Raw genomic sequence first — 69,647 nt, forward strand, 5'->3', positions numbered from 1 at the left:
TTGTGAAAGGTAAATCAGATTTTGTACTATATTGCGTAATGGTATATCGCTTATTTTAGGTAAAGTACGAACTATTGTCTTTTTTTTCGTACCAGACAGCTCAGTGAGGAAAATAAAGATTTTACCGTGTATTCATAGCTTTTAGGAAGTTCTTTGCAATATGTTGTAGACGTATTAGGCTAAATGCATAAATCACAATAACAATATGCAATTAAACTTTAAGTAGGCTATTACATGACTTTGTTGATGTTTGGTTCAAAAACGTCTTTAAAATGTTTATCCCTGATATGATGCTCATAATGTGAATAATGACTTTTCTGACTGTATTTTGACCTAACATTACATCTTTGTGATTTTTGGTTGCAATGTTACATAAAAAATAATTTACGCAAGCATATCAACTTCATGAACATGAAATCAAAAACATTTGCAAAACAAAATAAACTATTTCACAAGTGTAGATTAGATACAAACGACCTGTTTAGCCCGATGCTGCGTCTATTGTATCTACACTTGTGAAATAGACAACAATCTTACAGCTAAAAGCGAAATTCAATATACAAAGTAAACTATGTTATCAGTGGAAAGTTACATATTTCTACTTGAATGGTTACGCAGTTAAGTTTTAAGCTTTTCACGGTAGCCACTTTAACAAGTAGAAATTCTGCCACTGAAGTTGATTAGAATGAAACCGCCAACCAATCAGAACATGTTATAAGAGGCTACCGTCCAATTGTGACCTTTCTAGCACTCAGCCAGAGAGTTAATGCTTGTTTTGAACTTTATTTGGTAATTACAGAAGAAAAAGAGCAATCGCAGTGGTGGGAATCGAACCCGCGTCAATGAAATAACTACTTTCTATCCCTAACCCTAACCCCTAAGCCAACCAGCTGACAGAAAATCCATCACTTGATTTGCTTTGTATTATCTTCTTTTCGCTCTTTTCACGTCATAGAAAACGTAGCTTATGATTGGTTGGCGGTGCATTCTAGTCAATTGCAGTGGCAGAATTTTTCCTTGTTAAAGTGGCTACCGCTTTTTACGGTGGTGCATTTCTAGAAATTTTTACTGCTTCAAACAATTGTTGACCCACAAATAGTGCTTGATGAAAACTGACTCTGCAGAATCAGCTACATGTCTTGTCGCTCCAAATTGTTTATTGATCGATGGGATCATTTTGACACAAGATAGTGGAGTTCTTGTAATTGTGGCACAATCATGTTCCTCAGCAGTCATGAAATATTTAGTTTGTTGTTACGACAGGGTAGTCTGCTCATGTTTAGTTAATGAGATATACAGAATTAATGGTTGATTTGCAGATAGGCTACCGTAATTCCGCCAATATAAGTTACGTAATCCATAAGGGAAATAATAAAAATAGCTTTGGAGGATACAACTCCAAGTTTAATAAATTCTGTTCCAGATAGTAAAAAGAAGAAAATCAAAATATTTTGTACACACAATTAAGACGGCTAAATTTATTACAAAATTTATTAAAAAATAAAGGCAGACCAAGAATGATTCGACATCAAACATCACAGGACAGTATCATCAAAAAGAGCCTAATTGACTTTGACCTACATTTAATTTAAGATTAACAATGTGCAGTGGCTTAGGGCATAACACGTACTTAGGGGTCAGACTCACACGGTCACACCATGGACTTCTAAATAGTAGTATCTGGACTGGAAACGCAGTGACCAACATGTGGCCAAACAGTTGGTACAACAGTTGGTACAACAGTTGGTACAACAGTTGGCCAACAGTAGGCCAACAGGGTTAGTTACTTGGCTGTTGGCCCACTGTTGTACCAACTGTTTGGCCACATGTTGGTCACTGCGTTTCCAGTCCAGATACTACTATTTAGAAGTCCATGGTCACACATTGTCACACTCATCATTCATCAGGGAGCCTAAAAAAGCGTTATTGTTTTGATGCTCTGAGAAACGTACCTTTGCCGATGAACTTAATTATAATTATAATTTATAAGATATTACATACATTTTTATTCTATTTGAATAAGGACTGATGATGATGATCCTCAGTAAAAGGTGAAATAGGCGGTAGAGGTTATTAGAAACTAGTAGCTGAATTTGATGTAATTTGTTCTGCTTGTTTTTTTGCTTGGCATTGAGCACTTTTTGTAGTATTAATAGTATTTATTGTTTAATATATTACATAGATAATTACAGTACTGTAGCCTATATTTAAATTTAACATTTATTTAATTTTCAATTAGCATTTTCAAAAGGCCATAAAACCATTTGGTGCGATAATATTCAGACCTATCCCCGATTCAGATAAATAATGCAAAGAAAGTTTTAAGAGCAAATATTTATTGGGACAGGAAATGCCATTGATAAGTTTACCAGTAGAGGTCTAGAAAGTAGAAATGTTATTTATATTGAAATCAAATGCAATCTAAGCAACTTACTCTCGTAACCGAAATTTCGATCAACTGGTAGCCTACAAGCGAATAAAAAAATATCAGTAACCTCTCAAGTAAATCAATCAATCAATCAATTAATCATTTTATTTTTCGTCATTAACTCGTCCGGGACGAAAGAGATACTAACTACAAAAATCGATATAAACTTACCAGCACGTTAACGAACGGGAAAAGGTGGCAAAACCTTGAAAGGTTTAAAACGTGCCTGAATGAAAAATTATGTAGTAGGCTATATATCAGTAGTTAGCACGGCCACAAAACCCAAAAAAACAAATAGTAAAAAATAAAACAAAAACAGAGAGAAGCACACATGTAGTAATGAATGATAGCCTAATGAAAAGTGTTGTGGATTGAATTTGCCAGTTCCAATATTGATGTGGATGAGCAGTCATAATAATAATAATAGGATGGAGAAAGAAAACCGGACATAAAAGAAACCCATCCTCAGGCAAAGCCCGTTTCAATGTGGCCCAGGAGAGCAGGTGTTGAGCTCTTTCTATGGTTAGACTGCACATCACACAGTAGCCTAAGACGATTGAGGTTTGATATCCAGTTTAAGTTATTGTTTCTTGTCCTGGTGGGTGATGGAATGGATGAGCTGGTAGATGATGATGTCCTGATGGTGTTGATGAAGCTCTCATCCCCTTTTGCGACGTGTCGTGTTGCTTATGAAGTACCGGTATTGCGGTATGACCCAATGTTAAACCCAATGTTACGAATGCTTGCTGGAACAACCTTTTATTTTCCTTAATTTTTAACTGGACCGAGGTCTGACAATTCAGCAGTGTGCTGATTTGCAGTGTTGTACGCGTCAATGAAATAAATTGACGGCGTCAGCGCGAATTGCCTAAAAACTTTACGGCGTAAAGTACTGCGTTAGCTCTTAAAGAAATTGACGGCGTCAGCGCTAATTTCTAGCGCTATTTTAGCCAGGGTTTCACAAAACGGAAGTATTCGACTTCTAACGAGTTTGGTTTTTAAGACTGTTTCGAGCTGCCAAAGACGATTTTGTCTTTTGTCAACTCAGATTAACCTAGGATACGATAAACAAACTTGAAACTGCATAATTGGATAGACGAAGAGCTGCCACACAAAAAGATTGTTTATTGTTATCAGCCTGAAAGTCAAAACGTCAAACAAAATTTAACGCTCATTGTGAAACGAGATTTTCCATGCAAACGAAAAATGACGCATAGCGCTTGACGCTTAAAATCGGCAAAATAGTTGGCGGCGCTATCACTTCCGTCAACTAAAAAATAAACTGACGGCGCGAGCCTCAGCGTTAACAAAAAGTTGACGCCGTCAACGTACAACACAGCTGATTTGTTACAAAATTAAGAAAAAATTTCATGCACAAAAATGCATCCCTGCCGGGACTCGAACCCGGAACCTCTGGATTAGAAGTCCAGCGCGCTAATCCATTGCGCCACAGAGACAACGCACAACAACTGGTAAAACTTTGTTACTTAAACATTTGTATATTTGCAGTCTACAGAAAGCGACAAAATCTAAGTTTTTTCTTATTTTTTCATTAATTTTATTTGCATCAAGCCAATGATCCTGTTTACTATCAAACAACAACACAAGCAAACACTAGTAATAATTACAATAACCATGCAATAACTCAATTTTACCAGATAATGCTGCTGCGGAAAGTTGGCAAGAAGTCAACTTTGAATCATCAAATGTAGCATTTTGTGTTACAAAGATTTATTTCTTGGTTTATGAAATTGTATTTTATAACTAAATTTGAGATTATTGTAGCCTTAACAAAAACTCCTAAGACTATAATAAGTCAAAATACAGGGCGTTTTAACCCTTTGCTTTTCGACGTTTTTTTGGAAGTTAACTGCTCAAGGGGGGGGCCGTTTTTGGATCAAATTCAATCAGCTGTTACGTGTTATCCGCTGATGCTATTTCAACAGAAGTTTCACTGGTGTGAAAGCAAATCATTTGTCCATAAGTTTGAAAAGTCATTATTTCACTTGATATTTCAATTTTTGCAAAGGTACCCAAAAACGACAATTTTGATTTAACTTGCCGCTATTTAATTACCGTGCTAATCCGATTTCATGCATAAACTTCTGAATAACAAAGAGCTCGATCGAACGCACGAAGTGTGTGTGCGGTGTGCCGAATCATTGCATTGATTAGAATTTACCACTTGCGAGCAAATCTTATTGTAAGCTACTCACTGATTCTAAAATAGTTACAATCAGAGTAACATTGTTACACGAATTTGAAAAAAAAAAAAACTGCGTTTGTTGTCTTACATTTTTATCCTAAACTAATGCATTCCGAAACTCACGGCTAGCTTCTAGTTTTATGGAACCAAATTTTCTCATAAGTAACACCTTAGTCTGCTTGAATAGCTGTTTACATCTTCGTTTGTGTATTTTAGGTCTACAATTGAGTTTGTAGTATGAATATTTTTAGTAGAGAGAAGACAATTGAACAAGTTGTTGAAATTATCTGAAATTTCTAAGTTCAAATTAGGTGCTTTTGAAATTGTAGATTTGTGTCAAGTCGCAACACAAATATCATGCAGGCCACATCATAAGTCATTTCGCTTACGGGTGTTTATAAACATGAATTATAAATTACATCCACAAAAAATACAGCATTTACATCAACAAAGCTAAGTTCGAAGCTCACTTTTTATTGAAGATTGTGTCAATCAATTTGAAATAACATTTTTAGTCCGCCAGCGTCGAAACAATGCAACAGCGAATTGAGGAACATGCGTAAACAAAGGAAATGTGAAATAACCCACAGTCAGCAAATCTACATAAATTTAACGTTTACAAATGTTGAATCAATGTAAAAGGACTGGATTGCTGACTGGGTCCTTATTGTTTGAAGCACAAAAAATACGCGTAAAGGCGACAACATCAGCAAGGCAGCGATTATGTTTCTGGCCAAAAAAAAATTAATTTTTGACTTCAAAGATAAAAATGATTATAACGAAGCTTCAAAGTTTGTCGTAAAAAAAAAATTGCAGAGATACAATAAACATAATCATTTTGTGCCAGATTGTTTCTATAACTTTATATTGAGAAATGAAACATAGTAACTTTAGCGGGTTTAGCATACTTTATTTCACACAAAATATAACATAATTAAAATAAAATAAACTCAAACGTTTTCGACACGTACATGTGTCCTCATCAGGAATTAAATCTGCAATACATAAAATGAAAATCGTAAGATAAATTTGACTATGCACTGTAACTGTAACGACACTCTGGACTGAAAGCACAAACTGAACAAATGATACGAGAATGAATCATTCTCGTATCATTCTCGTATCATTTGTTCAGTTTGTGCTTTCAGTCCAGAGTGTCGTTACAGTTACAGTGCATAGTCAAATTTATCTTACGATTTTCATTTTATGTATTGCAGATTTAATTCCTGATGAGGACACATGTGCGTGTCGAAAACGTTTGAGTTTAGAAATTTGTTTTGTGATTTTGCTGATGACATTTTACAATATCCGAGAAAAAAAATAATAATGATGAATTATTTTACAAAACCGTGGTTTGCAAGCGCTTCACAAAAAATTGTTGGGGGAAAATTTACTATTAGACGTAAAATGTTTGTAAAAGAAAATTGTCGGTTTACGTATTTATAATTTTTATTGCGCTGTTATCGAATTATAAACTGCCTGTATTGTCTACCTTTGTGGTTGCCGACCAGCTTAGACCAGCATGCAAACTACGCGTTTTTGGTATTTGCATCATGTTATGATTCTTGAAAATTTCCCACAAGGTCTTTATTTTCATCGTGATATTTTTGTGCCTTTTCTGTCCTAAACTTGAAGTCATTGTGAAGCACAATCCACATCGGTTTTTAGACTCAGTCTTCATTGAAAATCTTTTGTGTGGTGCATCATTTCAAGTAGTGTCTTCCCCTAAACTGTTACACAAACCGCCCAGAACCAGGTTGATTATTATGTATCTTACAGCCGTTGAGAGCCCGTTATTGTATGTGTGGAATTATTACTGTAGATGTCTGACTAAATTCATGCCAAAGTCGAGCAAATTCTGCTTTCGGGATCCTTGCCGTTATTCACTGTATTTTTTGTTGATAAGTTTAGGCAGCATTTATCCAAGATAAATGAAGACATCGGTATTGTTCGTCACTTAGATTTAGTTTTCTCAGCATTGTTTATTCATTCTTTGATCCACTAGTTTGTCTCACTTTTGGTATAATCGGATCGTTTATAAATGGCGGGTCTTCACAATAACCGGCCTCTTATACTGTACATTGGCGCAACGTATTCAGATGTTGAATCAATGATCAAGAAAGCTGATTTGTTTTTTGTCTAATGTGACGCCTAACTTTATGCCTTATCTACATTATAAAATATTTTGTAATGTAGATGAGGCATTATCATCTTTATTTTGCGCTCTTTGGAACAACACACAGTGCACGGTGAAACAAAAATGCAGGACATGAGAACAAGTAGGCGACATAAAGCAGGGAAGGGGCATGTAGCCATCGAGTTAGCTGCTACGTGTAAATGGAGCCTATCTCATAATTTTGAGTATATCTCACAATTACTGTTTGCAAAAACGCTATTTCTTCGGCTTCTCCCAAAAGCATTTGCAGTCATACATTTCCGCAATTGCAATGCTTGTCAATGAGAGTATTTCCATAGAACGTTTATTTCGAAACCAGGTGTTCGTGCCTTTACCCAAGATTTCTTATTGTAACGTTTTTTATTTGTCAATAAATATTATCTGCTTGAAACAACTGTTTTGAATAGTTTGTGGCCTACATAGCCTACTATTTTGATCGTGGATTGCTATTCTTCTTTGTAGAGCTGATAACGCAAAAAACGTTTGCTATTATTTTTTCTAATTAACAGCTTTGTGATCACTGGCTTTTCTTTTGTAGCATAAGAAATAACGCGCTTTGTATTATTGAGGTCAAACCAAACAAAGGAAAACAAGAGGATGTTTCTCTCTGCTCGCGCATATCGATGCACGAAGCAATTACGAGCTTATGGCTTGTTATCGCAATGTAATCCATTTCACGCTTTGCTGGAAGTTAGCTAGAAATAGCAAAAATTCACCAAAATCTTGAATTTACAAGAAAACTACACAACTGTTAGCATCAAATTTAATATCATCAGATCCGCCTGGCAATTTTAGGAAAAGTCAAGAAAAACCAAGTGCATGGCGTTACTGTGCTTCAAATAATCAAAGGAAATATGAGGGGGGGCCAAATCTGGCCTCCCTTTGAGGAGCAAAGTGTAGATTTTTCGGTACCCGGTCAATTGGTCGAAAGACATTTGGTCGACAGTCATTTGGTCGACAGACATTTGGTCGACAGGACGTTTGGTCGACAGACAATTGGTCGACAAGACATTTGGTCGACAGGACATTTGGTCGACAGACATTTGGTCGACAGGACATTTGGTCGACAGACATTTGGTCGACAGGACGTTTGGTCGACAGACATTTGGTCGACAAGACATTTGGTCGACAAGACATTTGGTCGACAGGACATTTGGTCGAAAGAACGATTCATTTTAGGGTTAACTAATACCCTAACCTAACCTTAACCCTAACTCTAACCCAAATGTCCTGTCGACCAAATGTCTTGTCGACCAAATGTCTTGTCGACCAAATGTCTGTCGACCAAATGTCTTGTCGACCAAATGTCTGTCGACCAAATGTCTTGTCGACCAAATGTCTTGTCGACCAAATGTCCTGTCGACCAAATGTCTGTCGACCAATTGTCTGTCGACCAAACGTCCTGTCGACCAAATGTCTGTCGACCAATTGACTGTCGACCAAATGTCTTTCGACCAATCGACCGGCCACCGATTTTTCAATATATAAGATCAAATAGAACATAAAATATCAAAACTTTCTGAAGTGGAGTTGAGTGCCGAGTAATAACGTAGACTAGGTATAGGCCTATAGATTGTAGGCCTACTGCATTAGTAGTGATTTAGCCATTCTAAATCAGTTTTTTCTTTACTTCAGCCTAGCGGGTTTCTTTAGCTTTCAAGGATGAATTACTACACCATATCTTGTTTTCTAGGAATGGCAATTCCTTTTCATCCGCAAGCTTCGGTAGGATCACTGGGCTCTTTGAAGTATGAAAAAGAGTTTAAACACAATGGCAAGTTATTTTTATTTTGGTTTGAATTTAGACCTGTAAGCCTGGGAAATCTCAATAACGGAAAAATTTTCAACTATATAAGCTAAGGCTATTGTTGTTTTGACCCTCTGCAGAAAGACGTCACTTCGTGGAGTAATTGATCAAAATTCAACTTTTGTTAAAAGTAAACTTACCGTCTATCTAAATGACCATTCACAATTGTTCTCATAATTGCATGGGTAGGCTATTTGTGCCAAACCTCAAATTTGCAGATTATGAGGATGAAGACCATTAGGCTACAGCAGCTGTCCAAACTTACAAAAATCGTTTCAGCATGTTCCGTTTACATGAATGCAGTTATATGACGTTAACAAACGTTTATTTCTTGCAAGGTTCCTCTCAATTATTTTAACATTGCTTATTTTTGCATTGCTTTTGTAGATATAGCGTCTGTAGACATTGAACTAATATGGTATAGCCTGCTACTGCTTTTTTTTTGAGACTAATACAATAGAACCAGGGCGTGAGAGAATAATTTGGGCCCGGTACCAATGAAAGCTTTGGGTCCCAAATCAAGATACTTCTGAGAAAAACTCACCATATTCAACAAAAACAAATTTATTTTTTCAAGTTTCCTGGCTCTTTGGACACGTTACGGGCCACTAAAATCACCCAAGGCCCTGGTCCAAAAGTACCCCCCGGGCCCCCCTGTCAACGCTATTGAGTAAAACTATTCAGTTTGAATATAATCAGCAGACGGCTTTAGAATGGTAAAAACAATTTATGATTTTCAAAAGCCAAAGATAAGACACCAAGAAAGGCTGCATTGGTGTTCACGGCATCGTGGTTTGTATGGGGGGATTGGGAGCAATTCTCCCCTTTCAAGACCCATATCAGCTACTTCTCTGGTTTGAAAATTACAGACCAAACCACATCTTCATCGTTCCATGCTACATTTTAATACATTAAAATAAACGCAAATCAAATAAACGGTTTAACAAGAAATTCTAAACCGTTGCTTCAGTTGTCCAACAGTTCATACCAGAATAAAAAAATTGGGAAAACTATTATATTTTTATCTTTACTTGGCGAGCTACCGTATGTGCAGTTAGTTGCTATGATCTTGAAAGAATTGCCAATCTCCATTTCATACAACAACAACAACTTACGGTAGGCTATATTGGCAGATGTTGACCTGCTTAGAATGTTGCAGCACAATCTTGAGTGCACTGTCTCATGCGACACTAACCGATATACGACGTGTCTACAGAACAATTGAATTGTGGAGGTCCTCTTGAAGCCACACATGCTGCTACCACTATTCACATACCCCAGACAACTCAACCAGGTATGACTATATACTGTGAATGGGTCATCCGAGCACAACATCCCAGTTGGAAGGTAAGTTACTCATATAAGCTGCTCAAATTGGTTAGCACTTGTAGGCTACCTCGTTTATACTTTTCATGTCTACACTTGAGTTTACCTTCAATGCGGCACCGTAGCTACAACAACACCTATGTCGCAGCCAATCCAGATTCAGTCTGGATCAGGCAGTTCACAGCTACGTATGGTCCGCTAATGCTAACATTTTCGAGTGTTGTGTGAGCTTTGCTGAGGACAGAGCCATGCTAATTTCCACCTACGCCCGGTTAATATTACCGATTTCTCTTTTGCGTGTTTTCCAGCACCTTCTGACGATCCCGCAAAGGGTGAAACAGGCTGTAAAGGTTACTTTGATAATAGTGGTTCAATTGACTAACATTGTGACTATATATCTAGTGGTGAAAGCTTTCTTTGGCTTCGACATTCAAAGGGGCGCTGGTTCGGCACGCTCTAGCATATGCGTCTGTATCCTCAGCAAACACTGTCTGAAAATCGGCACGAAGATTTGCTTCCTTGCTTTCTTTTATACTTACAGTAAACTAAAATCTAAATCCTCAACTACCTGGCACAAGCCTGGATACGACTACATACGTACAGTAGCGGATCCAAAGGAGTGCGATCTTCGCTAACACACAGAAAAGTAACTTCATGTACGTGGGCATAATCGCTGCAGGAAAGGCGACTGAGGGAAAGGAAGTGGTCACCCTACTATCTTTAGTGCCGAAGGCTTAGTACAATGAGAACCTTATCTTCTCATACCCAACACTAACACTTGAATCAAGTATGGGACCACCTTTACCTTTTACACATCATTGTGTTTTGTTGAAATGCCCACCCCCAAGGGTGCTTGCTGGGTCCGCCCCTGGATTCGTATAATTAGTTCCTTCGGTTTGTACTATATAACGAAAAAAATTCATATGTTTTAGATTGGACTTGCTGCCGTTGAGATTCTTTATTTGTTTTTTCAAAAAGACGTTTTCGACATTGATGTGTACGATGGATCTACGTCAAAAGACCAGAAGCTCTGGCACGGTCGAGAGTTTGACACCATGCAGCGTATTTACCTCAACCCCCTGACGTCATCTACTGATACGTTATTCATCAATTACACCGCGACAGGTGGTTCGCCGTCTATAGAAATGAAATTGATTTATTATTTATGTGGTGGCTTGGTCCAAAACGAAATGGAAATTGCAAGTCCTATTTTCGACGCAAAGACAACTTATGAAGTTCCAATATTTCTTCAATGCAATTGGGTGATTGAAAAACCACAGAATGCTTATTTTGGTTACATACATTTACACAATATTGACCTGCCCTATTGTGACGTTCTTTCTGTGACCGTGATAGATGGAGATTTGATTTATTTAGAAGGAGAAGATGATACGTTAATTCATCCCACCAAGAATTTTACGTCTCCAGAAGATAAAGAATTTTCAAGAGAACGCGAGACCATGAGAGCCAGCATCCGCTCCGAAGATAACAAACTGAATTTCAGCGAGATCCCTGCAACGTCTGAAGCAAACCAAACAATTTTGGCTGAAACCAAAGATCACGTTTTAAACAAAACTAATGAGCTAAATAAACATCAAATGACAATTTGCAACCGAAGTAATGGAGGTATTGCATTTAACGGCTCCATGGCTTTGTTAAACTTTAGCATGTTCTTTCCTCAGAAAAAGTACGGTTTTCATGCTATTTTTGTTCCTGTACGTAAACCCAAAGTTTCCGATGTAGATAGAACACCCTGGTACTTCAATTACGCCACGATTGCCATATATTGCCCTGTAGGTTTAATTTGTGGAATTATTATAATTTATGCGCAGACAAAACGTGGCACACCGACCACTGTGACGGTCGTTGCGTCACGAAATATACCTAGTTGTCACTCAACTGATTCTCATTCGTCAAACTCCGAAAGCTGTATGTGCATGCCAGTAACAAAACCGAAGTCTATTATGAAACGTTTTGGTAATAACATTGATACGTCTAAGGCAGATTGCGTGACATTTATCAAAAACAACAATTCTTATTCTTCAACTGTGGCGCACATGCAATCTGCCGTAAACGATGAAGCATCTTCTGAAGTTACTTTGAGACAGAACTTGGAAGTAAATAACGAAATCAATAATGATACATTGCAAGATTCTTTGCCTAGAACAAATACACAACTGCCAAAAGAATCTATTGGCAAATCGTCACGTCTACCTCCAATTGAAGAAAAGTGTGAATTATTGACTGATACAAACGACTATACTCTTGTCCGTGAATTGTTTGAAAATGATAAAGAGTTACCATTAGCCAACTCCTCCGAAGTTCAGCCAAAATCTTGTAAGTCGGTGAATTTTGTAACTGCAGTTGCCGACTGAGCTCCGTACGAGCATCTCAAATTTGCTTTGAACTGTACGGTCATTGGTCAATGAGTCGTATGCGAACCAGTACGGTCGCAGGGATGGAGACAGGTGTCACGTTCCAACTTCTGACAAACAGACCTCACATTGCTCCTAGAACAATTCTTCAACTTATTGGTGCCTTGTGCGGTTGGATGTATTGGCACCACGGCGATCTCGAGCACAAAGTAATGGCGAAAAGCGGTTATTGCTCGTTTTGTCTTGATTTTTGTGAACAGTGGGCCTATGGCATCTTCCATTATTATCTAAATCACTCTGAAGCATAGCGCAGAATGGTGATAAAATGGTGTGGAGTCTTTTAAAGCTGTATAAACAATACGTGCTTGCATTCGGCTTATGTGTGCTTGAAACAAAAATCTTTCGCTTTGACTTGAAATTCTACGACGTGATTGCGACCTTGCGACCAATGTGATTACACAGCTTGCGACCAATTTTATTGTTTCTTTTCCTGGTTGTTTCAAGTTTGCATTGTATTATTTTCAGTGATGTACGCGCATACAAAAAATATTGATGCTGTCAGCGTAAACACAAACGTTCAAAAAACCATACGCCGTATGCGTCAACGTAACTTGTAAAAAAAAGTTGGCGGCGTCAGCCCATACACTAGCGTAAACTCATTTTGTTTGTTAGGTGCCAAACATTCACACGGTATAAACCACTCGAAACAAACAAGTTTTATTTTGAATTTCCACGAAGAAACACAAGCATCTGAAAGTGTTCATCTGACATTTTGCTGCGTTTTGGTTTCAATATGTCTTTGCCCATTGAAAACATTCTTTCAACTGCAGCGCTGGAAGGTATTGGCGTGTTGTAGCGAAGAAAAGACATTAATAAGTATACGTTGACGCTATGCGCTAAAAAACGCGAAAACTTTACGGCGTAGCCTCAAGCGACAACTATCTAAAAAAAATGTGGCCGTAAGCGTTAGCGTAAACAAAAAGTCTACGTCGCAAATCTACGGCGTAGAATTTGCGGCGCAGGTACGTACATCTCTGATTATTTTGTACTCAACTGCTTTATCATCCTCAATTTCGCACTTCTGTCTACACCTATTCATCAGATGCTAGAAAATATTCGAGGCTTTAGTTACAAATGATGTTTTATGAGGAATGAATTGTGATATGTTTTGTTGCATGGATTGGACTAGCTGCATGTTTAAAGGCGATTTTTGTAGCAAATGAAAGTAATTGCAAGCTTTCTGCTATTGGTAGTAACGAAAGACCATGAATGATGTGGTCAGAACGTTGACAATTATGTTATTGATATTACAAACATCATTTTCAAAGTTGCTGGTTTTAAGTTTTTTCTCTCTCTCTTTCTCTTTCTGAGAGGTTTTAAAGTTGTTCCTTTATATTGTTTTATGAGTTTAGTACATATTTGTTGTTTAAATGAAATTTGAACTTTGCGCAGCTCACAATGCACGTTGTATTATTGTGCAAGCTGAGTTAGTACAACATAAAAGCTCATAGTATTTTCTATTCGTGCGCTTTTACTGTATGTTTTCAATATTATTTAATGAGCTACATTATAAAAATATCAAGAAAATGAAAATATCGTGGTTAATTTTTTTTCGTTGAGAGGTGCTCAGTAGAGGCTGTTGGCTGTCAATACGTGTCTTAACTGCTAGGCGCAAGCACATGCAAAATCAGCACCACCTGTATATACTTTTGCATGGGTTGGTTGGTTTTGAATCTTTTTTCTCGGGCTGACTAAGCGTCTGATAGGTTATTGCTGGCTGTTTCACATACTTGTAGAGGCTTTGAACCCCTGACGCAGGGCCGGTCACCGAGATTGACAGAGTGAAGTTTTCGATGGTTGTCGAAGTGTTGTCGGGGAATTATTCCATCCATTGGGTGCGGCTAAATGGACAGCACTCCTGAAATGCGTTGTTCAAGCTCACACCTCGAGAGTCGAATCAGCGCCGCTTGATCTTCAGTCGGATGCTAATTGCTAAACCACCGAGCTAACGGGACAGACCGCTAAATCATGAATAAAAGTATAGCGATAAGTTTATGAACTTTCACTACTTGGCCGGTTTAATCCACATAACAGACACACGGCAAACGTTTTGAAGATTTGAGTTTATAGATGGTGTTAGTGTCACTAAACAACTTTGAAACTGCAAAATATGCACTCAACCATCTGAATCTGTTTGGATTCGTGTTTGTTGGATTAAAGTAATTTATCGAATTTCTCAAACCAGCACTCAACAAAGCCTAAGGGAACGTTCAAATATTACGTAACGCTTTTTTTTCGAATTTTTGACCCCCCCCTCCCCCATGTAACGCCAACGTAACGCTTTTTTCAATCCCCCCTCCCCCATGTAACGCTTTTTCACTACGAATTCAGCACAAAAAACTACCATTCCTTACTCGAAAGCGTTACGTAACGTTTTGCTTGAACCCCCTCCCCCCCCAATGTGACGCTAACGTAACGCTTTGCATAAACCCCCCCTCCCCCTCGAAGGCGTTACGTAATATTTGAACGTTCCCTAATCCAAACTCAAACAGTAAAATTTAAACGTAGCCTACAGATAAAATACTTTAAAAAAAGTGATGATATTGCATCAATAAAGGAAATGCAAGATCTTGATGTGAGTCTCCTACAAATCAGCAGTTGTGAACTGTGCAAATGACAACTGAGCTAGCAACATTTGAGCAAGTGGCTGAAGTTGGTAGGTTAAATGATGAAACTGAAACTGAGTTTGGCAAGCGATGACCAAGCAAGTCCGACCTGAGCACGTAAATCTAATTTGCTGACTTGGCTGCAGCTGAAATGTAATTGCGGAATTGTCGCATGCCGAGTGGTCCGACGACCTCTTGATGTCATCCGACCACTGCAATCGCTTACAAAGCCGAAATAAAAAAGCCGGTAAAAAAGTTTGCAACTTTTTAATTCAAGCTGAGATGATGGAAAATCTAAAGTTATTTTCACGTTCAAATAAAATACTTTGCATTCAAATGTGGGAAATGGTTGCCTTAAAATTGAAACCGTTTTTGCGTAAACACGTAAACCCAACTATTACAAACGTAACAAATATTCTGTCTGGACATCTGATTCAGAAAGCTGCAGCATTGCAGGGTTGCCTAATCAATTTACCCCAAGGTGGAGTGTTTTAATTTGATTGTGTACAACGTTTTGTAGAAACTCCGCAGTGAAACAAAATGAAAATTCCGGGTTAAAAACCAGATGGTCTTTAGATAGCAAAGCACCTGTATGAAATTTAACTTTGTTTTTAGATTTTAAACAAAGAAAGATATTGAAGCTAAGATTGTAGTCTACTTACTAAAGCGTGTATTGTTAGCATTAAAATAATGGTTGTTGGGACAACTGCTGCTCAACAAAAGAAAAGCCACTCCATGCTTTTAAAACCTTGGAGACATTTTGCCTTTGATCAAGTAAGTTTAAACTCAGATTCTTTTACCACTTTTCAGTTTGATGAGCAAAGACAGAAATACCAATAAGGCTGATAGGTAATTCTTTGATAGATAATTGAATTGATAGATAATTCTTTAGTCTATATTTCTCCTTCCAATAGTAACTTTTAATTTTTCCTACTCGAAGGCCTCTATTTGTGGATATTTGCTTACTTTAACAAGTTTTACATTTATCTTGGTTTGATTAAAGTTCATTTCCCTGTCATCTGTCTTGTTTGTTTGTTTGTTTTTGTTTGTTTTATCTTTATCCTGCATTGCGGGAAAGCGGACTTGAGCGCTATGCATCGGTGTACGCCTTCCGACGTACACCTGACTCACGCTGCAGCCGACTGCAATGTCTGTTTCCGGTTGTCTACTCTACTTATGACTTAAATTTGGTACTACCCATTACTCGAAATCGATCACTGGGTAGAGGCAATTATCGTAAATAGAGGCAATTATCGTAGTCAATTACTTTTTGTAAATAAATTGCTTTCATTCCAAACAACAAACAGTTTGACTGCGTCTGATATATGGTGACCCCCCTTCCTTTTTCTTTGTAACCAACTGCTGTTCTTTGTGTCTGCCAGCTCTTTAAAAAGCCTTTTTTGTGATTTTATTTCTCAATCACGTGACCGCCTTGCAACGAAATTAATTAGAAGACAAACAGCGTTCGGCTATAAAGAACAAGTTAGCTGCAAATGTAGACTGCATATGTATGAGCTGAAACCAATTAAAGCTCTGTCTGCAAAAAAGTTCAATTCACCCATTACTTTAGAATAGATTTTAGAAGACCGTTTTACAATATCCGGTCGTTTTGCCTATTTTTTACGTGTTTTTTTTTTACAAATAGTAAGCAACATGGTCAGTAAAATTGCCTCTTAACATAATCTTGAGCAGCTGTAGCTTATGTGCCCAACTGCCCATCTAATCATAATAGTTCCAGACACTTGGCCAGATAAAAAGTCATACGAATGGACACTAGCGTACGCAGGGGAGGGGGGGCCATTGGGCCATGCCCCCCCCCCCCCTTAAAAATGTTTTAGTAGTTAACGACGTAATTAAGGCATTTAATATGTTTTGCATTGCTCTGTCATAGCAATTAACAATATAGACTAAGCCAATATGAAATACATGGCCCAGTCCACCTACCCCACCCCAGGTATGCCAATGTAGCATAGTGTTCTGTCAGGGTTCTGTAAGCCTATTATAGTGAGAAAGAAATGGATAAAATCTAAACTAAAACCATACTGGCATATCATGAAAACGTCTGGGATATCAATGGCCAGTGGCGTAGCCAAGGGGGAGGGGTTGGGGGTTACAACCACCCTTTGGCACGGGTGTGACGTCACGATATTGAGAATGATGCTTTCAGTCTGTTTATGCTTGGGAATGATGCTTTCAGTCTAAAAAAAAATTGCCTAATTTTAAACAAAACTGCATGAAAAGAGCGAGTTTTGCCAATACCAAACATTCAAACATCTCAGCCAGGAATTAACAACAAGAAAACATAGAGACTTAGCTTCATTTCCGAAAAATGCCGAAGAAAACATGATCTTATCCTTTTTCTATGCCACCTGACAGCACCATTTTATAGGAATATTCATACCCACATTTTTGTTGAAAATGCTCTCAGAATGCACCAAATTCAAAGTAATTTTTCAAAATTTTCTGGGGGAGGCCCCCCAGACCCCCCGCCGCTGGGTGTCGTCTTAGGAGAAAACGCCGGCAGGCTTCGTTCGCCGGTCGTCAAACCTCCCCATTCAAAATTCCTGGCTACGCTACTCTCAATGGCCCCCCCCCTTCAGAAAATCCTGCGTACGCCACTGCGAGTGGAATATTCTTAGAATAGTTAGCGGATTTTCAATTAATTTTTTTAAGTTTGGTCAAGCTTGCCATTTGATTCTTAATGATTTCACTCAGATCTAAGGTGTCTGTCGCAGTATGAAAGCACTATGAAAATGGGAAAGTGCGAGAAAGGTTCCACCAAATGTTTGTTTTAGTGTTTTCACCTCCATTTTCTCTGTCTTGACTTCAATTGTATAGCATTCAACTTGGTTTACAGTCTAGGCTACTACCAAGGAAACGGTTTGCAGTTTAGTTTTATTAAATTTGATAGACTTGTGGTATATTAAGTCTAAAATTAAAGAACAGTCTAGAATAGAAATGAATATAGGCTTACAGGGCTTTAAAAATATTAATTTTAAGTACGCGCTTTTAGTTTTACTGAAGTGAAGACAAATAAGTGCAGTTAGTGAAATAAAACAATAAGCCAGATTTTAGTACTAAATTGTATCTAAAAGATTGTAAAAGAATACCATTTTTAGATTAAATTGCCTCTCAAAGTGCAGCAATGCAAAATAAATTTTACAGTCACTTAACAGCCTTTTTTTGATCACTTCTAACTTAGGCCTACCACGCCATAAGCCTATATCGCTCAAAATACAAGCTCTTGGACAAATTTTTTTTTATTGCTCTTCACTAGATGTTGAGCACCAAATACTGTGAAATTACCACCAGTTCATTTACAGTTCATACGGAGTCAAATAATTCCAAATTTAAATTTCTGTTTAAAAACGCCAGGAAGTTTAGCCTAACCTATTGCTGGAGGCGTTTTTGTTTATTTCACACGTGCTCCTGTAAATTCAGTGGCTTATTTAGACAGTTGCAAGTGAACTGGAACTACGACAAAAATGCGCAAATCTGTAAGAAGGAATAATAGGACTAGTTGACTATTTTAAGATTTCAAACTAAAAGGAAAGCATTTCTTGGCACTAGCTACTTTGCGGGCAGCGTGTTTGTGATCTTAATAATAAGCCAATAGTTCTTTACTTATTTGAAATACATTGATTAATTGTGGGTATGTTCATCTTCGGACTGAGAAAGCTTCTTTGAAAGCTTTATCATGGCAGCTTTACAAACTTGTAAAGACTTTGAACCATTGAAGTAGGCCCGGTCACCGAGATTGACAGAAGTTTCCGCTGTTAAGTGTTGTCTGTGATCTAACCCATCTACGAAGTGTTAGCCTAAATTTTCATTATCACACTGAAAACGGATGCGTTATTAATTGTTATCAATAATAATTTCATTACCGTTATTAAACTAACTAACAAGTTGACAACAATTTAAAGATCGATCTTGCAACTTTTGGTAGACCTATATGATTGCTGGTTGGTCTTGGATACCAATAAGGACAAGTATTTTGTGGACAGTCAGTAGCCTACCATTTTGATAGTATAGTAGCAGTAATAGTAGCACCATTTTAATAAATTGATATCAGTCTATAGAAAACGTAATTCTTGACACCCTTTAAGCAACGCGCGTTCGCTTCAGATGGATTTGTTTCACAGGCCGTCTCGTGTACAATGCCTTCACCGAAAGTTGTTCATCAGAGTCAAGGTGCGTCGAGTTCATACAAGATTGCAGTAGATTCGGAGCAAGTGAAGATTCAAGCTGACTACCTTACACCAAAGTGAGAGCTCAGTAAAATGACTATTAAAGCTGATTGAAGTGTTTAATTTGAAATTAACTCGTAAAGATAGGGAATATTATTGGATAGCCTACTGATAGGGAACATCTTTTACAAATAGCTGTAAAATAACGTTCATAATATGAAAATTTATGGGACTGTACATTTCAGAACTCTGAAGCAACGGAACAAATGCTTCTCTTTTCGCACAGTTAATACCATCAAAAGAACAGGTTTGCTCATTTACACTGATTCTTTTGTTCCGTTTATTTTTTTGTTGCAAAAGGGTATTTTCATGTTCTACACTTATCTTTACCGTTTTTTTGTAATGTGTGTGTGTATACTGAAGACAACAAAACTGTTTAAAATTTCGTTTCTTTGCTAATTTGCTTTGACTTCCAGCCAGTTGTTGTTCGAAGAACATGTGTTTTGCGCGGTCGTCGTCAAAATCTCAAAACACTTCTCCATACGGAAGCTGCATATCATCATACCTTAAAAGCAAAACTGTCTTTAAAAGTAAGACTAGTTGGTTTGGAAATATGTGACGATGACTGGTTTGATTTTTTTTTGTACCGTACCCGACAAACTACGTGAACATGGAAGCTACTTTTTTATTCACACACCTAATCATATTTTTACGTTGGATTTAGACCAGTGGGTTCTCAACCATTTTTTTTGGCGGACCCCTTTTGGTACCTTCGAAGCGGTCGCGGACCCTTAAAGCATTGTATCTGAAATTTTGGTATATCGATTCTCCTACAATGGAATCCAATGTTTCATAAGTTTCAAAACGACACACGTTGAAGAATTTGCTGAACTCGCTAACGATTGATGATATTGACGAAATTGTGTTATGAGCTTTATGTTGGCACACAGCATCAAAAATCAGTAGGCTAATCTATATATTAATTTGATGTTTTTCTATAAATTTTATCAAAAATCAATAGAATTTTGCAACCGTTACAAACAATTTCTCCCTTTTTTAATTTCTGATCAATATTAATTCGTTATAATCTTTGTCATTGCAAAACTGTGAGCGGTAATAGACTGCTGACTAACGTTTGCAATTCTAAGTTAGGCATTGATAAGTAGACTGCTGTCTCAAGAATTAAGTTGAACATAGTCTTATTAAAAAATTCATTGATATGATACTTTTTTAGTTAAGAAACCAAACCTTTGAACTTTCTAAAAACATCGCATCAGTTCGTTGGGAAGTAGGCCACAGTTTGGGAATTACGGTAATACACAAATAAAGCACAACCAACCAATTTTTAAATTTCGTAATTTATCAATCATGCTGCAAACTCGGAACTTTCACGGACCCCTGAAATCGCTTCGCGGACCCCCGGTTGAGAACCACTGATCTAGACCAAGTGGAGCATTCTATGCGTAGACTGAGGTTTAAAAAAAATAGGAAATTGCAACACATATTTTGTTACTAGAAATAAATTTCCTCAACGTTTGCCAGTTTGAAAAGGTAAAACTTTTGCTCATTTTCATCACCCAATTGCAATCTCCGCCTTGCTCTTATCTTCTTTCCTGCGTACCCTACTGGAGGTGGCCCAAACGAATTTAAAGTATTGCTAAAAATTAAATGAAGCTGTTCACCAGGCATTTAGTTAAACAACATGATATACGTTCTTCTCGTGCAAACTATCACGAGATGTATAAGGTGATAATCTGCTATTTAGTTATTTAATTTAGACCTAAGGTATGTTACTCATTGTCGGTTCTGCCCTCAATTTATAAGGACTTTGAATATTCCTGTCACATCTCGTTTACTGTCACAGGTACCCGACGTTCTATCATAACGTCTTTATCAAGAAAAACAAGAAAAGCGTCTTCATTTAAAAATCGAGCTGCAAAAAAATCAAACTTGTTTCGAGATTACAACGCAAATGCTTCGGGTGAGTTGCCTGTTGAGGTTAGATATGTCGTAGCCTTGTGTTTATTCACTTCATTGGTTTCACGCAAACAAGCTATACAAACTAAAGTTACCAGACTGAGGCTATACCTGGTAGCACACTAGCCAGTAGCCACCATACGAATTTTTAAATAAGGAAATATTCAAACGAAGGTCATAATGATTTTTTGTTGTTGATGAGGGCGACTTGAATATTTGAAAAATGAAACAATATGAGAAAAAAATGTGTGGAACAAAACTGTTTCTAATGAAACACAATGTCAATATTACTTAAAATATCAAACTTTTATCTTCTCAAAAGTTTAATACTGGTATTTGGTTCTAGTTTATTGCATGGCTAAAGTTGTTGGCTCCTCATGATTTTATCAATTTCTAGGATGCATCTCAGCACAAGCTGGTGCATTTTTTGTCCAAAACGTTTACCTTCGACAAACGAAAGTGGAGATAACAGTGAAAATAAAGCAAGGTAATAACACTGCTTTTCATCACCACTATTTTGCAATGTAAGTTGTATTGCAATTCATCGGGTTACGACAATTTTAGTTTTAGCTGGTACAAATCGGAGCTCGACCCGAAACTTGTACTCAATCTGGCACTTTCATTTTATCCGAAACTTTCATTTTATCCGGAACTTTTGACTTTATGTTAAATTGTGACGACCAGATTTACAGGCTTGCTTAAAATAGCGAAATGTCTTACACCTGCATATTATTTTTGATACACAGATGTCACAGTAACTCAAGACATTGCACAAAAAGAAAAGGACTCTGGGTACAGTGCAGGATTTGCTCCCAAAATCACTTCCACTCCTATGCGCAAAAGCTTGAAAACATTTGATGCAAAAGGTACTTCTGACTATTTTTCAAGACCAAGTAGCGGTGAAGGCAGTTCCGGAAAAACAAAATACGGTAAGGGAAAACTTGTAGGAGCAATCTCCTCCAAATTTTATCTTTTCCCTCAGGAAAAAGGGTTTTTAATGCTGTCATAACGTTTTGATTTCATTGTATTAGCCTACATGTTGAATGACGTTTTAATAAATGCATGGCTGCATTCAGTAGCTTTATTAACAAATTCTTTATTTTATATATTAAAATGTTTCCCCCCAACGGTTGCTTTTATCTCCCCCAAATTTTCTTTCTGGCTACGTCACAGGATAGTAAGGTAACTGGAAGCTTGTTCCAAGAAGACAACTTAAACAAAGAAACCCACTGTTATACTTTACCCTTAAACGACGTAGCCTATATCATGTTTGAGTTCATAATTATCAATAAAGTCGGTGGTGTTGTTTGACAAACTTTTAAATACAGTATTATTCAGTTGTACAATGTATGACACATGTTTAATACTTAATTGTTACTAAAATCAATTTTGAAACTTTTTGTCAAGACAACAACGAAACAGAATCCTTCCTTCGAAAGGAAACTTCAAGGCAAATGAAACAGTCTGAAAATCAAGAAGTTTTTCAAGTATGTGAATTTTTATGACCTGTATTGTAGGCAACCTACATCAAGTCTATTAAACATAACCAAAGCAAACTTTCTGTCGTAGCCTCCTAAGTTTTTACAAAACTCGCTTTTCTGGACCGGTTTAGTCTTCCTCTGATGTGTTTCACTTAAGATTGTCCATTAAGGAAGTCATTATCATACTTTTTGTGCAATTATGATTACAGTGTGAATTATTGTGTAACATTAGGCTTATGTGTATTTTTATGTCACAAACAGGAATATGATTCAGCACTCTGTCCATGTAACAAATATATGTGTAACCGATGTGAAGGAAGATTGAAGAAGAAACACTGCACATCAACTCCGCGGCAAGATAAAAAGGCTAAAACATCACACCGTTTTGCTAACCAAAAGCTGCCACTGCCAGGATTGTATCCTATTGGTGCCCCAAGTGCAGCTTCTAGTCCCATTGATCTGCAAAGATTTCAAGCTGTACGATCAACAGATTCTCCGTTACTTGTTTGGAGACCATGGTGTTAAGTTTTAATTTTTGTGTCAATCATATTTTAAGACCTCCGCAAACTTATGTGAAATGAAGTGTCTTATTTTGTTGAGCAGTAGCATCAATAGTAGATGAACAGCAAATGCAAATAGGCTGTTAAGTTTTAGCTGCATGTCTTTATTTGCAGTTTAAATAAAAATTACTGATTGTAACTTGCAAACGTTACATCTTTTTTATTATCTAACGTAACTTATTGATTATTTTCATTTAACTTTGTATGTGTAACCCAAGTCACGTATTAATTTCATTAAGTTTCAAGACAAGTAATTTTTATTTGCAAAAATATGATGAAGTTCATGTTGAGCTCACAATTTTGACTTGAAAATTTATTGTTGCACAATGCACATGCTAGAAGCTATGTCATAAATGCTGGCAAAAGTTTTTAGGTAGTGTCACTCAATTTTGTATTTGCATTCACAACTATTCGATTAGCATATGCACATCACTCTGTTTGCCACATTTTATAAACCTTTCATTTCTAGGAGATAAGAAAACAATGAGTTAGTGTTTTAACCAAAAGCCTTGCACAAGAACATTCACACAATTACATTTCACATTTACACAATTGCACAGCTGCTTTAGGGCTTTGTGATATCAACTACAACTACTTTTAAATTTTGTTTCCTCACATTTTCGCACCTCAACGTCACTCTCTGATTCACGTCGTGTAATTTGCAATAAACTTTGAGTAGTATATTTTTTCGTGACATTTTGTGGGTCTTAATTAATTTAAAACTTCACACGGTGGCATTGTCATTTCGGTTATTAGGCAAAAATATTCTAGCTGTAGGCTGCTGTTTCATGATTCACAATCTACGATTAAGTTCAATAACAAGAAGTGTAGGCTGCTTTGTTGATCTTAGTGTTATCACGCTGACCATTTCATCACTTGTGAGCTAAACGTGTATGAAAGAAATGCATCCTTGGTTTGAAGCATTGAATGCCGCGTATTTGTGAATATATATGAATCTTTTACTGTTACATTAAAACTGTATTTCACCCAAAACGGTAGCCTGCCTGATGCACATGCAAAGAAGTCCAGCAGCAGCAAATTCTACAAGCCATCAAGAATTCGTAATAATATTGAGAAATTTTTCTCGGCAGCCGATTGTAGCAAGAAGTGACAGCGATAGACACCGTGTTTCGCCCACGAGGCTGGGCTCGTCACAAAAAAAATTGGGGGGGAGCGCCAAATATTTGATGAGTTCAAGAGAAATACAAAGTATTTGGCACTGCCACCTCATGTAGAAGCCTATAGAAACAAAAACTTATAAGGGTTGATTAGTAGGCAAAGTAAGCTGCTAGCTTTTGCAAATTAGGCCTAATTGATTGTTCAATTCAGAAGCACAGTCCATATAAAAAGAATTAAGGAAAAAAAAATGCAAACCAAGTTAGGTAGGGGAAGGTATGGACTGATGAGCCACTTTTTCACATTGAAAGCTATAGTTGGTTAACCAATCACTCTATGATGACGAAACTTCCTCACAACATAGTGTGATCACTTCAGTATATTGTGTAAAAAATTCAACCACATATAATTATAAGATCAACAAAAATATTTGACAACATTGACGGTGATCAGAGTGGTTCAAGGGTGCAAACGCGTTTGGACCCTTGAACCACCGGGTATGGACCCTTGAACCACTCTGGTAAGTTTGACCTTAAAGATGTTTAGAGCAAACTTTTATGATACTATAAATACACTGCCAAATGCGCACACTGCTAACAGTTTGCAAAAATAGATTAAACAATATTAAACTGCGAAAAGTCGGTGCAAAACTTTTTAATGTCGACTGTTTGTTTTGTCGTTCTTGCAAGTGGTGGGGGGAGGACAAAAACAATTGATAAGGCATCACCAGCTTTGCTAGTCATTTTAAAATACTTTACACTCTACTTACAATACACAATAATTTCTAAAATGAAAAATAAATGAAACATGTTTATTGTCCCTCACATAGGCATTGTGCTAACCCATGAACTATGTGGTTCAAGGTACAACACTTTTGGTGGATCATCGGTCAGAACTGTTGGTGACAAAGTTCCATCTTAGATTTACTTAATTAGAATGAAGTAAAGTCTAAATGAACTGTACTAACTCCTGGACTATATAGCCCATTACAATTTCTGAATTTTATATCTCGATGCTAGCTGTATTTAAGTTTCTGTAAAGCTCCAAACGCAAATGAAAAATTTTACTAAAACACCTCAAAATCACACCCCACCCTCTAACTTGCAAAATTTTAAAAGATTCCATCCAGAACTTTCCAAGAAATACAATTGAACTAAATGCAACTTATTAAGTTGATAAAAAATCTACTATAAGGTTTTATTTGAATTTGGAAGGGGGTGGTTCATGGGTCAGGTATGGTCATGGGTCCATACCTTCCCCTACCGCTACCACATTTCAGAACGCCCAGCACAAACACTAATAGGCCTACATATTAGGCTACGTTGAAAGCGCAGAAAAAAAATTTTCACTGGTGAAACCCATCAACATTTTTGATAAAAACCATCCAAATATAAAGTAAAAGAAAGATGGTTTAAAATCATTCCCTGGCTTTGTCAATATAAAATCGACTTTCTGAGAAATTCAAAAAGTAATTTTAAATATAGGCTAAAGCAAAAACAATTTATTACATGATCATAAAATGACAACATCGCAATTAAAAGTTTATTCGCCGCCTCCGCCAGCCATATTCGTAACAACTTGATTGATCTTCTCCTCCATGATCCTTTCGCGATGGCAATGAAGCACACACAAATCTGAGAGGCGATCAGAAGTCATTGTTGAGAGTAGCCAGGTCTTGACCCTCTTCATGCATGAAAAAGACTTTTCAGCCTCAACTGTTGTTGCTGGCAAGGCCAGGATGTCTTGGATTGCACTGTGCACGTTTGGATAATATTTAGCACTCAGAAGAAGTTTTTGTAAACTTTCCTGGTTGACTTGAGAAGTCAGAGAAAACCTCCAGAGAATTACTTTGCTGTCAAGGTTATCCAAAGAATACAAATGCACAATCTTATCTATCTTGGTTGGTTTGTTTGAAGGATGGATAGCAACGCAAAAAATGAAGGGTTGTCACTGAATCGTTCCCGAAGAGAGTTACTCAATCAGTCGATGTATGGGACATTTATCGAACGTTGGAAATACTGGGAAACCGATTCAGCACAGACGTTAGCACGGTAAACTTGTAGGCTACCTCCACTATTCTGGGCATTGTCAGCTCTTGTAGCCTACGCCGAGTAGCCTACTTCACATGCTTCTTTGTGTATGTTCAGCAAAACGTTCAGGTCGTTGCGGTCATGGTCGAGAGCACTCTGTAAATTTTAATCAGGCTCTTCACGCAAAGCCGGAATGTAACTTAAAAGTACTTCGTTCATTTGTTTTTACAAAACTTATTGGTGTCTTTCTGTGTGTCTAAAACAAGTTCTGGGGGGGTGTTAATTGCCAAATGTCTTGGAAAACGATATACGAGTGACGTGACCATCGCTTCAATGACGAGAGGTAGCTCAGGAATCTCTATTGTTTTATTTTCATGAGTTTGGATTGTTAGATGATGAATGAACAGAAGAACATGTGACACTTGAAGACATGAACATAAGATTCAGAAATGAAACGAGACTGCACTGGACAAACAAATCCTGATGCGAATTGGTTAGTAATGCGACCGAATGTCAGATCATAATAATCGGTATCTGATCGGAATGATGACCTGATTAACTTACTTAACAAAAATTGATCATCATTATTTTCAGCCTTTGGTAGCCCACTGCTGAGCGAAAGCCTTCTCCTTTTCTTGCCAATCCAGTCGATCGTGTGTTTTTATGTACCAGTTTGTTGTTCTACCAGAGATTTTATTTCGCTATCAAAAATAAAAAACAAACTGATACTAAAAGACAAATTAAACTGTTATATGAATTATGAAATATGAAACCTCAAGGACATTTATTTTCGTCTGTATTTTTTCCGAATGATGAAAATATATTTGATACGCTTGAATAAATAAATCATGTTTCAGACTTTTGTTAAAATTAATTGCCAGTTTTCAATCTTTTTTGCACGTTTGAGAAACTTAACAATGTCTTTTTCGACAGTAGGCTAGCATATGTTTTCGCTTTTTGAAAAGCCGTTTGTTAGATTATTTGAAGGTTTGCACCTTTTTGAAAGGTTTTTGTTTTAGAAATAGCGGTATGAATTACAGAAAGATTGCGGTTTAAAAACAGTTTTGAGCATATTATACTTTTTCAAGTGACCGCAGTAACTGCACCAAATTTTTGTGCTAAAAAAATATTTTTGAGTAAATTTGAGGCAAATAAATTAGGCTATTTTTAAGTTTTTTTTTATCGCAACACATTTTTAAAATATTTTTTGTATTTTTTAAAATGGACTTGACGGTTAGGAGTTAGGACATCATTTGTCCGATACAAAGAATTTATTTGGCAACTCTGTTCGACGTGACTCAGACTAAACTCAAGCCGAAATCACTGAAGTCTGAAAGTGAAAAATTATTGCATTTGCGGCTTTGAACTGTGGTGGAAAACTATTGATCATGAGCACACAAACCATGTCGGAGCAAACTGCGCAGCCTGATGAACTAACCGGCAAAGCGATTGCCACTGAAAGGAAAGTACTTGGTGAGTTGGAATTTATCCATCTGCAATTAGAACAACTGTATTGGCATGTCTTTTCAGTTAAACAAATAGGCTAGGTATGTTTGTTTGGTCAAGATTCATGTGAAAAAATACATACACCAACTAAAGTACTAGTGCTTATGTCGTTGCTAGGCTACATTCTTGTTATCACATGTGAACATACTTTAGTGTTGTTCATATTTCGAAACGATAATTTCCAATAAAGTATTTTGCTGATCACACATGGTTAATTTTAAAGAATCTGGATCATGCCTTCAAAATATGTTAAGCTACTAAATGACAGTGGTACAAAAACATAAAGCAACTATTCCAAGAAATTGGTCTTTTGCGTTATTTGAAAAGTCAAAATCTTTAAATTTATGCTGAAAACAAAAATTACTTAAATATAATAGGCTAGGTACTAGCCTGTGACACAATTTAGAATTTGAAAAAAAGTTTTTAAATATTTATGATCTCTTTGCAGCAGCACTAAAATATCAGTAGTTGCAAGAATTCAAGCCAGAAAGTTAAAATAAAGAAAAGTTTTGTTTTCCAATTTTTTTTTACGCTTCACAGCTGAACACTGAACACAAATTTAAACTGAATTCAAAATAGTAAAATGAACAACTCCAACTTTTAGTAAAACATGGATGGTTTTTTTCTTTGAATCTTCAGCTTTAAAAAAATCTCCATTGACAACATCATTCTTGCAAATGCATGTATGTTTTGTGTTTATATTTTTTATGTGAGATTTAGTTGACTGTTTTGCTGTTAGCATCACTATCTGAACTCTGTTTTGTCCCCTCTAGTTGGAGTGGCTGATTCTTTCCTTGCAGATTGCCTTCATTTCTCGTTTTGCTATCAATGTATTGTACTACACAAAAGTCTATTTATACATGGTTTCAACTTTTTACAGGTTTTCCACGATCTTTTGTGGTTCATTGATGTGCTTGTGTAATGTGTATTTCTTAGTGTAGGAAATATCATTTTTTCATCTTGGACGTGTTAACGACTACAAATAAAATTGTGTAATACATGATTCCTATACCAAGCTATACTGATAATGAATTCGTTAAATTCATGTATATACATAAGAAAAAATTAAAACTCAGTTTTGTAATTATGCTATCCACAAATATGTTTCTGACTTCCCAAACATCCATCAGTGCATGTTTCATATTGTTCTAGGTCGTAGAAGAATATTTTCTCATTCATTAGCTTGCTGGCATTTTGCTTATTGTAGCTAGTGCTATCTTTGTGTTTTAGACATGTCAATGAAGAAAAATAAATTGATATGGCATAAAATGCCAATTCCATGGTCAGTGAAAAGTTTTACAGTCAAAATCGGTTAATCGCATATCGGTTAAGGGTATAAATCGCTTCATTGCACAGCATTGCATAATCCCAAACCATTCCCATTCACTTGTGAATAAACTTCAACAGATAAGGGTTAATCGAATAGAAATCTTGATTGATTTGTAGACTTATCTTATCACTTGACCACATTTTTCTTTTGACAAAGTGCTCAAGATCCTTACCAATACACAAAAATTGTCGCAAGATCTCCCGCAGCGATTAAATACACAACGCCACACAGAAGACAGCAGCTGTGATTAAAGACAGCTGCGATTATGTTCACCTGTAAGGGCTGAAGGCTATAGGATTAAAAAAGGCCTTCTCTACTGTGATTATGAACCACAAGACTACATGTTAAGATAAAGACTCAAAACCAACCAACTGTAGAGTGTAGATCATCGTATAAACAGTTAAAATGTCTAGACTAGAGGTCTGCTTTTGTGTGAGATGAACATTCGGTATTGACATGTATAATACCAGGATACCGGTACTGTGAACACTTTTGAGAATCATCATAATTAAAGTTTATTTTGCAATATTGTCACAACATACAGTCCACTGCGAATCTCAAATGTGACAGAGAACAAAAAGCAGAGAAAGGACATGTTGCCATTGAGTCAGCCTCTTTCAATTACAAGAGCTTCTTTTCAGTGACCAAATTCTTGCACCCGGCTACCAAAATAAAAAATTGTTTTCAAAAATCTAGTAATTAATGTCATGTTTGTGCTCTCACTCAGGTAAGAACAACTCAAACAAGGCTCTGAAACATATTTACAGTTGCACTTTTAAAAATGCACTGCTTTCCAAGTAGGTGTACATCTAGTCTTCAAATTTTTATAAGTCGAAGCTCAGACTTTTTGCAAAACTTTTATCAGCAATATGTTTTGTCGGTGTTTGAGAAACTTTGTCTTGTTTGTGAAAAAGGATTGTGAAAGCAAGTGAAGAGGAAAAGTTTCTTGTACAGACCTTGTCTAACTTAACAAGTTCTTTTCTTTCAGCTACTCACTGCACTGGCATTGTCAAGTGGTTCAATGTACGAAATGGCTATGGATTCATCAATCGAGATGACAACAAAGAAGATGTATTTATACATCAAACAGCCATAATTAAGAACAACCCTAAGAAATATCTACGTAGTGTCGGGGATGGGGAACTTTTGGAGTTCGATGTTGTAGAAGGAGAAAAGGTTTGTTTGTTTCAGCAAACTAAACTAGCAACGTCTGCTTTTTTGAAATTTGATGTCTTTTATGTAATATTGTTTTGGAATCACTATTATGACAACTTAATTCAATCTGTCAACAGCTGTTACTTTTTCAGTGACCATGGTTGGTCGATTAAGTAGACTAGTGTTTTGATTTCTATAATTACTCATTTTTTGAAATTGTAATAAAGTCATCGTGTTAGGTGTCTGCTTAATTCAACATAAAGTGATCTTTGTTTTTTAGGGCCTTCCAGAAGCTGCTAACGTAACTGGCTTGGGTGGCGAGCCAGTACAAGGAAGCAAATATGCTGCTGATCGTCGTAGATACAGACCCAACTACAAGCCACGTCCAAGAGAGGTAAAGAAATAAACAAAAACCTGTTTGATGGATTTTTTTTTAGGTGCATGTATGTTAGAGCTCGACCGATATATCGGTCAGCCGATATTTATCTGCCGATATCAAGGATAGCCGATATATTGTATCGGCCAGCAACAGCACACTCAAAACCAGTCATACATGCCTTTGGAAGAAACACAAGTTGTTCAAACCTGCTTGTAAAGAGCGCATTTAAACTCTCTCGTTTTAATTACGTGCACGCGGCTGCACACAATTCATTTTTGCACGCAGCACGTGGGTATGCTTTCGAATGTCTTGTTTTGTGCACGTGGAAGGGCGCTCTTCTAGCTGCCTATTTAATTGGTGCTGCCTGGTTAGAGTTCGCGCTCTAATTGCTGTATTTGTGTTTCTGTTCGTCGAGCTAGTGGCGGTGACACCAGTCTTTGTGCGAATCCTAGCTAAAACTCCTGTCGTGTTGGACTGGTTTACGATGACAAAAGATGTTCTCTTCTTGGCATGACTTGAACTGATAAACTATGTTTTTTTGAACTACAATTTGAAAATGTTGAACTTTGATAATTTTTGTGATTAGTGTTAAGAATGATGTTTCCGTCACAGCAACCAATGCATAAACTTTTTTAGACTGGTTTGTTGCTTAATAACTTTGTTGGTAACAAATTTTTCGTAGTTGATATATATCAGTATCGGCCTAAAAATTTCATAAATATCGGTATCGGCCTGAAAACGTAATATCGGTCGAGCTCTAATGCATGTACCGTATTGGTACCAAAAGTGTTAAAATGCACCTTTTTTTGTGTGCAGTTTTCATCGCTGGTGTGTATCTCGTTTGCATGTTTGCGTTTGAAAGGCATATATGTATTATGGTGTATACTGTATATACGACGTAGAATGCCTCTATACAGTTTTGGAGAGATGGCTATTTTTAAGGCTATTTTTAAACTCTGAATGAACAAATGCAATAGTAATTAGTATCTGGGTGTAGTACTGTAGACAGTAGATGTATGGAGTCACGTTCTGAGAGATAATAGATGAACTTTACATTTATTATCATGGTAGTTTAATTTTTCTTGCAGTGTTGTATGAGGCGTGTTTCCGTTTACATGGCTTTAGTATTTGGTAACCGCGGCCAAGTCATTTAAAAGCAAGATAAAAGTATAAAACAGATTCGAAAAGACAGTGTTCTGTTGCTAATGTAGTAGACTATTCAACTATTTTACGCGTTGATTAATTATTTTTCTAAGGGTATATATAATGTAAAGCTTTTTCAGTACCGGTACTCACTTGATTCGAAAAAAGTAAGACTATTTCTCAACTCTTATTTATCTTGCTCACGTCGCAGGTTATGTCCTGACCAGTTTTTATTCTCTTTTGCACAAGACTTTAGCCTAAAGGATAATTAGTATCAAGTGATTGGAACCATAGAGCTACCGTTTTACTGCAACTAAGCAAGTTGCTGTATTTAAAGTCTCAACTCGTTTTTGGTTTTTTATTAATCCAACCATGTGTCTTTATTATTCTTCCTGGAATGTAATCTCCAGCGAATCAGTGAAGAAGGTGCTGAAGTCCATGAAGATGGCGATGGTCAAGACCGCCCTCCTCGACAGAACACCCGACCACGCCGATATTACAGACGCCCCCCACCATGGGCTCGCCGAGGCCCAAAGCGCATGCCACTCCAGGTCAAATGAGGAACTAAATTTGACTGTTACTTCTTTTAAATAGTTGACGAACAGATTATGTGCTGAAAGACATATAACTTTAAAATATTGACAGAAGTAAGATTAACCATCTACTTTAGGTGTTTTTGAAGAACTTAAAGTTGATTTTTCGTTAGAATTCTATAAGAAATTCTACAATCGAGCAACTGAAAGAATTGTAGGACATAGAAAAATAAAAATACACAGCATTTTTAAATGTCATTCCGGTTGCCAGCCTCATAGCGTTTCCTTAGTTGCATGGCATGGAATACATTTCAAGCTTAGCACGCAGCGTAGCAGATACATCATGTTTTTTGACTCTGTAGTTGTGTATGGTGACTGTAGATTCGACCTCGTAGTTCTGAACTTAGCATTGTTATTTGTATTGAAGGAAATGTTTCTCGTGTTCGTTTGCATTTCGACGAGGTCGTTGTTTTTGTAAACAAAGTAAGAAATCGATCTTATAAATCTTGCATGAGCAAATTGGAACTGTTTGTGAAACTCACTCTCTTGAACTGTCAGATAAAATCATGTCCCTACTTTTGTGTTTAAACTTTCTTAAAAACCTTCACTGCTCTTCAAATCATTGTCAGTTGACATTGAATCAACGTCGTGTGCCTGTTTGATCCAGGATCAAGAGGAAGGAGATGGAAGAAAGGAGGAAGATGGTGAAGACCGACCTCCCAGAAGGTACCGTCCTCGTCGTCAAAGACCCCGCGGAGAGCCGGTAAGCATACTATATTGCAATGACGATGCAATGGGGTGAGATAGTCACCTGCAATAGTTAAGATTTTGGAATTGTTCCCGAAATCCTAATAATGACTAGGTCTGTTCGGAACTAATTTGTTTTACTTCGTTTACGTAATATGCATTTCAAGCAAAATTTAGGAGTTTCAAAACGTTTAAAGTGCCAACGTCTCTAAATGAACAAAATTCAAGTGTGAAAGTGCAGCACGAACAGAAGGAACATAATGATGACCATGAAAGCACCACGAAAGTCTCAACAAATGTGCTGTTCTTTGTTGATTTATAAATTATTCAAGGTTTAGTTTAAAAAACAAAAAATTTTTGAAAAGTTTTATTTTGACCCAACAGTATATTGTGTTGATTCTATTTTGTGTCAAATTTCGTTTCTTAAGTGAACAATTTCATTTGGCAACACTATCCTTGATAGAATAAAATTTCGTGTCGTTTTAAACGAAAAATCATAATTTTTTTCAACTTAATTTTTTAGAAAGAAGTGTTTACTTATTTTTAGATGCTTTTGACCAAAGTTTTTGAATGGGACTTTGTTTGCTCATAAAAATAGCCTTGAACTGTAGAATCTTCAATATAACTACTTCACACAAAGTTAATTCGATAACCATGGTCGTACATAAAAACAACCTGTTTTATCCCACCGACACTATTGCATCCTTGTATCGTGCGCTTTTTGCCTGATGCAATTTATACGAAACCTTTCAGTGTTAACGTTGTTGGTCACAGAAAGGAGATGGACCTCAAGAGAACGGAGTAGGAGAAGGGGAGCAGACGGATCAAGACGGAAAGAGGCCACCTCGACGGAGAAATCGATTTCGACGAAGAGGGTCAGCTTACTATTGTGACTCTGTCTTAATTTTCCATTTACTTTTGACATGACCGATCTAAAACGCTAGAAGTAACTTTGAAACTTTCTTTTGTCATTTTTAATATAACGGTGCATATCTACAGCCCTCCTCGAGACCACAAAGATGAGGTGCTTGAAAATGGGGAAACTGCCCCACAAGAAAAGCGTGACATAGACGATGGCGGAAAGCCGCCCCGCAGGCGACAGTACCGCCCCCGTCGCCCAAAACAAGAGGGGCAAAAAGACACTGATCAACAACCTCAACGCCCAGTAAGTTTGGAATGTTAAAATGAGAATTGAAAACAGTTACTAGATTTTGTTTATACCGAAAGTATTTCGTTGCAAAAAACTTGATTTCATACTTTCGTGTTCAACTGTTTCGAGCTCATGACCACTTTACAATTGTTTTCAACTACTGGCCCTTTCACAAACGCCATGCGCCCATGGATTTGTGTATTCAGGCTTACACACCTTTCACAAACGCCATGGCCCATGGATAATACTTAATTACAATAATTTAGAAATTGCAGTGATGGAAGTTGCCAAGAGAGCACTTTGCATGGTCGTTTTGTTCCTTAGGTTTTATTTGTCTATGATAACAAAAACTAACAACCAGACGGCATTTAACATAATAGAACATGAAAATAAACTAAAAATTACAAACATTTTCGGCCATGCTCATGTTAGCCCTTTTCAAGTAACCAACTGACTGATGTTCTTCATGAATTGAAATTACAAAACAAAACCTTTTTGTTAACGAACTTTTAGAAAAGCTCTGTGTAACTTAATCGCATTCTTTTTCAGGCTGTGAATGGAGAAAGACCTCCAACCCAGGTTGACCCACAGTAACCTTGCGTTCTTAGTGCTTATTGGTGGAGGGACCGATATGACGTTGGTAGTTGTCATAATTGTTTCAACCTCAACACATTTTTTTAGTTTGGTTCTTGCTTTTGGGTTCTGCCGGTGTGTTGCGCCATGTCTTCAGCTAGCAAAATGCGTCTTTTTTACATTAATTCAACGTCTGCGGAAGTTGGATGAAATGTAAACAGGACGGATTTTGCCTGATGGGTTTACCTCATCACCATCTTGTTGCTATTCATAAAACTGTGATACTTTATATATATTAATTGCAAATTTGCGCTGCTAAGTCTTTGTCACTGACCTAAAAGAAATGTTTCCACCCTCGTTAAATGTACCTTAAACTGCCTCGTAAATTCAGAAACATTTAGTAACAGAACATTTTCCGGTCAACTCTACTATTTCCCTTTTTTTCTTAACCGTATAATGTTAGGATTTCGATCAAAATGGTGTGATTTTGATGGGGTGTAATTGTAGTTTTTGCTTCTTGCTGATAGTTGTTCTTGTCTCTAGTTTGTAGTTTGCCTTTGGCAAAGATAATTCCTCATATAGCCTACCAAAGTATGACTGCATATATTCAAAATTACCTGCTGCGTTTTTGTACAAGTTAATCTTGAAACTCTTATCTACACATTCAAACCATAACACAATAATATTCTTGTGCTGCATATTTTTTCTTACCCAAAAGTATTCTTAATTGGCGTATCTCTCAAATGTCGAAGGTTTAAAAATCCAATTTCATTCCCCAACTGGTGTTTCGCTCTCACATTTTGTCGTCACTAATGTTGATGTGAGCAATGCAATATTGTGACGTCACAAACAACAAGACTCATCTCTCTTACAGACTCGGCTTCGTCTGACTCTTTTTTTGCTGCTTTTCGTTCATTTTTTTTTTATTTCACTGTACGTTTAGAAATAGGTTCTGTATCCAAGCAGCTAAATCTGCTTATTTGATTGAATTTAAGTCGCAAGGCGTTGAATTTTTGCGAAATATATAAGTTATCTCAGTTGGATACTGACTTAGAAATAAAATGTTTGAAGCTTTCTCTGTGTGTACTTTTTCACTGAAGATCAATGAAGACAAACTTAAGCAGCCTGCTGCACTTGAGCATTTAAAACGCTTCTAATTGAAACAGTGTCATAATCTGTCGTGAGAAACTGGCACAATATTTGACCACCCTCCTTGCGGCCATCATACGGTTACCTAGAGAAGTGGTCTTGGCTTATTTGATTATTGCTTTGGCCACGGCTAAATAGCTAAATATAAGTTGATATCTGCACAGTACACATGCCGAGTCATTGGTAGCTATATGTAGCCTACGGTGTATAATTGTTATATTCGTTTCTTACAAGATAAACTAGCATGTCTTAACACAAAATATGTGAGCAAAATATATATCAAAACACAAAGATGTGCGCAGTACGGAATCTATACTTGATAGCCTACTTAATATCCTTGTGAAAACTGTGCCACTACAGTACTCATTTTGATCAAAAAAGAACATCTGATATCACTCCATCCAATAAGAGAATTTATCTTTTGTTGCTCATTCGCAGGCTACCCACCGTCTAACTGGAAAAAGTTTTTAAACTCTAGTCAGCAATGTAGCTATAAAAACAATTTTAGGGGGGCAAATATTTTGATCAAATTAAAAAAGGCAATGAAGTCAAATATTTTGATGTTTAATATAAAAAAACTTGTTTAAAAAGATAGCTACTGATTACTGAATGCAGTCATCATTTAACATGTAATACAATGTCATTAAAACGTTACACAGTAATATTAAAAACGTATTTTTGGGTGAGCGATTGCGTGACAAGTAATGAACAAAACTTGTCTTAGCTCAAGTAATCGTCGGCACGAATAGCTTTTATTTATCGCTGTCACTGACAACTTTGAAATCGAAATTGTATGAAATGCAATGTCATTACTATGCAAACATGCTTCATTGCATTTCGGCATAGTCATTGTCTTGGAAGGTGGCGGTGACAGTTTTACTGCGCTTCGATTGTTTGTCTGAGCTTTGGGTTTCTGGTGCTGTCAATGTAACATGGGTGTCCTTTTTTTATTATGCTGGCAACAAATGGATAGTAGGACTCAAATTGTCTTTCGCTGAATGTTTTTCTGTTTCCAAATCCGTGCACACTTGTTCCTGCAGTGAATCCGTTGGAACGCTTTGCATTTTTGCCAACATTGTGATCTTCCTCTGAAAAAGCGATAGAACTGAACCCAGGCAGCAAATTCAGCCATGTTTACATTCAACGTCTACAGACGTTGAATCAATGTAAACATGGCTGATTTTTGCTGTATGGGATTAAACTTACGGTTGTCAAAACGCATCAGTCTTATGCAGAGCGACGAAAAGAGTCTCGATAGCACATTTATTACTAGCACATTTTACATAACGATATTTTAAGTTTAAATATAGCCTACCGTACCTAAATTTAAATACCTAAATATAGCTACTTTTAGGCACGGGTTAGTTGTATGTACGCTTAACTTCTAGTTTCCCACTTGCAATATGATGCCATCTAGATGAGTTTTTGAGTCAACTGCCATAGCCTACTGCGTTCTATGGGCTGTTTGCGATTAATAGGCGGGTTGGGTGAAGAAGCCCAAAATAAGCAGTCCATTTGTGGATTAAAACGAATAACTGGGTGTGACATGTCAGTAGGCTAATAAAAGTTTCAACAGATAGTTTTTAGCTTACCTTTTTTATGTTCACAGTTAAACTTCATGTCGTAATGCGTCATAAAGTTGTGCTTGGTCGGTTTGTTTTCAAGATAATGTTTGTTATTGGAGGAAAATCCTGAATTTTCCTTTCTTGCGTTTGGACTAACATCAGTGATAAGCACTGGAGATGATTGTTTTCCTCGATACCACGCTTGCGTCAACCTGTAAAGTAGGAATAAGAACAACATTTCAGTTCAAGCTGAGTAAGCAATTAACCTCCAGGAAAAACCTCATGGGGCTTAAAGTGAATATATATTTTTTTTGAGCTTGAAATCTTGTAGATTTTATTGGTAGACCACAGGGATATAAAAATTTTCAAGAAAAAGTTTAATAATAATAATTAACTTACAAAGTTTTGGGTAATAAACGTTTAAGGTTTCACATAACCATTAAAATTAAGGGTCAGAATAGTTTATGCTTTCTTAATAGGCCTACAAGCAATAGCCTACTTTTAGTAGCCTACTTCAAATTACTGGAAGAAAGTAAGACATGTGATTTAATCAAAAAGTTATTCTGCTTCGGATGGTTTTTTTAAAACAATAGGCTAGGACTGACCAAAAGGTCCACTTAAACATCCTTTATAAAACTATCAACTTAATTTGTTATTAGGCCTAAACTTTGATTTACGATAATTTTCTTGGGCCGTTTGTCATGTTGACAAACTCGCAAGGATTCGCCTTAGATGTTCTTTTTGCCACTAGAGGGGGCACGTCATCTAAATGAGTGAAAGCATCCTTTGGCACTCGGCATACATATCGCGGTCGTGCAATTTCATTGGTGTATCCTGAAAAAGCAAAACGTTGTAAGCTAAATTTGTAGGCTAAGTCAAATCACCTGAAGTAAAAAAAATGTACCGCCGCGATGTCGGCTACATCAACTTACATTTATGATCTCGGCTTTTGACCATTTTCGACAATCTTTGCCGGACAAAGAAATGTTTTAGACTTATATTTGTAACCGGCCCTACGTCAAAAGCTTCTACAAGTATGCGAAACTACCAGGAATAACCTACCAAGGCTTTGTCAGTCCGAGGATAAAGATTCAAAACCAATCAACCAATTCTATTGCAGGCGATGTATTCCAAGGGGTGAAAGCATCATTTATGCACTTTGGAGTGCGTGAAAAAAACGCCCATCGAGAACACACGGCAGCGCATTTTGGCCGCTTCACTTTTGTGTGCCATTACGAAGATACAGTTTCTTGGATAGGCTTATGAAATGTCCAGTAGCGTTGACAGTGGGGTCTAGGGCCTAGAGGTACTTTTGAACCCGAGTCTGGAAGTATTACAGGAGTCTGTAATCTTTTAAAGGGGCTCAGAAACTTTAGGAAACTACTGCATTCTGCATATTCTTTGGATATGCTGCGTTTTTCTAAGAAGTGTCTTTATATGAAGCTCAGGGATCCCATTGGTACCGGGCCCAAATTATTATCTGAACGGCCTGGGGATGTGGCATTGATTATCATGACGTCCTTAATGCGTCACTCTTGTCCCACAACTACACTCAACTTGTGTGAAACACCGTAAATCAGGGCTACTCAACTGGCGACCGCGGTCCGAATCCGGACCTTCTGGGTGTTGAAGGTGGACCTCTGGCTTCTGGAAGAATAACCTCATTGCCACATTTTAGGGCCTCTTTAAACAGATTTCCATTAAGAAAAGCAACTTTTTGTGATTATCCAGGGAGCTGGAGGCTTCGCCCCCAGACCCCCCAACGCTTTGCCGTCTTCTGTGATGTGCGATCCACACACCTACACTATAAAGAAACACAATACATTTTTTCCTTTTTTATTTCTTTGTTTGTGTCAGACAAAAATCCAAGTCGTGTTACATACTACCTGAAAAGTGTTTCGGTGCTCGTAGGCTACTGGTTGTTTAATTTTCGTGGTTGCTTATGAAATATTCACCGGACCGCAAAAATATTCAACTTGTCAAAATGGACCTTTGCTAACATTAGTTGAGTAGCCCTGCCGTAAACAATGAAATACGCTGCTGTCCCCTTCTGAATAGGTAGGCATATGGGTTGGATGTTCTGTCGGGTCACAACTAATACCTTTTAAAAGTGGTAGGCCAACTAAATCTTATTTCTGCCTGGCACTCAGCAAAGGAGTGGATTCAGGAAAATATTGTACTCGGATGCACAGACACTGTCTGCTTTGTAAAAAGCGATATAAAACAACACATATCTGGGATGGATACCACGCTATAATTATATCAAAGACACATAGGCTGTTAACCTGTTATTATTAAAGTCGCAACACACATACATTGATGAAAACGCAGGCATTAATCAAAATTTTGATAGGTTATATTGGGATAAATGACTTTTGGTAATTCGTTTATGACTTTAGATGTATGGTCACAGCGGTAAACCATAATCTCTTCTTGGGAAAATTTTAACATAAAGTTCCCGAATCCGTTCGTCTGTATATAATGACCGAAGAAACACACACTTGAACTTCTTTTCAAACAGTGTATTTCTGTAAAATTAGCCCACGGCTACCGAAAACGAGGGGGTGCAACGCCTTACACCACTGAAAAACTGTCACTACAGAACAGATTACTTGGATAAAAGACGGAACCTTTGTCCAGCTAGCAAGCACTAAGCCAACAGTTAAATGTGCGGCCAACTTTCAAACAATCATTTTACGAATGACCAGAATAGATAGCAATATCTCAAATTCACGTATGCAGTACTGTGACGCAATAATGAAAGACAATTATGAAGTCATTCCAACAGGTGTTTAAAGCTGATGTAATATTTCCTGTTTAAACAGGCCCAAACAAGTCCAAACAAGTTTGACACAAGTCTATGAACGATGGTGCAATTTTGGCACATTTTCTAGCAACTTCCATGACGTAATATTCAGTAGACTTGAACGGTTTTATATGACGTTTGATTTGTACAGAGATTGGCCGTAACATAGCGGCCCCTAGTTATGACAGTCTAACATGGCATAACTAAAAAAGAATTGAAGGACAATCGTGAGCCAATGAATAAAACACACGATACACAAATTTTTTGAATCACTCACGTTTAAGTTAATACGCAAATACAAAGGGCATGCAAAGAATGAACAGCAATAAGAATAAACACGACGATACATGAAATTGGTACCATAGGTACACGCTAAAATGACGCTATATACAATAGTTGCGATAATAACCGACTGTTCCGGGCTCAGACAAGGGTCGGCCACCGCAGACAAAACCAGGCTCAAACCCTAACACTTAGGTGTTCTTTACGGGGGCGAGGCACGAAATATCCCTCAACACGTAGTCTACTTTTACTTTCCCCGTACTCTCATCATAGTTGCAGACGGCAACTTTGGCTCTACGAACCACAGGCTTCCCTTTCCTAATTTGTGGAACTACCTCATGCACCCTCCCAAGTTGATACTTCCCACGTTTACCAATGTCTTGGAGAGAACCTACCACTACAAGTTGACCAGGCTCCAAATTCTCGGCCATTTTTAGCCATTTTTTCCGGCCCTGAAGACCTGGCAAGTAAAAATCGATCCATTTACTCCAAAACTGCTGAGAAAGTGACAAATTGAACCGATAATCCCTTCTTAATTGGTCACGATCATGTGGTTGCCCAACAGCACAGTATGGGTCTAAGTATGGGGTCAAAAGTGAGGCAGGGGTGATGACAGTAAAATCCCTAGGGTCGTCACTCAAAGGTACCAAAGGGCGTTCGTTCACGATCCGAACGGCACTGCCTGTGTACGTAAGCAGTTCAATAAAATTGGGCTTACGAATTGAAGAGTCCAAAATGTGAAAAAAGTATTTGGTCACATCAGCCATGAAACCAAATCTTTCAAGCCGAAATCTAGCCAAGACATCTGCCAGAGGGTTTAACAAGTCAGACAAGTCAGGGCAAGAAGACATTACATCATTTACACAAGTTCCTCGAAATTCAGATTGTTTTAAAGCCTTCTTCCTTAAAGCAGCAGCTCTATCTGACGCCAACACAAATTTGTTAGGTAAATCAATATCTTCCTTCAACGGAACAGGTATCTCAAATCGACCATCTTTCAACTCAATATTCGGTTCGACAAGTTCTCTAGCCAAAATATCATTGCGAGACAATTCACAGGTTTCATTTTGCAAAGTCAAATCCTGAATGACTTTATTCAGGTCTGCTATTTCCATATCACGAGACTCAATTTTACGCTGAAAGCCAGAGATGACATCCGACTCTGAAGACGTCTGCACTCTGCACACTTTAGCAACGCTTTCAACTAAGGGTGACTTACCACCACAAGCCAACCAACCGAGAGGAGTGAGTAAAGCATGCGGTTCACTGCGATTTTCACCAACACGTTCTTCTTTTGCCAACATCAAATAAGCGTTGTCATTGCCAATCAGTACATCTACAGTACTACAATCATTCAAATGAAACATATTCACGTCATGAAAATGACGGAAACCACTTAAATCTTGTTTATGAGGTAAAGTTTTAACATCGTCAGCCCAAGCTGGGTTAACCACCGAGGTTATATCACAAAACAGTTCATCAGTCTCTAACGACTGGATGTTGAGTTTAACAAGGTCAGCACAAGTAGGTTTCTGACCAGCCAGAGTATCTATTTTAAACGACGCTTTATCATACGGTTTAAGACCAAGTTCGCACACCAAGTCACTCGAAACAAAGGTCAACTGCGAACCAGGATCATGCTGACAATACACCAACTTCGATTTGCCAGTCATTGGATTCAAAACACGAGCAGCAGTAACGCGGTTAAAGGCTGCTTTAACATTTCCAATCTTAACATTACGCACAGGAACTCTGGCACCAGCATCATCTTTACCGACCGAATCCAGAGAATCACGTGACGTCACATAAAAATCATGCAGAAGAAAATAGTGTTTCCTATCGTTGGTAGGTCCACACTTACGACAGTTATTTGCATGATTACAGTCTCTAACCATATGCTGGCGCAAACAATTCAAGCATTTGCCAGCTTTCACAATGACATCTCTCCGATCTTTAGGTGTCAAGCGCAAAAATTCTTTACAATTAGACAAAAAATGATATTCAACTTGACCACGTGACGAACAACAAAAACACGCCGGTATGTCACTATGTCTGGCCACACCGCCGCGCGGTGCGCCAACAGCAGTCGAGTACTGCGAACTCCCTGAAATCACATTATCATGGGGTTTTACCGACGTCTGCCTAACCGGACATGAAGGCAATTTTCCTTTGCCAAACTTTTTAAAATGCTGCGACTCACCAGAATCGCCCATTAGCATAATGCTAAAATCAGTCGACTTGCGCGTTTCCTCCCGTACTACAAAATCAAACAAACTCTGAAAGGTAGGTTCCTCAGTGCTACCATACTGATCACCTAAAAAGTCAAGATAACGCTGCTTAGCGTCAAACGGGAGTCGCTTAGCCAAATCCAAAACAAAACGTCCTTCTAATTTATCACGCTGACCATAAGCTTTCGCGTAAAGCAAACACTGCGACAATTCATCTTTAAACTCTTTCAAATCACTGGAAGAGATAGAAGTCAATTTGCTACCATAGCGATACTTTCTAATTTCTGGTTCTGCGAAAAGACCTCCACGAACCCCAAAACGTTGGGACAAGCGAGCTAACGACATTTCTATCCTGTCTTCCTCTGACAAGCCAGGAGTGTCAGAAACCAAATTAGCAATCGTTTGTGCAGCTGTTCTAACACAAGCTGCTTGCAACAAAGTCAAACGAGTTCCCTTAAAGGGCGAAGCTGCCATCAAGGCCATAACACGATTTTTAAAGAAGACAAATGGCATATTATTACCATCGTAACCAATCAAGGCCGCCTTATCGAAGAACGTCCTACTATTTTGGTATTCAAAAAAGCAATCCTGCTGTTGAGAACTCGATTTAGCGGGAGAAGACAAGCTATATCCCTTAATGGGCTGAGTGGGCTCAGTCACATGCACAGCCCGATCACGATCCTCACATACGTTAAAATCAGGAGACACGATACGCCTCTCACAACCACCCAAATTACGTGTAGCTGGGCGATCAAAAACTAGCGGCGCTGAAAACTGTGAAGGGGGCAAAGCATTACTGCTAATGGCGGCCCCGTGACCTGTACGCTCTGGGGGAGGAGTTCGGTTGTAATTTGCAGACCTTGGCTCTACAGCCTTCGGAAGATCCTTAGCCGCGGCCCCGAGACCTCCTGAAACAGCTGGAAAACATGTGGATTGTACAGGTCCACTTACGGATTGAACAGGCGTGTGGAAAAGGTTAGGTAAATTAAACTGTGATTGATGTTCACTTCTGGAATGCCTAGAAGAGCCCTTCCTAGAGCTACGCCGGGAGCCCAACTCAGAACGATATTCAGCTAAAACTACCTCTTTACGTTGTTCGGCCCTCAACTGAGCGTCTTTGAGTGCGAACTCAGCAGCTCTAGCTTCGGCTCTCGCGGCGGCCTCAGCAGCTCTCGCTTCGGCCTCAGCAGCTCTCGCGTCGGCCTCAGCTCTCGCGGCAGCCTCAGCTCGTATGGCCTCAGCTCGTATGGCCTCAGCTCGTATGGCCTCAGCTCTTGCGGCAGCCTCTGCTCGTGCGGCAGCCTCAGCTCGTATGGCTTCAGCTCTTGCGATGGCCTCAGCAGCTCTTGCTTCGGCCTCAGCTTGGATCTGGAGCTCCTCTCGTCTTAACTGTAGGTTAATTTGTGCAACTATCCGTGACGAGCTCTCAGACATCCTAGTGCTTACATTTGAGGCGCTATCCTCAGGATGTATGTCAGCATCCAACCTATCTGACAACTCACTTTCTTTTTGTTCGAAGTTATTTTTTAACGAGTTAAATTCGGGATCTACCCTATCACGAAGTTCTGCCAAGATTGCAGAGTTAACAATTTTACTCAAAAGAGCATGGAAATGCCGTAATTCCTCTTCTAAAGTAGATAACTTAGATCTAAAAATTAACAGTTCCTGCTTATCACTCAAAGAACCTAGGGCTACAGAAAGTTTCCCAATTTGAGTCAAAATATCCCGTCTAAGATGCCGGGCCTCTCGAACTGACTTAGCCTCATCGTTAATGGGTCCCTCCCCAGAATGGCCTGCCCGACCGCAAAGAACATCATCAGGCTTAAACTCAGTCGAGTCGACGGCGGTCGAGTCCCTGTCACCACCGAGTGTAGACATATTAAATGTTAGGGCTAAATTTAACAATTAAAAAATTAAGTTACACAAACACACAAAATTACAGTAGTTATAAAAAACTTAACTGCAAAGACCGTAAAAAATACAAAAAAGAATTTAAATGCACGATACCGTAGCTGTACGAGTATGTGAAGTCCAAACGTCCACAAAACTTGCTTGGATTCTTCCACTTGAATCTTCAAGCACAGATGGATTGCCTTTAATCTTCTTTCTTGCCAATAAATGTCAAAGTTATTTTTCTTCTGTACCAAACTGAGAAGAAATGTCTTTACTTTTTAGCTTAAAGTTCTTCAGTTGCCTACCGAGAAGAAATGTCTTTAATTTTCTTTACTTCTTTAGACTACCAACCAATAAGATCTTCTTTTATTATTTCTTTGCTTCTAAGTGCTTCTTAGCCTACCAACTACAAACTTCGTCTTTTATTTTTTTTATGCCTTCAAGTGCTTCTTGGCCTACCAGCTAACAAAATCGTCTTTTATTTTTTATGGTCACAGCGGTAAACCATAATCTCTTCTTGGGAAAATTTTAACATAAAGTTCCCGAATCCGTTCGTCTGTATATAATGACCGAAGAAACACACACTTGAACTTCTTTTCAAACAGTGTATTTCTGTAAAATTAGCCCACGGCTACCGAAAACGAGGGGGTGCAACGCCTTACACCACTGAAAAACTGTCACTACACAACAGATTACTTGGATAAAAGACGGAACCTTTGTCCAGCTAGCAAGCACTAAGCCAACAGTTAAATGTGCGGCCAACTTTCAAACAATCATTTTACGAATGACCAGAATAGATAGCAATATCTCAAATTCACGTATGCAGTACTGTGACGCAATAATGAAAGACAATTATGAAGTCATTCCAACAGGTGTTTAAAGCTGATGTAATATTTCCTGTTTAAACAGGCCCAAACAAGTCCAAACAAGTTTGACACAAGTCTATGAACGATGGTGCAATTTTGGCACATTTTCTAGCAACTTCTATGACGTAATATTCAGTAGACTTGAACGGTTTTATATGACGTTTGATTTGTACAGAGATTGGCCGTAACAATGTATAAGCTGCTTTTTGAAACGGTTTGTATTACCTTAATTTTTATGTTGTTTATACGTTATTTAATTACAAATTGAAATTGGCCCACCGTCATTTCTTTGTGCTCTAGGGCAAACACCACTGTTCATTTCAGCTCCTGTGCTATGTGACCAAGGCATATAATTTGTCTTGTGGTGAGTTATTTCAGTTTGCCTGACAAATAATAACAAATTGACGTTTACTGAAAAGTTTGGGTGTTCATCAGGACAATTATCATTTCTAGCACTAGTTGCTACGTTCATCTGATGAAATTGAAAGTAAAACTAACAACAAACAAGATGGTTTATTGCTTCACTGACGTTTCGCGCACCATGACAATGCGCATCCTCAGAGCGATTAACATACGTTTATTAAATTTACCAAAACATCACTTGGGCCGACAACTCACTATGTAGGCTACGTAGGCCAATTAATTTCTGCATGTATCAGCCACAATAAATATAGCCTTATTGTAATGCACTAGTTTTGATGAAAAAGTTGTATCGTTGAAACTCAATTGCTCATAAGTAACTAGGAAGCATCAGCATGGCAACGCTTTCCAGTAACGGATAACAAAAGCAGTTTGTACTCCATGCGACGACTTTAGACTTATTTGTTATTTCGGTTATACATTGTTTGCGTAACCTAGGCTACATTATTTGGCTCCACAAAATACAGTCTCCTGATACTAAGTTCGGAACAGGTGTTCTTAATTTTCTGTTATAGCTATGCCCTTGCTCGGAAGGCAAGTTTTACTTTCAGTTTCCAGGCAGGTTTGTTTAATCCAATCGGTTACTTTTCAGTCCCTGCCTATCGTGGAGCTAAACGAAGTCAGAAAATAAAAACTACGCTTACTGGGTCAAAGTGCAATGTCAAAATAGATATTTGTCATTAATGGTCTACCTGTCTGAAATTTCACCTCCATAAGGGGCTTTTGGAAGATATTGTATCGGATCTTCGGGGTGATAGTGAGTAAATCCAGATGGCTGCATCTTACCAACACTCTGAAAACGTAAAAAGGCTCATTTAAATTGAGGTTGGAAAGAAGAAAATACTTTTAGCTAAAACACGTTTCCGGATTTTTTTCACCAAGCGCTTTATCCAGTTTCGATATCTATCAGTATGAATTAGTGGTGCGGTAGCCTACTCACCGTACTGATGAGCCCAGACTCGTGGGCAAAACGCGTGTCTATCGCTGTCAATTCTCGCTACGCTCGACTGGCGAGAAACATTTATAGCCTAAGTATGACGTTATTTCACGTAGTAGGCTACCTATCGATAATGCTCAATGCAGTTTTATTTTTTATTTTTATAATTAAAGTGAAAACCTTGTTTGCTTTAGTAGGGATCTATTCTTGATAAACTCGAGGAAAAGACAGAAGCGATAAAAAGCAAATGTTAAGAGGTGCGAGGAATCAAAATTAGATGCTAAGAAAGGAGGAATCGGCTCGGCCGTGACAAGTTTGGAAAAATTTATAAAAAAAATGTTGAAAAATTTAAGAAAGAAACGTGTTATCGAATTAAAAAAAAAAATACCGCTTGCGATGTCGGTTTGCTTTTTGTATTAGATGGTAGGCTATAAGTCACAAGACATTTATTCGTCACGTTAAAGGCCGAGTCGTTTCTCGGTTTTATCTATTTGTTCGCTCAAGTCATCACATTAAGAAGCCTACCTTCAAATGCGTATCCATCTGAGCACTGGGTTCTCCTTTATAGCTTTTACTTATTTCGGTCGCCAGATTCATAGAACCGCTGTCCAAGTGAGGAACTCTTTTAACTTGCAATCTTTCAATAAAGCTCATAGTTTTAGTTTATCAAGTAATAAAGAAATGAAAAAGTATCTTCTGAATAGTGTCAAACCGCAGGTGGCTACATCAGCGGCAAGTTGTAAATATAGACTATGACTTTTGGAACCCTTTAGTCTAGTTAGTCCACAACTCGACATGTTTCTGTCAAGTTTTATTGCAAATTTACAATAGATGTCCAGTAGTCCTGTTCAAAAATCAGACATTTTCAATTTTTTTAGCTTCCCGCATTGTTTCCATGATTTTGACCATGAAAACTTCGAAAATGACAACCATTTTACTCTCAGATGATGGGATACCCTGCCTCAAGTAGCCTAAAAATTTCCATTTTTGCCAAAATCACCCATGCTTGACCTGTTAAGCCATGATTCTGACGGTGGCAAGTCTTTATTTCAATTGAGAACACTTTCATCCAATGCCTTACTGATACACTGTAGCTCACAAGCATAGACAGCTTAAATAGAAGGACTAGTATATCTGCTATGCTCGGTATTTGGAACTTGGGTCCCAAATCCAAACTTGGGTCCTTCTAAAATGTGGTATAAATTATTCATAAAACTTTGCTTTTGATGCCTGTTACAGGGTTTTGGGGGGCGAGGATTCCATTTATCACACTTGTTTTGTTCTAAAATATCAATAAAAGGTCTTTTGAAGCTTATTAGTCGCAAAAATATTACAAGTTTGGCAAAAATGGGTGTTTTTTTTACTTAAGTCAATGGAACAAGAATTTGAATTAACATTCAGTAAGTTATACGCTTAAAACGTATAAGATTTAAAACTGCAAACTGGTTCGAGGTACATCAATGACATCAGCCTAGGCCCTAGGCCCTAGGCTATATCAGAGCAGATGAGTTACGTAGCCTATATTCAATAAAGTTATTCGTCAGCTGTGAGCTAATTTAATGCCTTTTTTTTTAAAACAGTGTAACTGCATGTTACTGGCCTAATTAAATAGAAAGTTTCTCTCTCCTGCACAAGCAAGTCGCTTTTATCCAGAACAAATCCTTTCAAAAGAATATTGGACATCCGTCATGCAAGCTGCTTTATTTCTAGCCATTGGGCTATTGATATAAGCTAAAATTTGGCTTACGTGAATTCGACAGCAGTGAAAGTTCTACTTCTCAAACATGTGATGTACTGAATAAACAAAATGAACTGTTGAAAGTTTGTGTATCATCAGTCCACCCGGTTCAAATTCTGAAGAAATGGTGAATCAATTGCATCATCGTAGAAATTTTCAATTCCTGACAAATAAGATCGAATTTTGTGTTCTAAATATCCAACCAGAAAAACAATCTTGTGTTTGATAGAGCCATTATAAGCAATGAGCTCTTCAGTGTCAGCAATATTCAGAAAATCATCGTCAATATGAATGTGGGGTAGAATCATTCAAAAGAGAAGAAGGTTCTTGGTTTCAGCAGCTGCCTTAATGTCTACATTATTAATAGCCTACAGAAATTACCGCCACTACGTTGTCTGGCTTAGCCAAAGAACTTTTCAAGCGCTTCATCAGCAAACACACCAGGTAGGACATGACTGGAATTATACTCCCTCAGCTATAACTGTGCGGCCTGAATGTTGGTTCTTGTTGACACAACAAATATAGCCTATCTGCAGTTGTTTTCGTGTCTTTTCATTCAATTATGACCACCTGTCCAGGCTCAAGGGGACACCATGTCAAAATTTTTACAAAGCTTTTTAAAACTAGTCTAGTCCTTTATCCACGGCTGATGACACTCATCCTGCATGTTCATAGCAGAATAGCTATCCTTGACATTTATCATGTAGAACCAGTCACTGATGAGCTTCACAAAAATGATAGTGCCATCCATGGACTTCTAAATAGTAGCATCTGGACTGGAAACTCAGTGGGCAACATGAGGCCAAACAGTTGGTACAACAGTTGGCCAACAGTGGGCCAACAGGGTTAGTTACTTGGCTGTTGGCCCACTGTTGGCCAACTGTTGTACCAACTGTTTGGCCTCATGTTGCCCACTGAGTTTCCAGTCCAGATGCTACTATTTAGAAGTCCATGTGCCATCACTACAAAATCGAGTAGCTTTTTCAAAGTGAAAAGGGAAGCCACAGTCTTTTCGTGAAAAATCTGTCAAACAAAAGGAACACTTTTTTTCCGCAAAGGCTTGGGGTAGGCCTATACAGCTAGTGTGTATGTGACCTTTGTTAAACGGATACTGTTTTACGATCTTCATTGTAGAGTGCTTCAATATCACGCCAGCGTGCAAGATGCATTTTCGCCTCTTTCATGAAAGAGAGTTCTTTATTGTGCTCAGTTGCAATTTGTAAAAAGCGTTGCAATTATTTGCAATTCACATTTCTTTGTCATGCTTTCGACGGTTTCAAACTTCGTTACGCTGCTGACTAACTTCTTAATTGAACTGTTTTATCACAAACCATTTATTTGTGCTGCAATTCATTCGCAAACATTGCTTGCTCGTTAACTGCAATTGTTGTGGATATTTTCAATAGATTTAGCAACAGTTAGCCATAGTAGCCTACAGTAAGTCATAGTCATGTATGAGCAATTTGCGTAAATTACGCATACTAGTCTTAAGATTTTGGGACCCAAGTTTAAAAACCCGAGATTGCGAGTTACGAGTCCTTCTATTTAAGGTGTCTATGCTCACAAGTGAAAATCAGCTTTTGGATATTTGGCATCACTTTGAGAAGTTTGACGGGAATAAGAAGATTAAGAAGCAGCATTTAGCGTCACCAGTGGTGAAAAGGCATTTTGCTTACTTCAGGCAACCTGTACAGTGTACAGTACACATTTTTTAAAATTTCTCAATGAGTTTAGTCTGACAGAAAAAGATTTCACATTTACACAAATATTTTCAGATTCACACATTTTGACAATGACGTCATAAAAGTCATAATGACGTCATTCTGAAATTTTAAACTTTAGATTTTAAACAAATATAATTTTAAGGCCTAAACCTGTGCAAATAGGGTTTGTGTCGCATGTCATCTTCCACTGTAAGGGCTCTAGTTCTGTAAACCGTTTTACTTGTTGGGTTTGAAACTGGGGAACCTTGAGTGAACCCAGATGTGTTACGTATTGCTCTGAAAAAAAAAACTGGTTTACTTGTTGATTGTTTTTTCATTAAATCATCATGAAATTACATTAAAGCTACTGGACAAAAGTCTGGTGTAACCTTTTACAACTTTTCAGCTTGTTGTGTTCTTTCTTGAAAGTCTTGCGCTTTTTCAACTTTAAGTAACTTAGAGACTACAAAAGGCGAATGTCACGTTTTATGATGTTGAAAGAAATATAAAAACCACACTGGCTATAGTTTCAAGATTTATCATCAAATGACACTTATGTTATAAAACAAAAACAGTTCAATAATGTTGGCTGATACATGACCTCAAATCAGTTTTCTAAATTATTTGTAAAAGTTCACAAATGATAACGCTTCGGCAAGCTGGTAATAAAAAGTCTTGACTATATTTTTGTGTTACCTGAGTGGCAATTCGTCTTTTCCATCTGAATCGCAATAGGGTCTGTTGTGTTTGGTGTACGAACTGACATAGTTATCTCGCAACATTCGTCCCATTTGAACGTTGTCATGCTCGTCCAAGGAAGGTGCATAATACACTCCAGGCCTGTAAAAAAAGTTTATTTTTTCAACAGAACCACTTTTGTTAATTAACTCATTTTGAGTGCATATCAATTAAATATAATTGTTATAGTGGCTCTAAGGATTGTTTTTTGGGACACCAAACAAATTAACAAAAATGTAAAATTAAACTAAACCAACAAGTTAAAAAGTTTGTATTTAAAATTTACAACAAAAGCTTGCCTGAAATTTGCAAGATATCCTGTCCCTTTGCATTTTCCTTTTCGTTCAACAAATCCCTTTTTCCCATAATTAGACGAATAACAAGTTGTATAGAAATTTAACTTGTCAATTTCTGCTCCATAGCTTGACTTCGTCACATAATTTGCTGGACCAACACGCAACCTACCCATAGTGATCGTTCAAATGAAGTTTTTCTATACAAGAGTCTTTCTGCCGTTGCAAATTCAATACCGTAACGAATACTTTTTAGCCAATTCTTGCCGGTTCAAATGTCCGTTTACGCAACAAGCCTCTTCTATTCTGTCATATGACCTTGCTTAAGGTGTAATAATAAAGGCAAAGCTAGGGGATGGGTTGTGGCAAGAAACTGAATAGGCTATACAATATACATTTATTCTTTCGCAGATAGTCAAGTCAATTTATTTTGTTTCAATAGCGCCACATATAAACAAACAAGCAGAGATGTACGTATACGCCGCAAATTGTTTACGCTAACGCTTGCGGCCACATTTTTGGATAGTTTGCGCTTGAAGCTACGCTGCAAAGTTTTCGCGGTTTTTTAGCGCATAGCGTCAACGCATACTTTTTAATGTTTTTTTTTTCGCTACAACACGCCAATACCTTCCAGCGCTGCAGTTGAAAGAATGTTTTCAATGGGCAAAGACATGTTGAAACCAAAACAGAGCAAAATGTCAGATGAACACTTTCAGATGCTTGTGTTTCTTCGTGGAAATTCAAAATAAAACTTGTTTGTTTTGAGTGGTTTATAACGTGTGAATGTTTGGCACCTAGCAAACAAAATGAGTTTACGCTAGTGTATGCGCTGACGCCGCCAACTTTTTTACAAGTTACGTTGACGCATACGGCGTATGGTTTTTCCAACGTTTGCGTTTACGCTGACGGCGTCAATATTTTTTGTATGCGCGTACATCAGTGCAAACAAGCAGAGTAAATAAAAGTAAAAACAATGCATTGTAAGTTACAGCTCTTGGTTGACATTGTAAGTTGCAAACTTTATCTAAAAAAGTAAATAGCACCTATGTTTTTTTTTTATTACACTTAATTATATTTCGCTTTTTATTATTTTATTGATTGAGTTTCGCATTATTTTGTTTTTCTGAATTCATATGATCACACTGAACCGGTTTTACGTAACTTTTTGCCTCGCTGAGTCATTTCTTTGTGACATCACAATTTCAATTCGTTAATTGTCTTAAGACTTGCTAATTTAATAATATTTATTTGCATCAGACAAAGCTATCCATATCCAAAACAACGAAAGAATACACAAACTGCAAATGTACAAATTAAAAGTTTGAGAAACTTTTTCACAATTTGAATTTGGTAAAGTTTAAATCGCTCTTGTTGCAAGTGTTAGCCTAATAACTTAATAAAATTGTATGCACATTTTTGCTTTTTTGTAAGACAGAGGGAAACTGAAAAACAAACTGAAAAAATAAAGGAGTAGGCTAGGCCAGCGTTTCTTAATCAAGTGAATGGTTCACCCCAAGGTGAATAATTTTTTTGCAGGGGGGAATAAGGGTGGACCGTCGGAAATGGATGATAGCTTGCGAGCAGGGCGGATATTCCGGGTGTTCAACCTGTTCAGTAAACAAGTGAGAATTTCCAAAAACAAAATCATTTCTAAGTTTTTCATTTTTGAATCTAAACCAATTGTTTTTTATAAATTTCAATATTTTTTGTTGTTTGATTCTTTTATAAATTTCAAAAACTAATTTTTTGATGCTTTAGTCTTTTTAGACTATTACGTGTTCTTGAAAGCGAAACCAACCGACATCTTTGAAGTATGTTAGCTTCATATTAGGCCACCATTGTCCAGGTGATGCCCGAAATAAACAATGAGTTGATCTTAACAAAAATCGAAACAACCTAAATGCTTTTGAAGTCTCTCAAAGCAAAAGTTTAGGAAACTTGTCACCAATCATTAGTTAAACTACCATTCAACGTTTTATAGGCAGAGAAAACTTTTTCTCGAACCGTAGAAAATTTCATTGTCAGATCACCGCTTCAATGCGTGATGGAAATCTACAGATAAATCTGCATCAGGCATTGCAGAGTGCAAAAAACAGTGTTGCAGAACGCGTTTTCGAATATTAAATTCTCATCAGTGCAACTACGTTTATGAACGCAATAACAACGGTTAAATTTAAACTCAATACAATACATTACAAACATTATAAGGACATATTCTCAGTGTTCAATTGAATATTAATTCGAGAAAAAGTTTCGAGAAAAAGTTCGAGAAAAAGTTTTCTCTGCCTATAAAACGTTGAATGGTAGTTTAACTAATGATTTCTGAAAGTTCCTTGGTTTCATGTTATCTGAATTGTCACCAATTGGATTTCTTCTTTGTGTAATAAAGTTAAATCTCTCTTGCACTTGCAAGTGTTAATTGTAATTGTAGGATTATTTTCTCAGAAAAAGGGGTTTATTTTTCTATCTCGCTTCTGGGTTTGGTGGCTGTGCAATTTTAAGATAGTGGTTACGCTGTTTTATCAATGTAAGCCTATATTATAAACTTTGGGTTTTGCCATCTTTCCCTTTCGTTAGTGTCAAATTCGTATGTTTACTTAGCCCAGTGGTTCTTAACCTTTGCTAACATGCCGAACCCTTACGCTAATCTGCAAGCTTTCGTTGAACCCCAAATTTTCGCTGAGTCACAAAAACAAAAATCTACCACATTTAATAGTAATACATTAGTGTACTGTATCAATGAGACTTCTGTTGTTGTTTTTCTGACACCAACAGTGAGATTCGAGACTTTATCTCGAAAACAGCCATTCTCATGTCATTTTCGCATGCAAGCCGGTTTCGTTTTTTTGCTTAACATCTACCAGAATAGAAAACGCATGCTCGCATAAATAAGTGGTTACGAATGGCATGAGAACTTCAATGGTTAACTTTTGTAATAAGAGGATAACTTTCCATTTGTTTGCACCAAAACGCTTGAAGATTTGTTGTGTTGAAGTTTCTTTTTTGCATCTCGCTTTCTTGAAGCTCGATAATGTCATCCAAGTAGCGTAGGCTATGGACTGTTTATATCTGCTGTTGTAGCATCATAATTAAGCAAATGGGTGACGTATCCATGCTAGGTATTACGTTTGTTCAGGAAAGCAGTTTTGAAATAAATTTTGCAACTTCTGCAAATGCTCAGTAAACACTGCAACTTCGCCATTAATTATTGTATCGGAACTATTTAATACCTCGTCCAGACGTGAAAAGTTGGCGAAGTTGTTATTGTCAATCGCTGTCATCACAACTGCAATTTCCTCTAAAAAGCACTCATTTGCTCTTCAGCTTCTATTACATTTTTACCATTCAAACACATTTTTATCGTCAAACACACAGATGTTTATTTACCATCACGTAAGCCGCAATCAAGTTTCGGCTGGACACTATTTTCCAAAAATATTCGCTGATATACCATTCAGTATTGCATGTGTTAATGTTTCAGAGGACGTTCGCCCCGAACCCCTGAAACAGCTTCGTCGAACCCCTGGGGTTCGATCGAACCCTGGTTAAGAACCACTGACTTAGCCGTTGTGTAGCTTACATGTTTGCGCCAGCAGCAAAAATAAAATTGAATTGGTTAGATTATGGCTCAATCAGGATGGTATTTATTAAGCCCTAGGCATTTATTAAAATTGCATGGCATTTTTGGTAATATCAACAAATAGTTTACCAAATAGCTTTGACATGTTTTTTTTTTCAATTTTCGTCTTAGTTTGCACGTTGCACCCATATTTCATAATTATGTAGCCTATGGCGTAGGCCTAATAACAAATTGTTGCAATGATTTTACGTACGTTTGTTGTTCCTTTATTACCGGTATATGTCATGTATTTTGCAATGCTTTGCCTTTGGCTGCTAAAAGAAAAAAGTTTTAACGCGTAGATCAATTTTGATTCGTTCTAAAAATTGCTATTTTCAAAAACAGTTAAAACTAAAAAGCGCAAAATTAGAGCAAGCGAGATTGTCTAAAATCCACATTACAACATGCAAAAATAAATTCAAATTGTGTGGGCGTTATTGAAGCAAATTCACTCAGAAAAAGCAAGTCAAACAGTTCAACTTCGCAAAAGTCAGCACCAAGAAAAACCATTCAATGTAACGTAGCAACCAAACGATACAAAGCAGACGTTACACTGCACACTTTGCATTGCATCGAATTTCTCATTACTCTCTTTCCACATGGTTGGTTGGTTTTGAATATCCTCGGACTGACAAAGCCTTGATAGGTTATTTTTGGTAGCTTCGCATACTTGTAGAGTCAGGGGTGCACAACCTTTTTGCTATTGCCGGCCGCATTCAGATTAATTCTAAAAAGCACGGCCGCTAGGAGTTTTAAATGATTTTTTTTGAATTTGAGTTATTTAAGAAAAGAATTTATTCGTTAATATCCACTAAACTTATCATACTTATACCTAATAGTGCCATGAAATATCAAAAACTTTTTGAAATAAATTTCTTCCGTCTGCGCCATTGCAACTAGTGACTCCCTTGATTTTGCATACGAGCAGATAAAATTGCTAAGTTGGGAACCTCGCGAGATACAGTTTTAGTTGAGACTCCAGGTTTTCGTCGAACAATCGCGTTCGGTAGGCTACTCGTTTTTCAGGTAGGCCTATTTCATTTGTTAAAAGGCAGACTCCCACCCTAAGTGCTTCCGAAAAGAACAAGAGTTTCTCTTGCCAATTCTCGCAACATTGGATAATCAAGTGCACTTTTCCACATTTTCGACACAGATTTTCTTCGACTCGCCTTATAATTTTGCGTAGGCTAATTGTGTGACATAGCCTACGACGACGAAAATGCTGCTTTGCATTATATCTTTAACAGTTTTAACTACTTGACTCCATAATCTAACCTACAGTTGTACAATGCATTGTTTTGACAATTACATTTACTCTGCTTGTTTGTTAATATATGGTGCTGTTGAAAGTTGGAACAAAATAAATTAACTTCACTTGACTTATAATATTTTCCTTGTTTGGCCTTTTTTTTTACAATGTATTGGAAAAAAGCTTCGCTGGGCGGTTAAGTTTGAACGACGATTGCTCGTTTGGTAGATAAAATATAAATCTGAAACTTTTCAGGTGCATAAAGCAAGACATACTTTTTCCATTTGCAAAAGATTAATAATTTTATTGTAAAAATTAAATTGCTGAGAATCGGTACAAGTTGGTGAAGTTTAAGTTATCACAAGATAAAGCTAGTATTGTGCTTGCATTTAATTGATTCGGGTAGATATATAATTGTACTTTCCAACGATGGCAAAATTGTTAAAATCCGAGCAGAAACGATAAAACTACAGCAAGTTTTATGGAAGCACTATTTACCGATCACAGCAAACAGGGGGTGGCGTAGGCTATAGCCTACTGAATAAGGATCGATTCGCCTTTACAATGCATTGGAAAAAACTGTCGCCGAGCGGCTACGTTTGAACGACGATTGCCCGTTTTATAGATAAGACATAAACCTGAAACTTTCCAGGTGCATATAAGCAAGACATATTCTTTTAGTTTTCAAAGATTTAATGATTTTATTGTAAAAATTAAGTTGCTGAGAATCGTTACAAGTTGGTGAAGTTTAAGTTATCACAAGATAAAGCTAGTACGGTACTTATTTTGTGCTACTGTTTAATTCAGTGGCGTAGCCAAGGAGGGGGGGGTTGGGGGTTACAACCCCCCCCCTTTGGCACGCGTGTGACGTCACGATACTGAGAATGATGCTTTCAGTCTAAAAAAATTGCTTAGTTGTAAACAAAATTGCATTAAAAGAGCAAGTTTTGCCAATACCAAACATCTTAGCCAGGAATTAGCAACAAGAAAATATAGAAACTTAGCTTTATTTCCGAAAAATGCCGAAGAAAACATGATCTTATCCTTTTGTTATGCCACCAGAAACCACCATTTTATAGGGATATTCGTAACCACATTTTTGTTGAAAATGCTCTCAGAATGCACCAAATTCAAAGTAATTTTTCAAAATTTTCTGGGGGAGGCCCCCCAGACCTCCCGCCGTTGGGTCGTCGAAACCCCCCCTTCCAAAATTCCTGGCTACGCTAATGGTTTAATTCAGGGGTCACCAAATGGCGGCCCGCGGGCCGCATGCGGCCCGCCACGCTGTATCGCTGCGGCCAGCGGAAGGTATCAGCGTACAAGTATAACCAAAAATACTTTTCTTGAGGAGTTAAAGAGCACGAAGGCAAAAAATACTTTCCGGGAAGTATATTTTCGCACTGCATACGATTCCACCGACAGGGCCGTTGACAGGATTTCTCGGGCCCGGTACCAATTTATTTTCGGGCCCCCTTCATGCACAATGTTATGAATATAAAGGTTGTGTACAAACTTTTATTGATGTGTTGTTATAATGAGGATGACATATGCCGTTCAAAGTAGAAAATTAAGAGGAATATCATTTATATATATATTATTATATTTTCAAAGATTTGTTGCATCCACGAATTTCCCCAACTGCGCAATTACGCTTTAGGAATTTCTTCGTAAATCGCGAAATCCTTGCTCTCAATCACGATCTTCGTCGGTATGTTTAAAATTGTTGGAGTTTGGTTTTGGTTTGAATGTTTATCCTCGGACTGACTACGCCTTGATAAATTATTCCTGGTAGTTTCGAATACTCGTAGAGGCTCTTGACGCACGGCCGGTTACCAAGATTGGCAGAGTGAAGTTTCCAATTGTTGAAGTGTTGTTGCCGGGGAATTATTCCATCCATTAGGTGCTGTTGAATGGAGAGCAGTCCTGAAATGCGTTGCTCAAGCGCACACCCCGAGAGTCGAACCAGCGCCGTGTGATCTTGAGCCGGGCGCGTATCCGCTGAGCTAACGGGGCGGACAATCGGCTGAACTTAATTCTTTGTAAAGTAGACGCAAGTAGCTATAAGTGATTACCACCAAAATATATATATTCAGAATTAAAGAGTGGGTAAAGAAAAATATTTCGTGTTTTTGAGAAAAAAATTGTGGTTAGGGAAATCACTATACCCGGAAAGGGCCCGGTACTTTACCATCTGACGGCTGAAGTGGCTGTTTTAACCTCTGATGGCAATTCCTTTAGATCTGATTATATTAAGATCTTGATAATGTTTGAAGTCGCGGGGATTCTTTTAAATCCGGGCCCCCTAAATATTCCGGGCCCGGGTCCAAAAGTACCACCTAGACCCCCTGTCAACGCCCCTGTCCACCGACCTACCAATCAGATTATAGTTGTACGTGGGGGTTGCTTGAAGTTATTCCAATGCGATGTCCAGCCACACTGTTCCAGAGGTTGATTAAAACGTCTGTTTTCGAATTTCGAAATTGTCTGTGAGCATAGGGTTGCTTATTTTAAGTTTGCAAATGTCATGTAAACACTAGTGTGCGTTTCACCGTTATTTTGTTTTACGAGCAGTGTTCTCTTTATGCAAGATTTGTTGAAAAACTAGGTCGGTGTGCCAACTCAATTTATAATAAATTGGCAAAATATTATATATGAATTTAAAGACTTTTTCTGATTGTATTATGAAAATATTTAGCTTAGTACTGCAAACTGTTTTTTTTTTTAAAGAAACATGGAACGCTTCACGATTTTTCTTGTCATCCTTGCGCAGGGGCAGGGCCGGATTTAGCTGATGGGGGGCCCGGGGCACTTTTAGATCGGGGGGCCCCCGTGCAAAAAAATTTTTCAAGCCTACGGCGCGAAAAACCATCTCTACGTCTACAGTAGCATCAGTCCAGTACTGCACAGCATTTTGCAGAAACTTTAAAGGCCAAAAGGAAAAAAATAACACAAAATCACATTTTTTTCCACATAAGGGGGCCCTTCAAAAGTCGGGGGGCCCGGGGCAACTGCCCCCTCTGCCTCCCCCTAAATCCGGGCCTGCGCAGGGGCCATGCTAATCTTCTCTCTTTCGTTCCAATTTTAGTATATGTACTGCCAAAGCAAGTCCTGCAAAATGTTAATCAACAATTCTTGCCACGCTGATAAGCACCGCAAGTGACAGTTGTCAATAATCAAAGAAAGACGGTTTATAGACTCTCACAAAAAGAATGAAAACCAGCTCATTGCTTTTTTAGAGGGAAGACTGTTCAAGAATTACGATAGAATTACAATTTTTCGGTGATTTCCACAAGCGTTTGTGTCATGGTTGCCTGGTTTCTTTTTCCCTGTTATTGGAGCCTATTTTTCGCTGATATGTTTGCAGGTCACTATTGTTGCCTATATTGCGATGTGTCAAACATTTCCTTGTTTACTGAAATTGCTAATTGCAAAATATCTTTTGTGAAGCGAAGTGACAACTCCACTCTTGCTTGGCGATGAATATTCTGATTTTTTTTGTTTGTCGTATCCAGGTTTACACCTGGTAGTTGAAGATTTAGATTAAGTGGACGGGAAGGCAAGGAAGCAATCTGGGTAAGAAATGCGTTCTTTTCTAGCATAAGAGTCAACCTACCTAACATTTTATTAGTGCGGCCCGCCACAGCTCTCCTTAGTGCCAAAGTGGCCCACATGCAAAAAAGGTTGGTGACCCCTGGTTTAATTGATTCGTGTAGATGTATGATCGTGCTTTCCAACGATGGCAAAATTCTTAAAATCCTAGCAGAAACGAGAAAACTACAGCAAGTTTAGTAGAAGCACTATTTACCGATCACAGCAAACAGAGAGTGGCTTATACTGAATAAGGATCGATTCGCCTTTACAATAGGGTTACCATATTTGAAAAAGCAAAATTCCGGACAGTGCATGACTATTTTCATGAGACCATATATGCGCTACCGAACTATTAGCCATTAGAATTATAGTCTGAGCGTAAAATGCGAAAATATAGGGCCGCCTGGAATAAATTGCGACCTTAACAAATTTGGTATCGTTGGAAAGCTTAATTCCTCTAGATTAGGATTATCACTCTCCTCCAACCAGGGACCCTTGGCAAAAATAGTTATGGCCGTTTCTTAAGCAGCACCTTGCGCCGCTAGTGGCGCAGCCAATCTAGCTATGCTTTCAGCAGAAACATGGTTGAAATTGTACGTACTTTGTAGCAGAATGATTAGGCTAACGGCCAGCAAGCCGTGTAAAATTCTGGCAGTCGAAGTTGCTCCGGTGACCACTGACCAGCTTATTAGCCATGAGGTTTGTAAGTAACTAGGCAGTAGCCTACTGAGTAGGTTTGGGACAGCAAAGATTCTTGATCTACCACTCTGCACTGGCTGCAGTACTAGCCTAAATATCACAGAACTGAGTACGCTACCAGTCAAGCACATAGCCCAGTTTAATTTGTTTTGGGAGCTGTTTGCAAGAACATCATTATCGGTAAGTTATGTCAGGTTATTCATTTAATTTGGTTTGCAACAGAAGTCAAAACGTTAGGTACGGTACCGGGCAGCAGGAGATACACAGGTGCACTAGGCCTATAACAGTGTATGCTAGGCTATGATGAAAGTTAAAGGAAACAGGTCTAAATGTTCTTTACATGCAGCATGTCTAATCGTCTAGCTTATATTAAATTTTTGAGTTTTCTGTTGTTGTTTTAGCTGAGTCCTCTTTCATTTAACATCTTGGATTTCAAATGGCATTGCATGCAGTTGTGAAGTATTTGTATCAATGAATGCAATATGGTACCGTAGTAGTAGTAGGCCACTGTTATAGGCTACCAGTGCACTGGTGCACAAACTGACAAATGAAGGGTGTTCATTGAGACCTGGTAGCTTCTAGTGATATCCATGCAATAATGCGTATTCTGGTAATTGCACACTCTATATCAGTTAAATAAGGAGGCCAGCCTACCAGTAGGCCTATGAACTATGGTTCTTGTTACTTCTGAGACTACCTGTAAAGGCTATATCATATTCATATATAGATTAAGTTTGAAAGAGCAAATGTGCTGTGTGGCCATTTTTTTCCCAAGTCTGAGGTTAGTTTTTTCTCTTCACAGCTTTACAAAGGTTTTTATGAAAATAATAATTTCTAAGTTGTTTCAAATTACGCTACTTGCTGTTTGCTTATGCTTGGAGGGGATGTGATACAACTTCTGTAATATATCAACAATTCAACAAGGTACCAATATAATTAATCAGCTGTGGTAGCAGTACATTTTAATCTTGCTTTCAGTATTTTCTGGATTTTCCCCACTGTTCATTCCTGAACTGCTTACCATGCTTGTCTGAAAGTACGGTACATTTTTACCATTTTTTGATCAGCTTTTAAAAGATATGCAAGAATTCAGGTGGAAGTCATTACCAAATCCACTAAATATTATTCTAATATTGTATTTACTTCTATTTGTAATACCAATGTACGGAGTGTATGCACACATTATTTGGTGACAATGATTAATTATTTCATCTGTCTTGTTGCTTAGGAAAGCTAAAGATGTTCAATTAGCCTACCTGAAGAAGGAAAAATTTCAACAATCTGCTGATGTATTTGGTAGATTAGATTCTACACGTGAGCAAATAGCTGATGCTGGAAGAGATTTGTTATTGAAAAGGTTGGTCACTGGGACTGTATTGGTGCACAGTTAATTAAATAAGAAGAAATGAAAATGTTGCTGAGTACCAGTCTGAATGAGATTCACCAATAATAATGAAAGATTTTGTTGATCTATCAAGCTTTAGTGAAAAACCTGCAGATTCACTTGGCCAACTAACGGTATGTCAAGTACATGCAGATGGTTGCAACAGCTTCCACTGTTCATCCTGAAAGATTGCCACCCACCGAAGCTGCGATTCTTTTTCATTCCTTCAGAGTACATTTGCAGGTGAAATAATAGTGCGCAGCCTAATGGTATTGTAACACAATACCGGTAATCATTTAGTATAAAAGCGTCTTCGCTCTATAGATTATAGCACTTGAAGATATTTTTCAAGAATTGTTTATTGTCGGTAACTTCAAAATATTACAGCAAATTGCGCTACAGTATAAAACTGCTGTACCTGCAGTACGCAGGGATACTGTGTGCAAAGATGACTACTGCGTACAAACAAGAATGAGATGGAGGGACGACATTGACAAACAATGCAATACAACCAATTGGTACCAACTAGCACATAATCATGTAAATTGGCATGAAAAGGGGAAGGCTTACGCTCTGCAGTGGGCTCTCACAGGCTGAAAATGATGATGATTAAACTGCTGTAAGGGAAAAAATGCAAGTTATAGCAAAACAACTTGCATTATAACATGACTAGCATAAACAAGTGGTGTACTACAAATCAAAAATTTTATGGCAGCCAGACTTGATTTATCTAAGTTGATATAAAACTGTTGTTTCAGTATGTCAGTGGAAGCATCTTGACACCGAAATCTTGGATCTCGCACAGTGGGGATGGAAAGCTGACACAGCAGGAGCAAATATGCCAATAAAGACTAATTTAGATCCGGCACCAGAATGGCTATTGAACGTTGTACGATGCAAATGCAAAGAAGGAACAAAAAATCAATGTCTTGCAGCTGCAGAAAACATGGCTTAAAGTGAGTAACAGCATGTGGAGAGTGTTGTGGGGAAACTTGTTGCAATCTCAGTTATGTACAAGAAGACTGCCCTGAGGATTGTGACAGTTTGATCATGTTTCAATAAATGATTTCATAAAAAAATGGAACGTTTTGCCCTTTTGATTTTATGAGCGACCGAGCATAGAAGTTCACACCAGTTAAGTGATATAGGAACGTTACTGCAAAGGCTGGACTGAAAATGAGTCTAGAAACGTATGAAATTTTTTTCTTAAGTTTGCTTATGATAATAAAATATAAAACAATATCAAATGAAAAATTGTACGGTACCGCATAGTTTATGGCGATCTTTATTCTCCTATGGCAGGAAGGCGCCTGCTGCGTTAATACATAGGGTGGTTGCCCAGGCCCACGCACGATTTGCCAATTTTTCTTGTTTGATGGATATTTGTGTTTTGCCGAAATTTGGGCTACCCGAAAGATTCCACTGGATAGTTGAGCTGTATTCCTCAGACATGGCATATCCATTAGCAGTGTGAGTCGAATTTTCAACGTCGACAAGAACAATAGTTCTACGCCTTGGGCACTCAACTGTCAACCATTTCCTCGAAGGCATAATTATTGAAGTAAAGTTTAGTCATTAAACCTAGTTCATTAAACTTAGTTTCGTCATTAAACCGGACCTGGGGTCAAAATGCCCCCTTGAATCATTATATGAAGCTCCGTTCTGTCTAAAAACGATCTTTTAGATCCCACTACTGCATCCCAGCTAGCGATGCCTGTCATTTTTGCATTAATTCAACGTTTGCTGACGTTGGATCGGTGTGGAGGTGACGAGTTTAGCTGACTGGGATGTAAAATTATCGCTTTATCAACGCAACTTTATAACAAAGCACGCTTGATTTCTTCAAGACATAACTTCTCTGGGTATAATTGGATTTCCGCAGGATGATGATGTTGTTTTTGCTAGTTTGTTTTATTTGTTTTTGTCATTGTTTTTATGTCGTCAAGTTACAGCCTATCTATTTTGTGAGTCGTGCAAGGCATGGTGCGTTGCCCTTGAAATGGCTTTGCCCGTGGTAGGATTTCTTTGTGGGGTTTTCTTTGTCTGCCTCGCTCTTCTTTGCTATGAGCTAAACGCATCAAGACGTGTTCCCCTTACGACCATCAGCACTCTTGATAACGCACCATGGCCGATCTTCATAGCAACTGTCCATGCAAATCTTAAATATATCAACTAAAGCTATGTGGGCTAATCAAGCTATAGCCTAAATATATGTTGTTTATTTGTTTGTTTTTTTTGGAACATTTTTTTTTACCCTTTATATCTTAAATTTTTCTGAAGGTGTTGCGACCGTGCCAATTTTTTTTCAACTCAATAACTTACTTCGGTCACAAGCACGTTTTAACGTTCGCGTTTTGTCGCTTCTACCTTTTTCTCGACCTTTGCTATGTTGACGTGTATTGTTTTTGATATGATGATCAGAAATAAAAACAACTGAACTGAAATGTATTGGATCTGCAATTATCAATGGGCTGGGAGTAATAGGTAAGCAATATTAATTTGATGACGTCAGAGTGACGTCATTTAAAAATAAAGAAATATTTTTTGAAATGTGAGTTGTCTCTTTCTTATACACGTAGGGAAAAAAGTTGAAAATTAGACCAGAAACTTGCGCAAAAAGAAAATTGCACTTTCGACACTAGCAGCGCAAGATGCTGCTTAAAAAACGGCCATAACTATTTTTGCCAAGGGTCTCTGGTTGGAGGAGAGCAAAAATCTTAATCTAGAGGAGTTAAGCTTTCCAACGATACCTAATTTGTTAAGGTCGCAATTTATTCCAGGTCAATACGTTCTACGCTTAGACTATTAGTCAAGGATTCCATTTTAAAAATTCACTAGGCTTCCTCTTCTATGACATTTTAAGTAAATCTCTGATTATATGTGCGAAATCGCCTGCTTTTATAGACTCTTGGAATGTTCTAGTAATTTTCGCAGCATGTGATCTATATCTAACCAATTCTGATTCAGCACAACGGTCAATAAGTTCAAGAAAGTTCCAAAGCTCCAGAAAGTTCTAAGTGGTAAACATCATTGATAAGGAAAACGCTCTGTTACATCATAATTCCGTACAACCTCGTAGTAAAAAAAATGGCAGTGTTGCACAGTACGATTGCAGATGCAGTAAAATGAGCTGGTTGAGCGAATTTTCTAGAAAAAAATTTTCTAATTCCTCCAAAACGCCCATCGTAAAATTCCGGACATTTGAGCATTTTTTAAAATTCCTCCCGGACGCAAAATTTAACACTAAATTCCGGACTCAAGACACACTCTTTGCAGTTGCGTTAGATTTGTACTTTTATTGTAAAAATTGAAATGCGAGCAGAAATTAGATAGCCACAACACATTTAGTTGCAAACGTTTCATATTTTTATTTTTAAAGTTTAATTGGGTAAATTTTTAGTTGAATTGATGCAATTTGGTAAATTTTATGTCATTCTAGGTAGTTATATTCAACACTCGACGTTGGTTTAATGTTTTTATTGTAAAAACACGGTAAAATTGTCAAAAAATCCATATCCATTCCGCTTTATCACCATAGACATCTTATTATAACTACACCGCGCATCGTCACTTCTCTCGTTTACGATTTTTGAAGAAAGCAGGTTTAGACGTCAGCCATTATTAGTGTACCTATTCCGCGCGTTTGCCAATGCTTTTGTAGGGACCCGTAATGAATTTTCATTGTTTTGAATTCAATTTATTTTTCCTTGTCAGAATGCAAAAGAAATGATATTGTGAAAAAGAAATACAGGAACAAAAGGAAAAGGTGGCAAAACCATAATGGTTTAAGACGTGCATGAAAGGATCTAATATTGCGGTATATGAATCGATAAATATACAGTAGGCTAGTTAAGCACGGCCACCAAACCTGATACTTTAAAACAAGTAGAAGTAGATGAATTAATTAGTTAAGAATCAGTCGCCTCCTCGTTCCTGAAACAACTGGAGCGCCAATTCTTAAAGCAATGAGAACACGACTGAACACAACTTAACTTTCTACAAAATGTAATTCTCCCATAATATTTGCGTTTCTTAAAAAACTCAGTTGTTGTGAACAAATAATTGACAAAACAAATAGTTTTCTATGCAACAACACAACCGCAGCTTTTACCAGGATTCTGTTCAATAGAGATTGATGGCTTTCGATTTTCTCCGTTGTAGCAAAACGTTGCATTATGACGTAAATTCGTGTGATTTCATCAACAATAACTTTTAAAGACATAGCTTCAGTTTCAAGTTGCTGTGAAATCACAACTAATAAATATCTCCGCAATTCACCTCTATGACGAAATCTTTATATGATTTCACCTTTGCTGTTCTACAATCGCAAACATAGCCTATTGTTGGAATTTGTTAATTTTAAATTACGTAATTGCTTGCTTTTTCTTTTATTTTGAAAGTGCTTTATATACCTCCGCACAAACAAGTTTTACATATAATATAGTAGGCCTATAGTATAGTATGACAATTACGATAATTCTTACGTTTCAAGTTCAAAAATCTATTCATTCTAAAAAAACGCTAGTTCAAAAATTGGTGTTTCAAATTCTGGGGGTAATAAAATTTCAATAAAAACCTTAAACCCCTGGACTTTAGATATTTGAACTGAGTTCACACACTTTACCTGTTCAACCCAGCTTCTTATCGTTTAAAGATAGAAGTGGACTTTTTAAACCTTCATTCAGTGTTGTATATATTTGTGAGGAAACTGAATTATGCATTAAACGGTTACTAACTAGTAACTACCACAGCTGGGAGATTACCTCTTCGTCCAGGCATTGTGGAAGCTATTGCGGTAGCTGTGCTTGGAAATATAAATCATTCCAAGATATTTACTAATCTCACGGATCATGTGTTTGAATGCACCGTTACCGATAATCACATTTTTACGCTAGTCAAAACTGTGTCCAAATGTTATTTAAAAGTTAGGTTTTACCACATTGGTAAGGAAACCTGCAAGCAAATACAAGGCAAATTGGTTCGTAAAACGCTTAAAGTGCCCCTGACAGGTTGGATCCAAGTATAATAACTTTTTAAAGCATTTCCTAGCGCAGAATTACACTTAGCGAACTTTTTAATCTTAACCTGGTAGCTCGACTGGTTAGGGCGTAATTTAATCAAACGACTGCTCCGCAGCGCCACCACAGGCGAAACTCCATACTTCACTGCTCTGGGACGACTTTGGTGGTATTACGTCATCCTAAGTGGACGTCGTTAGCAACGGATGATACAAACGCTTCCTAGATGTAATTGGTGGATCACAGTTTGGTCGGAGTTGGTACAAGCGGTTGCTTTTTTCGAAGATTTATTGCTTTTTGCAGTTTAATAAAACTGTACTGGATACATTCCTACAAAACCTAAAATATACTTGAAGTGAAAAATGAAGAAATCGTACGAATCATCATTCATATTTAATTCATCATCACTATTCAAAAATAAATAAAAGTTCTCTCTCTCATAATGTGCCTTTAGTTGGCCATTGAAATCCTATGTAACGGCCATCTGGATCTGGAAAATTGTTTCGGATTCGCCAAACAACGCATGACGGCATCACAATCCGATTGTTGCTTCCGAGAGCATCACCTTGTAGTATACACTCCAACACATCCCTGTAGGCATTTTTACTTGAGTGGTATTAACAAAATCATCTTCAGTGAAGTGAACATATACGACTAGTTTTGTATGGCCCATCCCACTTTCGAACACTTGAAGAAAACTTTGACCATTTTCTTGTCAGTAGGCTACCTTGTTTTGTGGGAAAGTGGGAAAAGAAAGCACACGGTCTTTGTCACTGACAATGTCACATAAACAGCAATTTGTAGGCATTGCCTCAACCATAAATTAAAGGTAGGCCTACTGTTTGTGAGATACTGTTGTTACACTGCAAATGGCTATAGCCAGATTAGGACAAATAAAAAAAATATGAAAATTGTAGCCCTATGAAACTGCAATTTCAATTGAATTGAGATGCTGTTTGATGAAAGTAAACTCAACCTATTTGATCGAAACCTGATAGTAATAATAAGTTCACTTTTTCATTTCGGTAATTCTTAATTTGCACATGCTTTAGACGAACAGAGCCCCACACATTCACGTTTTGCAGTAGCCGTACCATAATTTACCAAGTCATCACAGAGAAAGAATGTATCCTTCCCGCTTACTGTGACGTCACAGCGGTGTTGCCGTTTTTATTTTCGCAATTGAATGAGTGCCAGATTCGCCGATGTCAACGAAAGTTTGCAAGCGTGTAACTTAGTAGCCTGTTGATATTTTTTACGATTTGCTGGTCAGGGAAGTTTGTTAGTGTCATCTTTTTGGTATCTTAGGTAAATTTAGCGAATTTATTTACCTGTCAGAGGCACTTTAACAAAACAGTACTTTTCAAACACCAATAAACCACTTCCTTTCGACATCACATCAGTATTGGTGAATATTTAATTTGTTTTGATTTTGTTGAGCTATACATTAAAGCCGCTATAATCTAGCGTATCATTCGCTTAGGTTTGATGTAATAAACTGTTTGTTGCTATTGCTATTTTTATTTTACAATAGGCTAATCATCAGCTCAGCTGTAACGCCAAATTGAATAAGAGTTCTGCTGAACTGCTGGAAATGATGAATTCAGTGTATCATAGCTTATACGTGCTCTCGCATCGCAGTGTTTTTGCTTTATATTATAGACTGTATGTATAATTCTGTGCAATTTAACACATGCTTTTATTCATTTCATAGATGAATAAAACCTCTATTACACCAAAGTTCTAAATTATAGTTAACAAGTTAGTTTTCTGCAGAAGCGCAACCAGCTCAGAAATGTTATCGTTAACAGCGCAGCTTTCACGCGAGTTTGAGACAGTAACAATGGCCGACGCCTTTTTTCAATTTCTTCAATCGAAATACGAGAAGCGCAGTCTAGTTATAATAAGATGTCTATGTTTATCACCTTCTTTCCGCCGTTTTTCAACATCCTTTTTTTCACCCCTTATGTAGTAGTTGCGTCCGTTTTGTGACGTCATGTTAACCAGGGTCAGGGTGGCGGATTCTATACTTGCACCGAAAAGTGTTAAGGATTGAATTTGCCAGTTCCAATATTGATGTGGATGAGCAGTCATAATAATAATAATAGGATGGAGAAAGAAAAGCGGACATAAAAGAAACCCATCCTCAGGCAAAAGCCCGTTGCAATGTGGCCCAGGAGAGCAGGTGTTGAACTCTTTCTATGGTTAGACTGCACATCACACAGTAGCCTAAGACGATTGAGGTTTGATATCCAGTTTAAGTTATTGTTTCTTGTCCTGGTGGGTGATGGAATGGATGAGCTGGTAGATGATGATGTCCTGATGGTGTTGATGAAGCTCTCATCCCCTTTTGCGACGTGTCGTGTTGATTATGGAGTATTGCGTTTGCTGTTAATATCTACAAAAATAAAAGTACAGCACAAGCAATCGATATTATTGTTAGGTAAGCCTAATCTTTTGTAAATAATTTTAGATTTCCACTAAAATCTTCACAAGAATGCAAGAGAGCCTTTCTACGTTGTCTTTCTATTGCGTGTCCGTTTTGCTTAAATGTTGTTTTAGTTTGTGAATAAAAAGTGACTTTGTATCAGTCTTTCTGATTGAAGAAGGAAATTCGT

The 69,647-nt window shown here is 37.6% G+C and overlaps 4 protein-coding genes, 1 non-coding gene and 2 pseudogenes across 6 annotated transcripts; 3 read left to right on the forward strand and 4 right to left on the reverse strand.

The window, feature by feature from the left end:
• Window positions 1-3,811: 3,811 nt before the first annotated feature.
• Window positions 3,812-3,885, reverse strand: Trnar-ucu (transfer RNA arginine (anticodon UCU)). The gene has a single exon. It is a non-coding gene; the product is annotated as a tRNA-Arg (tRNA).
• Window positions 3,886-9,912: 6,027 nt separating this feature from the next.
• On the forward strand, window positions 9,913-13,886 carry LOC145767065 (uncharacterized). The gene is made up of 2 exons (XM_082578809.1): window positions 9,913-9,964; window positions 10,876-13,886. The coding sequence occupies exons 1-2, from the start codon at window positions 9,914-9,916 to the stop codon at window positions 12,316-12,318; spliced, it is 1,494 nt and encodes a 497-aa protein (XP_082434935.1). The 5' UTR covers window position 9,913; the 3' UTR covers window positions 12,319-13,886.
• A 5,255-nt stretch (window positions 13,887-19,141) lies between these two features.
• LOC145766164 (uncharacterized) lies at window positions 19,142-23,229 on the forward strand. The gene is made up of 7 exons (XM_082577816.1): window positions 19,142-19,248; window positions 19,417-19,478; window positions 21,036-21,152; window positions 21,546-21,635; window positions 21,895-22,077; window positions 22,556-22,635; window positions 22,891-23,229. The coding sequence occupies exons 1-7, from the start codon at window positions 19,142-19,144 to the stop codon at window positions 23,152-23,154; spliced, it is 903 nt and encodes a 300-aa protein (XP_082433942.1). The 3' UTR covers window positions 23,155-23,229.
• Window positions 23,230-27,649: 4,420 nt separating this feature from the next.
• LOC145767010 (B box-binding protein-like) lies at window positions 27,650-35,926 on the forward strand. 2 transcript variants are annotated; one of them, XM_082578738.1, is made up of 8 exons: window positions 27,650-27,808; window positions 30,160-30,347; window positions 30,607-30,720; window positions 32,259-32,399; window positions 33,049-33,144; window positions 33,903-34,003; window positions 34,128-34,293; window positions 34,828-35,926. In XM_082578738.1, the coding sequence occupies exons 1-8, from the start codon at window positions 27,724-27,726 to the stop codon at window positions 34,870-34,872; spliced, it is 936 nt and encodes a 311-aa protein (XP_082434864.1). In that variant the 5' UTR covers window positions 27,650-27,723; the 3' UTR covers window positions 34,873-35,926. The 2 variants fall into 2 exon arrangements, with proteins under 2 accessions (XP_082434864.1, XP_082434865.1); XM_082578739.1 differs by lacking the exon at window positions 32,259-32,399.
• Window positions 35,927-36,736: 810 nt separating this feature from the next.
• On the reverse strand, window positions 36,737-51,698 carry LOC145767009 (stabilizer of axonemal microtubules 4-like). The gene is made up of 9 exons (XM_082578737.1): window positions 51,476-51,698; window positions 51,135-51,278; window positions 50,610-50,735; window positions 47,523-47,634; window positions 46,753-46,853; window positions 45,920-46,023; window positions 38,243-38,399; window positions 37,593-37,777; window positions 36,737-37,088 (listed from the first exon to the last, which is right to left on the reverse strand). The coding sequence occupies exons 1-9, from the start codon at window positions 51,643-51,645 to the stop codon at window positions 36,877-36,879; spliced, it is 1,311 nt and encodes a 436-aa protein (XP_082434863.1). The 5' UTR covers window positions 51,646-51,698; the 3' UTR covers window positions 36,737-36,876.
• Window positions 48,549-49,438, reverse strand: LOC145765938 (uncharacterized; annotated as a pseudogene).
• Window positions 51,699-59,377: 7,679 nt separating the features above from the next.
• Window positions 59,378-59,446, reverse strand: LOC145767683 (U6 spliceosomal RNA; annotated as a pseudogene).
• Between the last annotated feature and the right edge of the window lie 10,201 nt (window positions 59,447-69,647).

This window comes from Aplidium turbinatum, chromosome 3, assembly GCF_918807975.1.
Source record: "Aplidium turbinatum chromosome 3, kaAplTurb1.1, whole genome shotgun sequence".
Lineage (NCBI taxonomy): Eukaryota > Metazoa > Chordata > Ascidiacea > Aplousobranchia > Polyclinidae > Aplidium > Aplidium turbinatum.

Excerpts from the sequence above, each read along its gene's own strand:
- LOC145767065 (XM_082578809.1), top strand. The coding sequence starts at position 9,914 with ATGACTATATACTGTGAATGGGTCATCCGAGCACAACATCCCAGTTGG. Across the intron at positions 9,965-10,875 it reads CACAACATCCCAGTTGGAAG|ATTGGACTTGCTGCCGTTGA; the intron begins GTAAGTTACTCA and ends CATATGTTTTAG.
- LOC145766164 (XM_082577816.1), top strand. The coding sequence starts at position 19,142 with ATGCCTTCACCGAAAGTTGTTCATCAGAGTCAAGGTGCGTCGAGTTCA. Across the intron at positions 22,078-22,555 it reads TTCCGGAAAAACAAAATACG|ACAACAACGAAACAGAATCC; the intron begins GTAAGGGAAAAC and ends CTTTTTGTCAAG. Across the intron at positions 22,636-22,890 it reads AAAATCAAGAAGTTTTTCAA|GAATATGATTCAGCACTCTG; the intron begins GTATGTGAATTT and ends TGTCACAAACAG.
- LOC145767010 (XM_082578738.1), top strand. The coding sequence starts at position 27,724 with ATGAGCACACAAACCATGTCGGAGCAAACTGCGCAGCCTGATGAACTA. Across the intron at positions 34,004-34,127 it reads AATCGATTTCGACGAAGAGG|CCCTCCTCGAGACCACAAAG; the intron begins GTCAGCTTACTA and ends GCATATCTACAG. Across the intron at positions 34,294-34,827 it reads ATCAACAACCTCAACGCCCA|GCTGTGAATGGAGAAAGACC; the intron begins GTAAGTTTGGAA and ends ATTCTTTTTCAG.
- LOC145767009 (XM_082578737.1), bottom strand. The coding sequence starts at position 51,645 with ATGGGTAGGTTGCGTGTTGGTCCAGCAAATTATGTGACGAAGTCAAGC. Across the intron at positions 51,279-51,475 it reads GGATATCTTGCAAATTTCAG|GCCTGGAGTGTATTATGCAC; the intron begins GCAAGCTTTTGT and ends CTTTTTTTACAG. Across the intron at positions 50,736-51,134 it reads AAAGACGAATTGCCACTCAG|AGCAATACGTAACACATCTG; the intron begins GTAACACAAAAA and ends TTTTTTTTTCAG.